The sequence below is a fragment of the Acinonyx jubatus genome, chromosome B3 (genome assembly GCF_027475565.1).
Source record: "Acinonyx jubatus isolate Ajub_Pintada_27869175 chromosome B3, VMU_Ajub_asm_v1.0, whole genome shotgun sequence".
In the NCBI taxonomy this organism is placed as follows: Eukaryota; Metazoa; Chordata; class Mammalia; order Carnivora; family Felidae; genus Acinonyx; species Acinonyx jubatus.
The window spans coordinates 113,816,302-113,880,089 of record NC_069386.1 but is presented as its reverse complement, the minus strand read 5'-3'; the positions used below and the strand labels follow the sequence as shown (position 1 = coordinate 113,880,089).

The 63,788-nt window shown below is 38.9% G+C and overlaps 1 protein-coding gene across 2 annotated transcripts; it reads left to right on the top strand.

The window, feature by feature from the left end:
* The first annotated feature begins 10,867 nt into the window (after positions 1-10,867).
* MED6 (mediator complex subunit 6) lies at positions 10,868-33,864 on the top strand. Of its 2 annotated transcripts, none has more exons than XM_015071713.3 (8): positions 10,868-11,011; positions 15,954-16,113; positions 17,376-17,467; positions 19,437-19,519; positions 19,876-19,984; positions 22,116-22,231; positions 32,843-32,870; positions 33,455-33,864. In XM_015071713.3, exons 1-8 carry the CDS (start codon positions 10,990-10,992, stop codon positions 33,583-33,585), a joined length of 741 nt encoding a protein of 246 aa, XP_014927199.1. In that variant the 5' UTR covers positions 10,868-10,989; the 3' UTR covers positions 33,586-33,864. The 2 variants fall into 2 exon arrangements, with proteins under 2 accessions (XP_014927199.1, XP_014927198.2); XM_015071712.3 differs by lacking the exon at positions 10,868-11,011 and adding an exon at positions 14,587-14,875.
* The last annotated feature ends 29,924 nt before the right edge of the window (positions 33,865-63,788 follow it).

Here is a 63,788-nt window from a genome sequence, read left to right as displayed (position 1 = left end):
CATAGGGAGACTCTTGCCAATGCTCTGAAATTACACAATATGTGCTCACGTGTACTTTCTCTGTGATGAAGACTGACACAGTGAGTGCCCACAGCACTGAGGAAGGTCAATTTTTTTCAGAGCACCACTCCTTTCCCTTTCCCTCCTCTTCTCAAAGCTGGATTTTACAGATAAACGGGAAACCAGTGAAGTTGGGACAAGAAGAAAAATTCCAGAGTCTTCTTTCTCTAAGCTCTAGGTCTAATCTTTGGTTTTGGGATTCTCAGTTATGTAAAATCAAGACTGCCAACTTTTAGGAATTGAATGACATTACCAAAAAATTTCCTTTATGCCCTCTATTCACAGTTTATGGCTTTGTCAGATTGGCATGCTGGACAGTTAAATCCACCTCAATTGACTACCAGATCTGGAGTCTCCTGGATTCACCTTGGGGAGTGTGGCTCCAGGACAATAATCCTGTGTGTAATCTGTCAGTTTTGGGCACAGGCAATTACAAGGCTTTGCCTGGCAGGCCTCATGGTGGAAGCTGCCCTCCTCACACCAGAGTTGGTACATAGCCAGTGCATCTGGAGGGAGTGGCAGTCAAGGACTCAGGCCCCTTTTGAGCCCGCCATGCTCATACACATATCTGCATTCCCAGCCTAGGAACCTCTTTATGGAGGTCTCTTTATGGGGGACTTTTGCTGAGACACTGTTCAAGCACTACCATCAAGACCTTGACCAAGGCAGTTTTCTCCACTTTGACTCAGTATCTTTTCACGTTAAGCCCTTTTGCCCTTCTTACTTCCTGTGGCCCCACAAGCCCATAAAAAAGCAGGAGCTTTTTGTTCAGGATTCCAGTTAGATGATATCCCCCATCTGTGTTTCTGTTTGATCCTTGCCTGGTGTCATTCCCTGGGGGAAAAATGGAACACTAGTGAGCCAGTGCCTTTCTCTTTTCTCTCTTGCCTGCACCATTGCGGTGAGTAAATAAAGAAGTTTGCTTGTTATTCTCATTTTAGTTTGTTATCCCAGTTGACCACCTCAACACCTGGCAGCTTGGCCCACATCTGTTTGGCTTCCCTGTCTTTTAAATAGGTATAAGAATATTCCATCCCAAACCCCTTCTATTAAGGGCTCTGGGCTTTTGAAACAACAACTTTTTATTATACATGCTATAGATTCTATTTTTTTTCTTTTCACTCTAGCAAGATTCAAATTTATTGAGAGAAGGAGAATGGATCATCCAGATACACATTAGACTACATTAGATAGAATATTGAAATCTCTAAAACAAAACTAGTATTTTTGTTTGGCTTACAGAATAATGTGACTAATTTTGGCCAGATGGAGCATGATTATGAATGAGCTATATGTAGACTAGATTTGAGACACTAAACAATGACCCACTACATTGCTTTAAATTACACAGATGAGGCTCTTTGCCCATGGTAGTTTAATTATTTTCTTGGAAGACATTACACTTCTTTATTTGGGAAGCCTAATGAATTTTATAATTACCTTTTCCTCTGAAGTCCACAAATGATGATTCCCCATCTGGATTGGTAAAGAAGAACCCACAGCAGGAAACATTACTGATGTGTGAAAAACTCAGGACAGTATTCCTTCGCTGACCATTCCCATTTTTGCACATACCAAATTATCTATTGAAGTGCTTGCACCTCTGGGCCTCGGAGAGGAGAGCAAATTTCTTTCACCCCTTGAAGGCCCATATCTTTATTACTTTCATAGCTCCTGCCTTAGTTCAGTCTGGCATCACCTCTTGTCTGGATTGTTAGAAACTGTTGCTTAGTATGCATTCAATTCACCCTCCACATTGACATCTGAGTTCCCATTATCAAATGCAAGTCTCCGTTGACTAGTCAATGCCTTTAGGATCTAATCAAAACTCCTAAGCAAATAAGATCTGGAACAAAGGGGGCTCAAATATCTCTTGCAGTCTCATTTTGCAGCATCATCACATCGTATGCTCAAGGCATAATATCCCTGCTCTCCTTTGAACAAAATCCCTTCCACTACAGCTATTCCCATACTTAGAGCAAAATGCCCATTCTCTTTCCTCTTCTTGGAACCATCATACTCATCTTTTGATACTAGTTCAAAGTTCAGTTGTTGTGCTCAATACATTAAAGGCAGAAGAACAAAATGGGAGAGTGTAAGGGTACTGGAGGCTTGGGCTCCACCACTCATCACTGTGAACTTGAGCGACTTGTTTACCTTCCCTAAGCTGCTGTTCTCTCACATGCAAGTTGGCAACCTTTCCCTCCCAGCCTTATTGAGGCATGATCAACAAATAGAAACTACATATATCTGTGTTGTACAATGTGATGATTTAACATATATATACATTGTGAAGTGATTACACAATCAAGTTAGCACATCCATCACCTCACAGTTACCTTTGTTTAAATTTTTTTTTTTTAATTTTTAGAAAGAGAGCTGGGGAGAGGGCCAGTGGGAGAGAGAGAGAGAATCTTAGGCAGGCTCTATGCTCGGCATGGAGCCTGATGTGGGGCTCAATCCCATGACCCTGGGACCATGATCTGAGCTGAAATCAAGAGTTGGACACTTAACCAACTGAGCCACCCAGGTGCCCCCTCACAGTTACCTTTGTGTGCGCATGTGTGTGTGTGTGTGTGTGTGTGTAGCGAAAACATTTAAGAGCTACTCTCTTAGCAAATTCCAAGTATATAATATAGTATTATTAACTATAACCGTCGTGCTGTATGTTAGATCCCCAGAACTTATTCATTATACAACTGAAAGTTTATATACTTTGACCAATATCTCCCCATTTCCCTCAGTTCCTGGGGACCACCATTCTACCCTTCGGTTCTTGAGTTGGAGATTTAATAGTAACTATGCATGAGGTTGTTGGGAGTCCCAATCACATCAATCTTTAAGCGCTCAGCACTCTGCCTGATATATAGTAAGTAATTCATACATAAATGTTAACTATTATTTCTACTTTTGTCAGCATTTCCTCCAATTCAGTTGCATTTTAACTTTGTTATGTTTTAGCTTAACTAGCAATTCTAGTTTATTCATTCCTTGATATTTACCAGAGCTATATTTTATGGAGTATGGTTGAACAAATTATATTGAGCTGTCATGTGATATTGATATTGTAAGTTTAATTCTAGCAAGAACTATTAAGCCAGGATCAAGCTTTTGTAATTTGGGGATTCTTAGAATCCAGCCAGGTATTTTTAGTGCTTTGCATTAATAATAAGCAACATTGACATAGTCAAGTAATTTAAAGACTCAACCTTTGTAATTCTTTCTACCTATGTTCGCTGTGTCTGTATAAACACAAGTATTTTTTACGGATTTTTACACACAAGTGTGATGTTAATACCATTTTTGACTTATCCATTTTAATTTTAAATTTGAGTTATTTCAATTTTACCTACACATCAAAGTCAAATTTATTTCCATTTTATATCAAAACGCCACATATCTTATTGTGATTTCTAATCTAGATCTGATCAACTCTTGTATGTAAATACAGTTTTCTGTCAAGAGGGGTAATAGAATTTGCAGCAAAAATTAATTGTGAATTTCTTGTTTCATCTTTGAGTGCATAGATGTCTACAACTATGTCTTATTCATCTAAAAATACAATTTTAAACATGTTAAGAACAGAATAGAAACCTTCCCCCATCATTCTACAGCTCAGCAGGAACTTTACAGTTGAGTTGTCTTCTACAAACCTATAATAATATCTATTACATCACTCTTCTCTGTGTATTACAATATTGGTTCACAAGGTCATTCCATGCCACCCACTACTGACAAGTGAATGGATAAATAAAAATGAATAGATGAATGAATACTAGGAAGACCAATTGTTTCTTTGAGTGATCTGTCCGTGAAACCGAGAGATAGTCTCAGGTTAGTGTATGGCATACTAAAATACAAAGTCCCAACAAACCGTTATGCCTGGCCATGCACCTGATATCCTCGACCTAGCTGAACATGACATATCTTGGGAAATCATGGAAAGCACAAGGCCGTGGTTGGCTTAAGATCCTGACTTAAACAGGAGTACCTGTTCTGGTACAACCCCAGCTACCAAGGGCTCATCAAAGATCCTGCTGTAATTCATCAGACCCACACAAGATCAGCAAATGTCTATTCCATTTCAGATCCACTCCCAAGACCTCACTCTTAGGAGTTCAGTTTGGAATTTGGCCCCTTTGCTTCTGGTATTATGTTTCAAAACTGACAGAGGAAAGAAAAACTTATTCAGGAAAGAAAATTGGATCAAATATTTAACACCTCATAGTAAGCCTGGCCATGATGACTATACGTATTATTGTGAAGATAAATCCTCTATTAATCATTAAAAAGTAGCAAACTAAAATAAGATACAAAGCCCTGGAGGTTAGCACACATATGCAATATGTTTTACATTTTACATGGGTATACTGTATATCCAAATGGTATATGCATTGCTACTCTTCTTTGTGTGTATAATTTGGGAATAACTCATGGCATGGACTGGTGACACACAAAAAAGTTGCCGTATTACAAACTCTGTTATTTGAAACATTTTTTTCTGTTTTTAAGTCAAGTTTTTAACTTCTTTTAATCTGGATCTTTGAAAGGACATTGAATCTTATATTTGAGCACTCACACAAAAGTAAAGAATTAGCTCACATTACATGTCAGGTCCACATAAATCCATACTCACAAGGACAAAGATCTGTGAAGGAAAGGGTCACTTTCTCTGGTAGGAAATGGAAAATGATCCCAGAAACTTTCTTCCTACCAATGAGGATTTGGTAAGGTTTATTACATAAATATACACCGTACATGGCCCTGAGAAAATATAATTATTTTTTTATGTCCACACATTTTAGATTTAGAAATAAATAAAATGTAAACCATGGAAAAACTCAGCAGGAGATAAGTTTTGGAGAATACAAAGAGCATAATTACTAGGAAGGCAAACCTGGTGTCAGAGTTACCAGGCAACCAATCCCAAGAGAAAGTAACATGAAAGTGGATTGGGAGACAGGGTCATCCAATCATCTAAAAGGCTAGGCAATTAGGTGTCTGAGGAGAAGTGGAAATGAACGTGTTATTATTTCATGGGGAGTTAAGAAAATTTCCTAACAAGTCAGCAGAGAGAAAATGAAGAGAAGGGGACTATTTGCCAATATAGGTATTATTAACCATTCCCTGCCTTCTCCCTACTCACCTACTCTCCTCTAACTAAAATCACATTAGTCCCTAATTGTCAACATCTGCAGAGTAAGAAACTTAAACTTTCTTCTTCATTCTAATCTTGCTTACACATGAGGAGGTTTTTCCAGGTGTGTGTGTGTATGTGTGTGTGTGTGCGCATGCGTGTGCATACACATTTGCCCTCCTGTATATTGGGCTTAGGGTGTGAGTGAGGGAAGGGAGAAAATAGCATTCAAAGTTTCCAGGACGGGGAGGGGGGGCAGCTGGCTGTCTCAGTTGGTAGAGCACATGACTCTTTTTTTTTTTTAAGTTTATTTATTTTGAGAGCGCAAGAGAGATAGTGAGGAGGGGAGGAGTGGAGAGAGAGGGAGAGAGAGAGAATCCCAAGCAGGCCCTGCACTGTCGGCACAGAGCTCGAGATGGGGCTCGAACTCATGAAATGTGAGATCAAGACCTGAACCAAAATTGGCCACTTAACCTAGTGAGTCACCCAGGTGCCCCTCATGACTCTTAATCTTAGGGTTGTAAGTTCTAGCCCCGTTGCGGGTGGAGCCTACCTAAAACAAGACCAAACCAACCAATCAACCAACCAAACAAACAAAGTAAAAAACTCACAAAGTTTCCAGATGGAACCATTTCCAAGGGGTCAAAGACATAAACATCCTGTGCAGTTCCAGAATCCACGAGAAGCTCAGTGTTGTAGGGGTTCAGTGTGTAGAGTGGTGGTTTGGGGTTGAGAGATAAAGCTGTAAAGCAAACTGGGGCCCACTTGTGTCCTTTGGGCAGAAAATAGGGAGTCAGAGATTTTAGAACATGAAAGCTCTTTTAAGGGTAAAGTTCCCCTAGCAACAATGTTCAGGCAAGACAGATGGGGTGTTGAAATTAGAAGAGCAGCAGTGGTGATGCCAAGGAGAAGCCTCATACAGGACAGGAGCCTGTGGAGAATGGACAGGATTTGGTGGTACACTGGATACAGGTGGCAAGGAAGAGGGGAGGCAAGACTTCTTGGCCAGGAGCAAGAAAACAGGCAAGGGTGAAAATCTTGCCACCTGGGACACAGAACAGCAAGTTGGAGCTGTCCAGGTGGAGATTGCAAATACGTTTCTGGAACTCAGAAGAGAGGTCTGGATTAGGCTACTTTGTAAACCCTGATAACAGACAGAAGCTGAAGCCACACTATGAATTAGATCTTCTAGAGAGGAGAGTAAAAAACAAGAAGATAAAAAAGATGAGGCATGGAACTAAGGATTCGAGAATTTTGTGGGTAAAACAAAGGAAGAGAACCGAATGTAAGAGATAGAAAAGAAATGGTCTAGGGCGCCTGGGTGACTCAATCGGTTGAGTGTCCAACTTCGGCTCAGGTCATGATCTCACGGTTCGTGGGTTTGAGCCCCTCATCTGGCTCTGTGCTGACAGTTCAGAGCCTGGAGCCTCCTTCAGATTCTGTGTCTCCCTCTCTCTCTGCCCCTCCCCCACTCCCAGTCTCTGTCTCTCTCTCTCTCAAAAACAAATAAAACATTTTAAAAAATTTTAAAGAAAAAGAAAAGAAATGGTCTGAGAAGCAGCAGAATACTAGAAGCAGGTAGTGCCATGGAGACCAGGAAAGACAATTTTGAGAGACTGGGGTATCTCATGCTTCCAGATTCTGTGTCCAACACTTAAGGGTACATTTCCTCTTAAGCACTCATGATCATATGAGGCATAAAGCAAATCTAAACAAATATTAAAGAATAGGCATTATGTAGAACATGTTCTCTGAGAATCATGCAATTAAGTTAGAAGTTAAAACAAAAAGATAGGTTAAAAATTCTATATATTTGGAAGTTAAAAACACACTTATAAGTAGCTCATATGTCAAAGAAGAAATTGAATTAGAACTTAATGAACACTTAGAGCAAATGATAATGAAAACACTATACATCACATCTTGAGGTATACAATGAAAATGTTTCCCCAAGGAAAATTTATAGCCTTTCATGCTTATTTAAGAAATGAATAGAAGCTGAAAATTAATGAGCTAAATGTTTATCTCAGTAAATTAGGAAAAGATCAACAGAGTAAAACCAAAGAAAATAGAAGGAAGGAAAGAATAAAAACACAAGCAAAAATAAGAGAAATACAAAAAGATACAATAGAGCAAGTTCATAAAACTGAAAGTTTTTCTTTAAAATATATACAAATTAGATAAACCTTTGGTGACATGAATCATGAAAAAAGAGAAGAAAAAAGTAATTGGCTAGAAATGGGGACATACGGGCAGAAATAGCCTAGATCAAAAAGACAAGATGAGAATACCATGAAGAATTCTATTACTAATAAAGTCTAGGAATTGCTATTTTCTTCTCCTTTGTCATCTTGTTTGGGAAACCACCTAATCCTCTATTTGCAGGACCCTAAGAATAAGCAAGATCTACCAGCCGATTTCCAAGCTATTGCCACAGCCACCCCCTTCCCAAAATTTGCTGGGATAGTCACTTGAGATATAGCAATTTGACTTTCAGTATCACTGTTGGGGCCCTACCTGCCATATCAGTAATCTGTAATCAGTGTTCAGTAATCAAGAATCTTCCTTGGGATACTTCCTTTGTTTTACACCAGAATTAGCCAAGCATTTCAGGGGCATACTCGACCCAATTGGTGTGAGGATTGTTAGCAGTCTTTGAATGCCATATTGGAGTCTGATCAATTTAGTCCACCTTTGCTATTGGTTTTTGATGCTCCGTGAGTCTTATGAGGTTTAGTGCTATACAACCTCATGGAGACATGGCTGTTGTCCTGCAATGGGAATAAAAATCCAAGGAGAGGTTCTTGGAAGGATTCTATTTCTTCTGTGCTAAGCTTATCTGTGCTCTCTATCTGGGATTCTAGTATTGAACTCTTAGTAATCAGATTTTTTTGAGCTGCTGCCCACATCAGGTTTTGGTATTTTCCATGAAGGGTGGTGTAGATGTTCTCACAACCCTTAAACAACAAAATATTTGGTACCATATCTCTCCCTGGACCATCAGGACCATTCTCAGAGGTTCTAGGGTAACTTTTCAAAGATATCTCCTAAGTAATTCTGAGGTAATTTCCTGTCTTGGTCTATGTTATGAAGTAGCTGACTTTTTCCTCACCAAATAAGAGAGAGAGAGAGAGAAAAAAAAAACCCACACATTTAACACTTGCTAGAACACTTTTCTGGTAGGATACCACACAAAACATAACCATGTGTGTATCTTTTTATTGTGTGCATTTCCAGAACAATAGCATAAAGGAAGTTGTTCTACATTGTTCTAAGGTCAAGAGAGATTTTAAGGAGTTTTCTTGTCACTTTTCATAAATCCATTTCCATTGAGCAATCATGCCCAGGAACCTGTGGGGCACAATGTCAGGAATAAGGCAGCCCCCACGCCCAGTCCCAAGAAATGAACCAAATCACGTCACTCCACCCCCCTCTCTGCCCAAAGGCCATCCCTTGGCCTGGATGGAAGAGCTCCAGTCTTGTTGTAGACTGTAGGTCTGAGGGCTCAAAGCCCAGAGCTTCCTCCAACCGCTTCATTTTTTTTTTTTAAGTTTTACTTATTTATTTTGAGAGAGACAGAGACAGCACAAGTAAGGGAGGAATAGAGAGAGGGGGAGAGAGAGAATCCCAAACAGGCTCCACACTGTCAGCATGGAGCCTGATACAGGGCTCGAACTCGAAATTGTGAGATGGTGACCTGAGCTGAAACCAAGTCAGATGCTTAACCGACTGAACCACCCAGGCACCTCTAACCCCTTCATTTTGAAGCTTCTAAGAGATGCCTGAGAAGGTGGGAAAAACTAGAAGACAGCGATACTGCTAAGCATCCTTTAAGGCACGGGACAGCTCTCTGTATCTCCAGCAGAGAATTTTCTGGCCCAAAATGTCAACCGTGCGAGGGCTGAGAAACCCTAGAGTACAGAGAGTCCTGCAGAGACTTCATGCACATGGTTATAGACATGTTCAAAAATAAATCATTACCGCTTTTTTCACCTACTCACTTGTTACTTGTCATTCCTAATCCGATTAATGGCATCTAGTCTTATAAATCAGTATCTTGGGAATCATTTTTATTTTCTCTCTCTCCCTCATCAGGCTCATCTGTTAGTCATTGATTCCCTGCCCATTCTATCTCCTAAATATCTGTAATCCTTCGTTCTCCCTCAGCTACTGTTGCCTTTGTATGAGTGTAGACATGATTTAGTTTGCAACCTTCTTCTAAATGGACTCCCTGCTTTGAATCTTGTAAATGCCTCCAACTCATCCTCCTTGAATAATCTTTCTAAAATAGAGCCCAATCACATTTCTCCCACCAGCTACAAGATAAAGGCTGATCTCCTAGGTCTGACTTACCATGATTACCATGTGTTTTATTATCTGCACACCCATGTTCTGGTTTTCTTTTTCCTAATCCCCTTTTCTCCTAATAAAAACCCCAGAAAACAAAACCAGCAAAACCAAAAGCTTGATGTTTCACACTTCTGTTTATTGGACACGATGTTCCCCCTTTTTGGAATGCCCTCTCCACCAGGACCCCCACCAGTCTCTCTGAAAATTTCCTCCTGGAAAAATCCATTTTTTAAAAAACTCTGTTCTGTGCAAGTGCATACTTCTGTTGGGACACTTATATACATACCACCTCTGGTATAAAAGCCCAGTTCAAAAATTGAACTGTAAGAGAGCAATACAGTATATTTTTATCCTACTTAGATTTAAAAATTTTGAATTCCCAGCAGATGAGGTGAAAAATCCCTGTAAATTCACGATCCTCCCCCTTTGCTCCTGGATTGTAAATTCTGGGGGAGCTCTCATAGTATCTAAGTTTTGGAGAAGATATATACACCCACACTTCATCTCTGTATATAGGGCTCCTTTAGATTTGGGGGTTCTCTTCTCCACATCAGTGTCTTACTTGTAGATACCCTCATCATCTTGCTTTTTAAGGGGCCACACTGGAGTTTGAGAATCTTTCTGAGGCTTTCTATGGCTTCCCCTATCACAGAATGATTCCCTCTCTATGGGCTTGCTTCCTACCCCAGATTACCTGGAATGCAGACACTAAACCCTTAGTCAGGGACCAAGAGGTATTCCCTTTCTTTTAATGTTAATATCTCACTCCAGAAACATTTCCAGTCTTGTGAAATTTTTGTCTGAGGCACCTAAGAATTTATTTAATGGGTTTAGACTTTTAATGAGGTTAGTCACTTAAAAGTTAATGAGTCTCAAATTGTTTCCGCTTAGTTCTGTAGCATCCCACACTTGCAGGATTAAAAACAACGGCGTACTCGCTCCTAAATCTAACAGCCCCTGGATACACCCCAGGGACCTTTTAAAATTGAAGATGCACCACCCCCCAACCTCTGGGTCAGAATTTTTTTTTTTTTTTTTAACGATCACAAAAGATCAAGGTCCAGTTTTCGAATCTCTCAGTGGTTGGCGAGAGGCAGGACTCGGCTCAATCTCATTTTCCTCAAAGCCTCCCCACTTTTTTCCGTCTGTAGTGCTTTCTCCCCGCCTCTTCTGCTCCTTCTCGCCCCGCCCCGCTCCACTTCCCGGCGCCGCCCCTCACCTCTTTCCCGCTCCTTCACCTGCCAGCCCGGCCCCTCCCCTCTCTTCCCCAGCCCCGCCCCCTCCTCCCTGCCCCTCCCCTCCCCAGGCCGCTCTCCAGGCCGCGCAGTCTCCGCCTGGCGTTCCTCGCAGTCCCTGCAGTCAGCCTCGCGCCGCTTCCGTTGTCGGAGCTGTTACGTTTCTACTGCACGCCGGAAAGAGAACCCGCGAGCGCTTTTGCGATTATGGCGGCCGTGGATATCCGAGGTAACCGGCCCTGTTACCCTTTGTTTCCTGATTGGCTGGGAGCTGGTTTGGGGGTTTGTAGCTCGCGAGGGCAAGGTTCAGGTTCGTTTGTGGTAACTCCCAAGGCTCTGATCTGGCGAAATTCGTTCTCCCCAGCTTCTCAGCGGTCTCTTAGAAGCTTCAAAACGAAGGGGTTGGAAGCTCTGGGCTTTGCCCTCAGACCTGCAGTGTTGTTGCAGACACGCTCTCCAACAAGACTGGGGCTGTTTTGTCCAGGTGAAGGGGTGGCCTTTGGGCCGAGAGGTGGGATGACGTGAGTTGGTTCATCTCTTGGGACTGGGCGTGGGAGCTGCCTTATTCCTGACACTGCGCCCCACGCGTCCCCGGGCATGAATCCCGAAGATTTTCTTTTTGAGTCTCTAATACCTGCCGTAGAACACACCACAATTACTGACCGCAAGGATCGGTCCTTTTTCACAACTGAACTGTAAAGGTGCTCAGGTATTTGTTGAATCAGTGAATATATACAGGGAGGCAACATCCCTTAATTGCTATTTGATCTCCGTGTAAATTAGGCTATACATTCTCCCCAGCACACGTACACACATCTTTTTCATTGAATTTGTAAAAAAAAAAAAAAAGAAAAAAAAAGAAAGAAAGAAAAAAAGAAAGAAAGAAAAGAAAAGAAAAAGAAAGAAGCCTAGGAATTGTGCTCTGGAATTTCAAAGAGTGAAAATATAACTTGAAGCGTGAGAATTTCGTTCCAAACAGACCAGCTTCCCCCTTGGGAGGAGGTATCATGGAAGTTACTCTTCATGAGAACGAGAAAAATTTGAGAGTGAGAGAGTGTCCGTGAATATCTTTATTTTTTACTGTTGTGGTGGTGGCTTCCACAAAACTTCTTACACCTGTAAGAAACTCTGAATCTATGGTTACTTCCGTTTGAAACTTTGTGTACTTTTCCTTTAAGGAAGTGGAGTTTTGTACCTAGATGCAAGCCCTCTTACCCCTAGCCAATTAAAGAAAAAGGGCTTTCCTCAAAAGATGTCTAACTGTAGGGGCACCTGGGTGGCTCAGTCGGTTAAGCATCTGACTTCGGCTCAGGTCATGATCTCAGGGTCCATGAGTTCGAGCCCCGCGTCAGGCTCTGTGCTGACAGCTCAGAGCCTGGAGCCTATTTCCGATTCTGTGTCTCCCTCTCTCTCTGACCCTCCCGTTCATGCTCTGTCTCTCTCTGTCTCAAAAATAAATAAACGTTAAAAAAAAAAAGAATAAAAAAAAAAGATGTCTAACTGTAATATGTTCCTAATCGTTTTCACCTAGGGTTATTTTTGTTTGCATATACCTGATTTTTAAAGGGAAGTGTTTTGAGATTCCTTTTTCTATGTTAGCCAAATGGGGGTCTAGCACACTTAATAGAAATGTATTCTCATTTATAGTTACTCAGAATGTCCAGTGATCTTCAGCATTTCTGTACCGTGTTTTTATGGTTTTTTTTTTCATTGTGAGAGTTTCAAGTGCCTAATTTTATCACTTGCTAATAGAGAGCTGTAGTTAGGCTATGTCAACATGTTCTCTTGCTGTTGAATAAAAAAGAGAAACACTTAGTCCCTCAGTGTTTTCAAATACTTACCTTTCACAATGTTTTACTTTTTCTTAGGTTTGTTAAGGTCATTACAAAGGCTTTAAGGTGGGAGAATGTCTGGTGTGTTAAAGGAACAGTAAGGTCAGTATGCCTGAAGCAGAGAGAGAGGAGGTGAGAAGGAGATGAGGTCAGAAAGGTAATTGGTGGCTTGATCATATAGGTAGGGATCGTAGGCCGTAGTCAAGTCTTTGGCTTTTCCAATGAGTAAAACAGACCACCACTGGGGGGTTTTCACCAAAGGGGATGATCATAATCTGACTTTCTTTTTTTAAAGGATCACTTTGACTGTTGAGAACAGTGTAGAAAGGCGAGGGTAGAATTAGGAAGACCAGTTGGGAATTCATTCCTGTAATACAAGGAAATGTCGAGGTAGCTGGGACTAGGGTGGTAACAATGGAGGTAGTAGGAGGTGGTTGGAGTTTGTTTGACTTAGTAGTGTATTCTCTTCATGGCGGTGTGATCACAGGTAGTCCTCAAGTGGGACAGGTAATATTTTCTCAGCCACATATCACCCTCTTAATCTCAGTTAACCATTTTGTAAGTGAACGTTCTTGGATTCTGGAGTGTATGTGAACCTGTGATGAGTAGAGTCACTTGTCCTTGGCCCTCAATCATAAATTAATTAACATTTGCTGACTATTTTAAATCTGGCCCTATGCAAGTTCTTGATGAGCAAGACATGGCCTCAGTCATCTAAAAAGTCAAATATAATGGGAACGCGTTTGTATTTCTGGGTTATGAGTATTAATAAAAGTGTAAAAATTTCTGTGAGAACATAGAGAAAGAAGCCATTATTTTTGTCTTGCGAAGTAGACAAAGGCTTTGGAGAGATACTGACATTTGAAATGAGTTCAACCTAGCGTGACTGTTTAAATGATATACTAACCTCACACCTTTTTGAAAATAAAAGGAGTCTCTGTTTTTCAAAAAGGCATAAACTGGGGGGAGGGGAGGAAAGGTACAAACTAGAACAGCCTTGATTAAGCCAGAGATAAATTTGCTCATGATAATTTTAAATTTTTTTTTTTCAACGTTTATTTATTTTCGGGACAGAGAGAGACAGAGCATGAACGGGGGAGGAGCAGAGAGAGAGGGAGACACAGAATCGGAAACAGGCTCCAGGCTCTGAGCCATCAGCCCAGAGCCTGACGCGGGGCTCGAACTCACGGACCGCGAGATCGTGACCTGGCTGAAGTCGGCCGCTTAACTGACTGCACCACCCAGGCGCCCCACTCATGATAATTTTAAAATAAATTGTTGGTACTGCCACCAACATCACCCTAATTAACATTTATTGGGTTATTACAATGTGCTAAGCATTTTATGTACACAATCTAGCATATGGATACTATGTAGTATCTATATAGTATCAACCTCTTTGAGTTCTGTGTGGTAAAGTGGTTAAAATAGTGCCCGGCACAAAGTCAGTGTTCAGAAGCGGTAAACAATATTCTTTGCATTTGTATTGGTCTCCTAAGCCATACTTGCCTGGTTTTTAGCTTTGCTTAGTTTACCAAATGAGGAAAATATGACATAGGACTGCTGATCAGGATACATCTTAGTGAAGAAAATTATAGGGAAAATATACTGAACAGTCACTTGGAGCAGATGGCATTTATGATTCCTTCTGAATTCTGATTCCTTATTTTAACTTAATATATCCAAGCCAAATTCATTATCATTATTTTCCTAAATGAGTATTGGTTCCTAAGTTCTCTGACTTTATAATTGATGATTCAGGAAATTGTCTGTTTTCTCCCCTAAGAATGTCTATTTGTCCTTATTTTCCCATGCATCGCCATTGCCTTCCACCAGTCTTCATTATCTCATGCCCATATTTATTGACTCTCCATAATTGTTGATAGGTAGACTCTCTAATTACACATTTGTTTCTGCAAATTACTCTTCTACCTATGCTGAAATGATCTGTAATAATTTAACAGTTTATTGTCAGTAACCTATTTTGACATCATACAGACATAGTTCCATTATGTGAGAAACCTATAATTGTCCATCTACAAATGCTTTTGTTAATAATCATTCCTAAAGAAATAAGAAAGAAATGTGTAAGAAAGTTGCTTTAAAGAAAACTACTTTAATAACTGGATTGTAGTGTTTAAAGCTGAGAATAATGATTATCCTTAGTTGCTTTTCATTAAAAAAATGTTTTGCTGAAAAAGTTATTTCCTGGCCTGATATTTGGTTATGGCATGATGTAGTTATGATGAACCATCTTAATGGTCAGTACTGATTATTTGGTCATTGATGTACTTCATCTGTTTGCTTTTTCCTTGGTTTTGCAACACACACAGCACATTTTACCTTTATGTAATTACTTTTTCTCATTTTACTCATTTCCTTCAGAACTGCTTATTGCCTTGGATTAGGTCTTTTTTTTTCAGAGGTGCCAGAAGCAATTACCGTTTAGAGAGGTTGAAGTTTTCAGTTCTTCCTTTTTTTAACCAGTATTAAATAGGCATTTTGATGTTCAGGCTTACTCTTAATGGGATTTAGTATGATCAATGATATGGAACATTATTGCAATCAATAGCCAATAAAAGCTCAGTAGTTAAAGCTGTCTAGTTCTGTTTACCATGTCTTGTTTTTCTTTTTGCATTTTGAAAAATTAGTTAATTCTATTCCAAAATATGAAATTGTATGTAATTAAGGGCATTCTACTTCTCATTAGCTTCATAACTTTTACATTCATTATCTCCTCTGTAATAATAGCTTCCTAACTTATTTCTCTGTGCCTAATTGGTGAGATCTCAAACTGGTGGCTGTGGGTGTGTTTTCTTTGGGATGCATGTTGTCTGACAATTTTTGAACAAAACTCAGGATTTCCAATTTTTTGAGACTTTTCTACATTTTATATCCTATCATTTCACATAATCAAATTATTCTCTAACCACTTACCTCTATATTGGTCTATCTTTGTATGTGCATTCTCTCTGCTTGAAATTACTTTGCCCCCCCCCCCCCGCCGTTTTTTGTCCTAGATGAACCTCTGTTTATTCTTTAACATGTAGTGCTAAAACCCACCTCCTCCTCACCCAGTGAAAAATCATTACTGTTCCCTCAGACAAAGTATTCTCCCTCCACTGTGCTCTGATAACACATTTATTCATATCTTTATTTTAGCGCTTATCATGTCACCTTGTTATTGCTTTCTTGCACACTTACCTCTTCTGTGAAAGTGTATAGGTTAGGATCCTTGTCATCCTTATATTCATAATGCTTCCTGCATTAGATGCATAATAAATGTTGGATTGGCTTTTTTACTTTTTTTCTCATCCTTTATCATTTTGTTTCCTATAGATAATCTGCTGGGAATCTCTTGGGTTGACAGTTCCTGGATCCCCATTTTGAACAGTGGAAGTGTCCTGGATTACTTTTCAGAAAGAAGTAATCCTTTCTACGACAGGACATGTAATAATGAAGTGGTCAAAATGCAGAGGCTTACATTAGAACACTTAAAGTAAGTTACTGTAAGAAGATAGCATTGTTGCCAGTTAGAGATTTTGAAATGAATGGTTCTTTCAAGCTATGGATAGTGAGTACAGAGTAGAAGTTGGGAAGAACTGGAGTTTTGTTTGGGTTTGTACAAATTTGACATGCAAAAGAATGATCAGTAATCACTTGTAACCTAGGAAGTCTTTTCTGTATAATTTCATATATTACTGTCTAGTAAAATACAGCTATTAGGTTTAGATGCAGATCTAATTAGTGATTTTAGCAATACAACTGTTATCCTCAACCAGGTGACCCTACTTACTGTCTCTCTTTTTTTTTTAAATGTATATTTTTGAAAGAGAGACAGAGGGAGGGGCAGAGCGAGAGAGGGAGATACAATCTAAAGCAGACTCCAAGCCCTGAGCTGTCAGCACAGAGCCCGACGCAGGGCTCGAGCCCATGAACTGCGAAATCATGACCTGAGCTGAAGTCGGACGCTTAACCGACTAAGCCACCGAGGGGCCCCTTACTGTCTCTTTTACATTGAATGTAATGTCTTAAACTATAGTCTGGTTTATAGTAGATTTTTCTTTGTATGACAAATAAAATTTGTGCTTGACAATTGCAAAGTATTTCTTCAGAGTTAGGATGCTAAATAATTAAGAATTATTACAAAAGTTTCTGAAACAGCTGTGTATATAGTTTTTAATCTATCATTAAACATCAGAGAGGGTTCATGAAATTAAATTTCTGTGGTATTTTAAATGACTTTTGTTATGAGGCAAATATTTACAACTATTAGAACAACTTGTTGCTTTTAAGCAATCTGGCAGGTTAAATGTGTTGGAAGGATAAGGTTTTTGATGTTTTCTAGTTGAGTAGAATATAGAGTTGAAATATATGGTCAAGACATGTATAGTCTTCATGTACTGTATATTTTTAGATTTTACATATATTTATGTATCTCAGGAAGCATCATGCTATTTTAGTTGCAGCTTTTTGAAATGTACACTCTTCAGTGTACTTTTATGACTGAATATGCTAAGATTTAAGTTTATTATGAATTTTTATAGAGAAACCTTGTTGTTTAAAAATCAAATCTTACTTTATATCCCACCTATCTGGGAAAATAGCCAGTTTTATTGGACAGCCAGTTTTTAATATCAAACATAGGCAGTTTTAATCCAATTTATAATGTTGTTGTATTTTTATATAATAATCTGAACGTTCTACACAGTTGTTTGTTGGGCATTCATAGATCTCTGGGTGTCTGTGTTCTGTTTTCAGTCAGATGGTTGGAGTGGAATACATCCTTCTACATGCTCAAGAGCCCATTCTTTTTATCATTCGGAAGCAACAGCGGCAGTCCCCTACCCAAGGTAAAAATGTGTAGACTTCAGGCATAATTTTCTTCTTAAAATGCCATGGCTTACTTAACTTTCTGAGCCACATGTTCTTATCTTTTTGGATTGGGGTCTGTTTGGGGGATCCCCAAGACCATTTGCATGTTCAGTGCCTTGCTAAGAGGAGTCAGCAGACTCAGCATCTAGGTATGTTAGTTATAATCAAGATTTGTTATGGCAATGCAGTAAGGATCCACAGACAGATGAATAAAGGAAAAAGCCATATCAAGTGGGATCTGTGGGAATCCACGTGTAAGCTTCCGTTGCTTTCCCTCCTGCGAGGGGCCTCACCAAGTGCATCCTCCCTCCAGCAGCCCCCACGCACATGTGTCATATGTCTGCTCAGGGAAGGCCTTTTGATACTCAATTTCTTTTGAAGGCTAATCATGTGGACATCGTCTGCCTGCCAAAATTCCAGCTTCTCAGAAGGAAATGAGGTTTCCATTGTAACCATGTTGTTACAGACACATTGTCTAGGCACTGTAGTATAGCAGGCATAAATTTACCACTTAGGAAATGTTTCAAAAGGCAAGTTCCACTAGTCATATGCTTGGATATCAGGAGTCTTCTAGCGTGCCCAAGGACAACTCTAAGCACTAACAAAGCAACTTGCTATGTTGCAGCCACCTCTTCTGTGAGTATAGTTGTTGGGAACCTCTGGTGTGGTGCCCTAAGTAATTTTTCATCTCAGTCCACTGAGTCTAATTCTGTTACAAATTCATAGAGGATCAACTGAAAATCCTCGTTGACCTATTCAACCAAAATTCTTACCTGGCTTCTATTACTAAACATAAACTTGCTCTAGAAATCATACTGAAGGGTGTAGAATTCAGATTTGACTTTGAATCAAAGAGCTAGTCACCTATTCTAGGCATGACTAGCTTTATCTCCTCATTAGATAACCTTTTCAAGACATTTGGGAAAAACCTGCACCCTGGTATTGGTTCTTGAGCAAAGAATGACTTGCTAAAGAAGTTGTGGTTCCAGAATCAAGAATCCAAATGTAATTTCAAAATCAATGATCTAGAGCCCCTTCCCCAAGGAAAAAAGAACCTTAGACAAAGGCAAGACCAGGAACAAGATTTCCATGATGAGAGGGTTCAAGGTATGGAAGCGACAGAGGTGGTACCAGCTTCACTAGCAGCTGTTTTCTTCTTTAGGACCCAGGAATGGGGCACAGTGGCAAGTTTAAAAAAAAAAAAAATTTTTTTTTTTTTTAGTGTTTATTTAAAAAAATTTTTTTTGTTGTTTATTTATTTTTGAGAGATAGAACACAAGTGAGGGAGGGGCAGAGGGAGAGGGAGATACAGAGTCCGAAGCAGGCTCCAGGCTCTGAGCTGTTGGCCCAGAGCCTGACGTGGGGCTCGAACTCGCGAGCAGTGAGATCATGACCTGAACCAAAGTCAGACACTTAACCAACTAAGCCATCCAGGCGTCCCTTCAGTGGCAAGTTTAGTGCATCTGATATCTTCACCCTGGGCCCTAAATCTCTCACTCTAAGGTCTTATTCTCCATAGTGTAGTTGAGTGATAGCAGCGTTCGATCACTTGAGAACTTATTAAAAATGCACTATCCCTACTGAATAAGAATCTGACTTTCACAAGATGCTCAGGTGATTCAGAGTCACGTTCAAGTTTGAGAAGCACTGCTCTAGTTTGCAAACCTTTTCTGTTACGGTCCAGAGAGTAAATATTTTAGGCTTTGAGGGCCTCGTGGAGTCTGTAACAGCTACTCAACCAGTGTCAGAGCAGCCTTAGATAATATAAATGAATGAGTATGGCTGTTTTCCAATATAAATTTATTTACAAAAATGGGAATTGCCAAACCATGCCTTAAGCTTTAATATGGAAAAATAGCAAATTTTAGTTGTTCTTTTTATGAAAATCTATTTAGCAGTTTGTATGCATAGCTGTATTCATGAATGTTTTTATTTTCACTGCTTTAGTTATCCCACTGGCTGATTACTATATCATTGCTGGAGTGATCTATCAGGCACCAGACTTGGGGTCAGTTATAAACTCTAGGGTGGTAAGTATCTTCACATTCTTGAAACACTAAACAAAACTTTTAATCAAGCTATATTTAATCAAAACTTTTAATCAATCAACTTTTAATCAAGTATCCAGGAATCCAACAGAAGCTTCTCCTTCTCTTTCTCGTGTAGGTTGGTATGAAGGGTTGACTATCAGAATATCTTGAACATTGGTTACTATGGGCCAAGTCCGTGTTAAAAGTATACATCACAGCCCAGCTCTATAGTGATTCGGGTTCTGGAAAAACACCAGAAAATTACTATCTTTGCATATGTAATATTTTGTGGGTGTTTACTTTGGAGATTTTAGTTGATCTAATGAGAAATTCAGAATTTGTTTTCTTTTTACAAGCTCACTGCAGTGCATGGCATTCAGTCAGCTTTTGATGAAGCTATGTCCTACTGTCGATATCATCCTTCCAAAGGTTATTGGTGGCACTTCAAAGATCATGAAGAACAAGGTGGGTAGAATACCTGGACCTCATAAGAACTCTTTTTGGTGTTTTGAGAATGAAGCTGTTTTCTTTAGGAAAATGGCTATTGATTTCTAGGTGTGTTTTACATAGGAAGACTTCATAGGATGATGGCATTGTCCTAGCTATGATTCCTGTAACTGGATGTGGTAATAATAGCTTTCCCATAGGAACAGATGTAAATTTTAATCTGTAGGTAACTGGTAATCTTTTATAAATTGATTCAAGGTTTTAAAATATTTGGAACATATAGAGGATAATCAGTGTTTGGAATGAATCATGATGATGTATCCTGCTTACCTAACTGTTGAGTCATCTTGAAATCTGGAACCTAAATATCCCCAGTCTTCAAAGTAGGGGAGATGCTTTAATAGGCCTATTTCCAGATGGCCAGTCTGTTTAATGATCTTTGCATGTTACTACCTACCCAGGTCCCCTAGTTTCCATAGCTGCTAATCTGCTACTTGTTCTGCACCGTATTTTACAATAAAAGTACTCCTGGAAATGTGTCTATGGCAATATACCTATACTTGAAATTTCCTTCTCTGAGAAGTAGCAACTCAAAATAAGTTATTGAGGGAAAAGTAGCTTTTAAATAGAATTCAGCCTTTAAATGGAGCAAATGATCTTTCAGATACAGTTGTATTTATTCTTTTTTTTTCTTCAATATGTGAAATTTATTGTCAAATTGGTTTCCATCAGTTGTATTTATTCTTAATAGTAGGTGCAGGTGGCAACATTTGACATAGGAAAGTTTCTCCCCAGAGCTGTTTGCCCCTGTTATAATGGAATGTTTGCAATAAAACTTATCTGGAACTCTTCATTGAGAGACAGTGCCTCAATACCCTTAACCTTCTGAGGAAGTTCCACACACGTTTGATTTCAGAAATTCTCTTGCAGGTTCTTTTCTTTCTTTCTTCATGATCTGCTGTTGTTTGGTTTGTCCTGTCCCCTGCCCTTCCCAGTGAATTAAGTCTTTATAATTGAGTATGGTAACTTGAGTTTGTGAATGTTGCATTTCCATTTGTAGCTAGTAGGTATAGTGGGAAGACCATTTTAATATACTTAAGATATACACAAGATAATTTCAAATTAATACTCTGGATTGTGATTTAGGTAATTATGGAAAACTTTAGCCTTAAAATTCTCGTTCTTTTTTTTTAACGTTAATTTTGAGAGAGAGAAACAGAGTGTAAGCAGGGTAGGGACAGAGAGAGGGAGACACAGAATCCAAAGCAGGCTCCAGGCTCTGAGCTGTCAGCACAGAGCCCAACGTGGGGCTTGAACTCACGAACTGTGAGATCATGACCTGAGCCAAAGTCAGGCACTTAACCGACTGAGCCACCCAGGTGCCCCAGCCTTAAAATTCTTAATATCTATGTATGCTTACATACCAAAACTGAAGTATCTTTAAAAGAATCACCTTTTCATTTTTTTATTTTTATTTTTTTTAAGATTTTTTGAAGTTTGGGGGCACCTGGGTGGCGCAGTCGGTTAAGCGTCCGACTTCAGCCAGGTCACGATCTCGCGGTCCGTGAGTTCGAGCCCCGCGTCGGGCTCTGGGCTGATGGCTCAGAGCCTGGAGCCTGTTTCCGATTCTGTGTCTCCCTCTCTCTCTGCCCCTCCCCCGTTCATGCTCTGTCTCTCTCTGTCCCAAAAATAAATAAACGTTGAAAAAAAAAATAAATAAATAAATATTTTTTGAAGTTTGTTTAATTATTTTGAGAGAGAGAGCAGGGGAGGGGCAGAGAGAGAAGGAGAGAGAGAATCCCAAGCAGGCTCTGTGCTCTTAGCACAGAGCCCAACGTGGGGCTCGAATTCACAAACCATGATATCACGACCTGAGCCGAAAATGAGTCAGATGCTTAACCCACTGACCCACCTAGGTGCCGGAGGAGTCAGCATTTTAAATGTTAAAATGTTAACTTCATTTAAGAGGGAGAGTTAGAACACTTGTTTGTATATGTTGTGTTTAATTTATTTGGGGGGATGGTCTTTGGAATAGCAGTCATTAAAAATAATGATAATTTGAGTATATTCATGGTGGACAAAGGTATGTAAAATATAAGACACCAAACTAATTAAGCAGTGTTTTGATTTGGATTTCATATTTTAATAGATAAAGTCAAACCTAAAGCCAAAAGGAAAGAGGAACCAAGCTCTATTTTTCAGAGACAACGTGTGGATGCTTTGCTCCTGGACCTTAGGCAGAAATTTCCACCCAAATTTGTGCAGGTAATGAGAATGCATGTGGTTAATGTTGATTTGACACTTTTTCCTGGAGTATTTATTTTTAATCGAGAACTGTTTCAGATGTGACCTAAAAAGACTGACTTTCCTCATTAATTAAAAAATGGTCTCTTGGCGAAAAATCGTATCTGAATCAAAGGAAAGGTTTTCAAAGACTTAGTGGAAGAAGTAGGTAAAGGGATTGTAATTAACACTGTTCTGTGCCTTTAAGTTTATTTTCTCTTTGAATCCTCACAAACTAAGGACTGCGTATGCACAATGTTCTCGTTCAAAGGTTGCTGAAAGTGTCATAGATGGTATCTAAACTAGAATCTGAAACATGTTGTTTTTACTCTGCTGCCTTTCAGCCTGATGTGGTAGCTATCTAAGTCCTTAAATGATAGATTAGTTAAAACTTTTGTAATAAAAAGAACATTTAAGGTAGAGTGTTTGGCATAATAAATGGAGGAAGCAGGAGTAGTAATAAATAGAGTTATAATGGTGATTTAGTTATGTGAATTCCATTGTTATTTTGGGTGGTTTTGACAGCAATAGCAAAGTGAGCTTTTGAAGTGAGGTAGGTATGTGAACATGTTATTCTGGTTAGTCTTAGTTCATACAGGTGTTTACCAGGGCTGTGTGTACACAAGGTTGGGGGACTAAGATTTTCAGGTGCGTTTTAGATTAAATGAGATTTTTCACACTTTGAGATAACTTTAAAACAGGCCTACTGTTTCCCTTTCTCTGACCCTCCTTGTGTGAGAGGAGTGCGCTGTTGGAATGGTAATGTGATGAAGGGAGCAGAAGACAGAGTGGAAAGCAGCGCAGGAAATCTTGTGAATTGTATTTGGAGATAAATTGTGTCTTTCGAATAAATAAACAAATGTAGTGTCTGTAGGACTCTGAGTACCCATGACAGTGTAGATGAGGTGTCGTTGACCATTTGTTCAGTGAGTATATAGTATTTATGAGGGAGGCTGGGTGGGGGAAGAACACCTAGACATGCACAGAACGGCAGCCGTTAGGCACATGTGACTACCAAGCATGTGAAACATGGATCGTCTAAGGTGCGCTGTGATGGAAGTGTAAAATACATACTGGGCTCAAAGACTTAGGGAGAAAAAGTAAAATATCTTAATAATTTTAAAATATTGATTATATGTTGAAAAAATGCTATTTTAGATATATTTGGTTAAAAAATAAAATTTATCGGTTTCTGTTTGAAAATGTAACTACCAACTTACATTTGTGGTTCACATATTTCTTTTGGATAATGCTGATCTAGAAAATGGGGATAGAACACACAAAACCAGAAACATGAAAGAGTATTAATGGACACATTAATGGCTATATTAATTCATGGACAGATTTCTCAGAAACCAGAAATCCTTAGTTAGTTCTTCTTTTTCTAGTTCCTTGAGCTGTAAACTTAAGATTGCTTATTTGAGAACTTTCTTTCCTTTTTTTAAAAATTTTAAAATCTTTAAAATTTTTCTTTAAAAAAATTTTTTTAAGTTTATTTTTATTTTGAGACAGAGTGTGCAAGAGCAGGGGAGCAAGAGGGGCAGAGAGAGAGAGGGAGAGAGAATCCCAAGCAGCCTCTGTGTTATTGGCACAGAGCCCAGTGTGGGGCTTGAACTTGTGAACCGTGAGATCATGACCTGAGCTGAAATCAAGAGTCAGTCAGATGCTTAACCGACTGAGCCACCCAGGCGCCCCTCTTCTTTTTAATGTAGGCATTTATTACTATAAATGTTACTGTTAGTACTGCTTTTGCTGCATCCCATAAGTTTTGGTATGTTGTGTGTTCATTTTTATTTCTTTCCAGATTTGAATTCCTTTTTGATTTCTTCTGTGACCCCTAAGTTGTTCAGGAGTATGTTGTTTAATTTTCACATACAAGTTAGCAAATGCAAAGAAATTGAAAAGGAAAATGAAACTAAGAGTTGTTTTGAAAAGACAAAACTGACAGACTTTTAACTAGAGTAATAAGAGGAGACTCAAATAAAATTAGAAATGAAAGAGGAGAGGGGCGCCTGGGTGGCTCAGTCGGTTAAGTGTCCGACTTCGACTCAGGTCATGATCTCACAGCTCGTGAGTTCAAGCCCCGCGTCGGGCTCTGTGCTGACAGCTCGGAACCTGGAGCCTGTTTCAGATTCTGTGTCTCCCTCTCTCTGACCCTCCCCCGTTCATGCTCTGTCTCTCTCTGTCTCAAAAATAAATAAACGTTAAAAAAAAAAAAGAAATGAAAGAGGAGATAGAAACAAAAGATCGTAAGAGACTGTATAAACAATTACATGCCAACAAATTGGAAAACCTAAAAAAAAAAAAAAAAAGAAAAGAAAAAATTGGAAAACCTGTAAGAAATTCCTAGAAACGTACAACCTCCCAAGACTAAGTCATGAAGAAACATAAAATCTCAACAAACCAAAAGTAAGTAAGGAGATTAAATTAGTTCTCACAAACCTTTCCACAAAGAAAAGCCTGGGACCAGATGACTTCACTGGTGAATTTAAAGGGAGTTAACACCAGTCCTCAGACTCTTTCAACATTTGCAAGAGGAAGGGAACATTTTCAAATTCATTTTATGAGGACAGCATTAATCTGATACCAAAGGCAGACAAAGACACTACAAGAAAAGAAAACTACAGTTCAGTATCCATGATGAACACAGATGCAAAAATCCTCAATGAAATACTAGCAAACTGAATTTAACAGCACCTTAAGAGAATCCTACACCATGATCAAGTGGGATTTATTATCCCTGAGATGTAAGGATGGTTCAACATACTGAAATGAATCTTGTGATATACTGCATTATCAGAACAAAGGTTAAAAATCACGTGATCATCTCGACAGATGCAGAAAAGGCATGTGACAAAATTCAGCACCCTTTTATGATAAAAAAAAATTCAAGAAAATGGATATAAAAGGAATACCTCAATGTAATAAAGGCCATATGTGATAAACCCACAGCCCACATACTCAGTGGTGAAAAACAGTTTTTCCTTGAAGATCAGAAACAAGACAAGGATACCCACTCTCCACAGTACTGGAAGTTCTAGCCAGGGAAATTAAGCAAGAAAAAGAAATAAAAGGCATTCAAGTAGGAAAAGAAGTAAAATTGTCTTTATACATGATCCCTGACAGATCTTATACATAACAATTCTGAAGATTCCCCTAAAAAGCGGTTAGAACTAATCAACGAATTCAGTAAAGTTGCAAGATGCAAAATAAACACTCAATTGGTTGAATTTCTGTACACTAACAACAAACTATCTGAGGAGGATTAAGAAAACTATCCCATTTATAATAACATTAAAAAATACATGGTAATAAACTTTTTGTTTTCAGCTTTATTGAGATATAACTAGTGTTTACCATTGTGTAAGTTTAAGGTATACAGTGTGTTGATTTGGTACACTTCTGTATTACAAAGTGACTTACCATAGCATTAGCTAACACTTCCATCATGTCACATAACTACCTTTTCTTTTTTTGTGGTGACATCATTCAGGATTCACTCTTACCAACTTTTAAATGTATAATACAGTATTAACTATAACCGCTATGCTGTACATCGGATCCCTAGAACTTATCAGTGGAGATTTGTACCCATTGACCAACATACTCCTCTTCTCCTGCCAATGCTCTCTCAAGCCACTGATAACCATCCTTTACTCTGTATGAATTTGACCTTATTTTTTTATTTATTAAAAAAATTTTTTTTAATCTTTATTTATTTTTGAGAGAGAGAGAGAAAGACAGTGCAAGTGGGGGAGAAACAGAGAGAGATGGGGAGATAGTATCTGAAGCAGGCTTCACGCTCTGAGCCGTCAGCACAGAGCCCAACGTGGGGCTCACATTCATGAACCGGGAGTTCATGGCCTGAGCTGATGTCAGATGCTTAACCGACTGAGCCACCCAGGCACCCCCGAATTTGGCCTTTTTAGATTTCATTTATATGTGAAAGTATTTCACATTCTCTTTCTGGTTTATTTCCCTTAGCATAATGCCTTCAAGGTTCATCTTTTTTTCTGCAAATGGCAGCATTTCCTGCTTTCTGGTGGCTGGAAAAGACTCAATTTCATACCACATTTTCTTTATTCATCTTTTGATTATAGATTGTTGCTCTATCTTGGCTATTGTGAGTAATGCTGCAGTGAACATGGGAATGCAGATGTCTCTTCAGTATCCTGTTTTCATTTTCTTTGGATATATCCTCCTAAGTGGGCTTGCTGGATCATTTGGTATTTCTATTTTTAATTTTTTAAGGGATCCTCTGTACTGTTTTCCTTCCATACTGTTTGTACCAGTTTACATTCCTGCCAACAGGGTACAAGTGTTCCCTCTTCTCCACATCTTCACCAGCACTTGTAATCTGTTGTCTTTTTGATGATAGTCATTCTAATAGGTGTAAAGGGATATCTCATTGTGGTTTTGATTTGCATTTCTCTGATGATTAGAATGTTGAGCACCTTTTAATGTACTTGTTAGCCAGTTGTATGGCTTCTTTGGAAAAATATTTATTCAGTTCCTCTGCCCATTTTTTAATTGGGTGGTTTGGTGTTTTTGTTTCGTTGTTTTGCTTTTGAGTTGTATGAGTTCTTCATATATTTTGGATCATAACCCCTTACCAGATATGTGATTTGCAAATATTTTCTCCTGTTCTGTAGGTTGCCTTTTCATTTTGTCGATGGTTTCCTTTGCTGTGCAGCATTTTCGTTTGATGGAGTCCCATTTGTTTATTTTTGCTTTTGATGTGTTTGCTTTTGGTGTCAAAACCAAAAAGTTATCTCCAAGACAGATGTCATGGAGCTTATGGCCTGTGTGTTCTTCTAGATATTTATGGTTTCAGGTCTCATGATTTCAGTCCATTTTGAGCTAATCTTTATGTATGGTATAAGACAGTGGTCTACTTTTGGGGTGCCTGGGTGGCTCAGTCGGTTAAGCATCTGACTTCGGCTCAGGTTGTGATCTCGTGGTCCATGATTTTGAGCCCCGCGTCAGGCTCTGTGCTGACAGATCAGAGCCTGGAGCCTGTTTAAGATTCTGTGTCTCCCTCTCTCTTTGACCCTCCCCCGTTCATGCTCTGTCTCTCTCTGTCTCAAAAATAAATAAACGTTAAAAAAAATTTACAAAAAAGATAGTGGTCTACTTTTATTCTTTTGCATGTGGCTGTCCAGTTTTCCTAACACTGTTTATTGAAGAGACTGTCCTTTCCCCATTGTGTATTCCTGGTCCTTTGTTGTTAATTAATTGACCATATATTTGTGGGTTTATCTCTGGACTCTCTGTTATGTTCCATTGATGTATGTGTCTTTTTATGCCAATATCACACTGCTTTGATTAACCACAGCTTTGTAGCATAGTTTGAGCTGGAAGCATCCCCATGTTTATCGCAGCATTGTGCACAGTTGCCAAGGTAGGGAAATAACCCACATGGCCAACAACAGATAAATGAATAAAGAAACTGTGGTATATACGTATAGCGGAATATTATTCAGCCTTTAAAAAGAAGGAAATTGTACCATTTGCATCGTCATGGGTGGACCTGTTAGACACTATGCTAAGTAAAATAAGTCAGTTGCAGAAGGATGAGTACTATATGATTCCCTTATATGAGGTGTCTAAAGTAGTCAGACTTACAGATGCAGAAAATATGGTGGTTGCCATAGGACAGAGGAAGGGGGGGAAATAGGGAGTTGTTAAATGAATATAAAGTTACGGTTATACAAGATGAATAAGTTCTGGAGATCTGCTGTACCACATAGTGCCTATAGGTAACCATATGGTGTTGCACACTTAAAAACTTGGTAAGAAGGTAGATGTCTTGTCGAGTATTCTTAGCACACGAATAAAACCCAAAATCAAAGAAATATAAGGAATCTTTTGGGAAGTGATGGATGTGTTTACCTTGATTGTGGTGGTGGTATCCCAGGTGTATGTGTATGTCCAAACTCATCAAATTGTATACCTTAAATATTACCCTATGTGATTGTGGTGGGGAAGAGTAATGGAATACAAGACGTAAAAGATGGTTAGCGTTAGATTGAGGATTTTGTATGCTGGACAAAGGAATTTATGGTTCATTTTATAGTCCAGTATTTATTTGCTATTTTAAACATTAAGTTATTTGAATTATTTGAACTGTCATCACTACAAACCAAAGCAGTGTCAATTTTTATATATTCTTTTTTAAATAATGCTCTCTTGAAGTTTAGACATATCTTTTTTCCTTTTAATGTTTGTTTATTTTTGAAAGAGAGACAGAGCATGAGCAGGGGAGGGGCAGAGAGAGAGGGAGACACAGAATCTGAAGCAGGCTCCAGGCTCTGAGCTGTCAGCACACAGCCCGACATGGGGCTCAAACCCCTGAACCATGAGATCATGATCTAAGCTGAAGTTGGATGCTCAATCGGCTGAGCCACCCAGGTGCCCTGAGAAATATCTTTTTTTAAAAAAAAAAGATTTAAAAAAGTATTTATGTATTTATTTTGAGAAAGAGACTGCATGAGCAGGGGAGAGGCAGAGAGAGAGGGAGAGAGAGAATCCCAAGCAGGCTCCATGCTCAGCCCAGAGCCCCACCTGGGACTTGATCCCATGACCATGAGATCATGACAAGAGTCAGGTGCTTAACCAACTGAGCCACCCAGGTGCCCTAGAAATATTTTGTACCTCATCTTCTAGGTGCTTACCACTGACTAGCTGAGAACTATGAATGGTGGCAGTCGGGACCCATTAAATGTTACAAAACAAGTTGCAAGGAAGTAATGCAGTATAGTTTTATGAAGGTGACCATTAACAATGTAGAGGATGCTTAGGAAAAGGTGATGTTTGGAATCAGAGAAGCTAGGTTGTGGAGAGCTTGAACTAATTCTGTGGCTGTAGAGAGAAGATAGATTCAAGAGATATTTGAATTTAGGATTGCCCAAATTTGGTGGTTGGATTTGGAGAGGTTGGCATTAAGGATAATTCTGAGGCTTCAGGCTTAGATTTAGACTTGGTTTTGATTGTTAACCAAAATTCAGAATATAGGAAAAGAAACAGATTTGTGGTTTAAATATTAGGGGTTTAAATTTTAGTTGTTAAGCATTCTATTTTCATTGACCAACCACCAGAATATTCAGTAGCTTACTGCTGTGTTTGGGATCTGAGGTATTCCAGCTGAATGACCTCTTTTTTTTTTTTTTTTTTTTCTAGCTGGGTGTCCTGTTAAGTCCCATGTGCTGTCCTATCCTGATGAGCTAGGCTGGACAATGCAGAAAACTCAAAGACTTTTGAATCTTAAAACAAACAAAAAAAACCTTTGCTTTATAGAAAGTTATAGAAATTTAAGATAATATATAAAAGTAAAGAGAATAATTACAAACAAAATCCCTATGTACCCGTTATCTGGCTTTAATAGTTATCAAACATAGCCAGGCTTGTTTTATGTCTTCTTTCTCTATTTCCTCCCAATTATTTTGAAGCAGGTTGTAGACTTCATATCATTTCAGTGAGTTTTTTACATTTTTCTTTTAAAGGTTTAGCTACAGTCATACTTCAGTTGTCATTTTCTAGAACCCCACCTTTCCTGGGGCGTGTGGGTGGTTCAGTCGGTTAAGTGTCCGATTTTGGCTCAGGTCATGTTCTCGTGGTTCATGAGTTCGAGCCCTACATTGCGTTCTGTGCTGACAGCTCAGAATCTGGAGCCTGGTTCAGATTCTGTGTCTCCCTTTCTCTCTGCTCCTCTCCCATTTGCTCTCTCTCTCTCTCTCTCTTTCTCTCTCTCTCAAAAATAAATATTAAAAAAATTTTTTTAGAACCCCACCTTTCATTTAACCATCCAAGGGCCAAAGCCAACTCCCAAAGAGAGAGTATGTCCAACTCTTTGTAACAGAACTAGGAGAAAGATGGCTTTTTCTAGAATTGTTCCTCCCTTTGCTCCTTCTACCCAAAACATTTCTCCTTACATCGAGAGAAGAAAATAGATACTTGGTTTACTTGAAATTTCCTACGAGCTCCCTATTTACCCATTGTGTCTCCCAGAACTATTTGTAGTTCAGAACTTACTCCTACTTATCCATTATTTGACAGTTGAGCTGCTGGGTTGCCCCTATGAAAGTGCTCAGGAGAATATTAGAAAAGTCCTGCCTACTTTGCTGGAACTCCTTTTTCCATATTTTAATTTGTGTTACTACTGAGAGTTACACTGATACTGATGTGATGGGAGTTCAGGGCCTTTTATGATGAATGTCTTTTCAATGCTGTTTTCAGAAGATGCTAGAACACCATAGTATATTACTTCAACTAGATTTATCATAAGGTTACTTGATCAGATTTTGTCAGAAAGGTGCCCCCATTCTATTTTCCTATCTGAAACCACATCCTACTAGTTTGTTTGACAGTATTCACTAGAAAAGCTGAGAGAGAGTGCATTGGATGTTATTCCAGTGTCCAGATCTAGTCCAGTGTCCAGTATAGTTCAAATGGTTCAGTGCTAGGAGTATAAGAAAACCCCTCTCAATTTCTCATTTCCTCAATGTTGTGCCATATATTTCCTCTCTTGTTTTAAAACAAAGAGTAAAGTAAGAAAAACTATTTGTTCCCTCAGATTACTTTAGACATGTTTAATTCCTAATGTGTTCATAAGATATGTGATAATGTGGGTGTGTTGAGGGTTCCCATAACGCCCTCATGTTTGGAGATTTGCTTGAAGGACTCATAAGATTTATTACAGTGACATAGTAAGGATATACAGCCAGGTGAAAAAGACAAGTAGCGTCTGGAGGAGCCTATGTGCAGGCTTCCTTATATCCTCTCCTTCTCATTAGGAGTTACACAAAATGTGTTCTTTCAACAATGAAAATGAGGCAACGTGTGTGGTATTTCTGCCCAAAGAGGTCCATTAGAGACTTGGTTCCAGTGTTTTTTGGGTGGGGTGGGGGTGGGGGATCATCCTATAGGTGCTCTCTAGCTCATACCAAAATTCACATGCCTGGAAGGAAAGCAAATGTTCAGCATGAACAACATTGTACAGTCTAGGCACAATGAGCCACCACTATCAGAATGGTGAGAACTTTCCAAAATTCAAATTCCTAGTCATCAACAAAGGCCACCCTTGCCTTTCAAACGTAGAAGCCTCAAGCCTTCTATGTTAATCTTTTCTGCACAATGGATAATAGTATGGAGCTCCGTTTTGGTCTTATTAAGTGTAATGTTCCCAGAACTTGCAGTTGGGATGGGCTAGTAGGCAGTTGGCAGCATGAATCTGGAACATATGATATCAGGAAATTTGGTCATCTTTAGTCCTAGGAATAGATAAGAAAGCTTAGGGAGGGCATAGAAATTCAGAAAATGCCTGGAGACGTTAACTTTAAAAACGAAGAGAACATTTTCTTTGGAGATGACAGAGAAGTCTATAAAGCAACGTGTGTGTATAGGTAAGGGTATAAGTTTGAAGGTAGTTAGATGGGAGGGAACTTGGGTTGTTGACATCTGTTTTTTAAAACGTAGACTACAGGGGCACCTGGGTGGCTTAGTCGGTTAAGTGTCCGACTTCGGCTCAAGTCATGATCTTGCGGTCCGTGAATTTGAGCCCCATGTCGGGCTCTGTGCTGACAGCTCAGAGCCTGGAGCCTGTTTCAGATTCTGTGTCTCCCTCTTTTTCTCTCCTCCCCCGCTCATGCTCTGTCTCTCTCTTCTCAAAAATAAATAAACGTTAAAAAAAAGGTTAAAAACATAGACTACAGAGCCATTGGCTTCAGGTGAAGGGTAGGTTGTGAACCTTGAGGAGGAAGGAGGAGAAAAGTTTTAAAGCATTTAACCTGGGAAATAGGAAAAGGTAGACGATAGCATAATCAGATAAAAGAACTGCTGTGCACAATGGAGGATCTTACTTTGTTCCTGACTCATGATGACCTCATCCTTTTTTCCCTATTGTTTGGTTTTTAATAGTACTCTCATCAGAAGCCTTTACTTTCATAGGAAAATACCTTTTTCCTCTTTGCTTCCCGTACCTGCCAACTTTAAAAGTTGGAGGGTTGATCCATATTTCATTTGCTTTCTTTGAGTTCGTGTCCCCTAAACGAATAAGCCTCTGGAGTCTTGAAAGCCTCCATTATTCTCTCCCATTGGATTCTACTTAGCTACTTTTTTTCTTAATTTTTTTAAAGTTTATTTACTTATTTTTGAGAGGGAGAGAGGAAGTCCCAAGCAGGCTTCGCACTGTCGGCATGGAGCCCGATGTGAGGCTTGAACTTATGAACTGTGAGATCATGACCTGGGCCAAAACCAGGTGTCAGACGCTTAACCGACTGAGCCACCCAGGGACCTCTCTACTTAGCTACTTTTTGAAAGCGTTATAGCCTGGGTACAGAGGTAGAGGGCTGTTCAAGGGAAACTTATTTATGTTTGACTCTTTTGTTCTACTTCTGTCTTTTCTGGAACATGAGAATAAGTAGAAAGTGAAAAATTTACTTTTTATGGTACATGAATAGTAGTTTCTCTTTATGGAGTCAATTTTAATATAATTTGAATGAAGGTATAATTTTAATAAGAATTACGACGTCAAGAAGAAGAAAATTTTGCTAACCTGCCCTGTTTTCTCCCCTCCCCCCCCTTTTTAAATTATAGCAAAAGTCTGGAGAAAAGCCTGTCCCAGGTATGTTCCTGATGTTCTTATGAAACTTGAAATAAAACTCAGTTAACAACTATAGCATGTAAGATGAGCTGTGGTCCTTTTGTCCTTCTAGACTCTCTCATGGTAATTCATTACTTCTAATTTTTGAGATCTGCTGAATTGCCAAAAGATGGTGATTTGTGGTAGTCATATTAGTATTTGAAAGATTAATTGGAGTGGAAAGAGTAAGTATTGAGGATGTGTGGAGAAGATGAGGTGATTTGAAGTTGTTTTTAGTTCATATCTCAGTGTGAAAAAAAGCTGTTCTGTTTCATCATTGAAAATAGATATTGAACTATGTGTTCAGCCTGGGATAGACTATATATCTTGTTTATGCATAATGTCCTGTGTTTTTGTCTACTATCACAGATTTGCTTGGGTTATCAGGTTTTTAGGTTTGTAAATGGGTTCTACGTCTGCCTGATGAAACTGCTAAATTTAGCATTTGAGATAAGCAGCAGTTCTAACTGAACTTGAGCCTGAACCATTCACATGACCTTTGTCTAAATTGATCTCATCCCTCCACCTTCCTCTCCCTCCAAAAAATGTCTGCTTTTGATGTCTAGTGGATCAGACAAAGAAAGAGGCAGAACCTATACCAGAAACTGTAAAATCTGAGGAAAAGGAGACCACGAAGAACGTCCAACAGATAGTGAGCACTAAAGGCCCCCCGGAAAAACGAATGAGGCTTCAGTGAGTACTGGTCAGAGAGAAGCTTGCAAGACTCCTCTTGTCCATTATTGATACCTCATTACCGTGACAGGCTCTTGAACTTTAAAATTCTTTGTCACGACCCTTCCATTTGTACAGAATGTGCTTGTTCTTTAAGAAGGATGTAAGGATCCTCATGCTTTTGATAAATATTTTTTATGTATCTTTTGTAACCTTTCCCCTACTAGACTTGAGCAGCTTCCTTACTCAAATGTATACTGCTATATATACATCTAAAAACAAAATAAAAGTATTTGTATAAATCGCTTTATCATGACTTTTTCCCCTTATTTCTCTCGCTGAAATATTTCCACATGCACTTTGTAAACACGAAGGATTAATGTGAAAGGAGTAACTAAGCTTATTTTCTTATATTAGTTGTGCATTTCTCAGTAGTAAAACAATAAGTTGCAATTTGAAAGATAAAGAAAAGGTAAAAACCTCCCCCTATAAATACGGTAACAGTGAAGTTTCTTTGTGCATAGTTATTTTCATTTTTTATTTTTTCTGTAATTTATTCATTTTTTTATAACTTACATCCAGGTTAGCACATGGTGCAACAATGATTTCAGTGGTAGATTCCTTAAGCCCCTTACCCATGTAGCCCATCCCCCCCCACAACCCCTTCAACAACCCTCTGTTTGTTCTCTATATTTGAGAGTCTCCCTGTTATTGTATTATTTTTGCTTCCCTTCCCTTAGGTTCATCTGTTTTGTATCTTAAAGTCCTCATATGAGTGAATATGATATTTGTCTTTCTCTTGACTAATTTCACTTGGCATAATATCCTCTAGTTCCATCCACATAGTTGCAAATGGCAAGATTTCATTCTTTTTGCCAAGTAATACTCCCTTGTGTGTGTGTGTGTGTGTGTGTGTGTGTGTGTGTGTGTGTGTGTATCTTTATCCATTCATCCATTGATGGACATTTGGGCTCTTTCCATTCTTTGGCTGTTGTTGGTAATGCTGCTATTAACATTGGGGTGCATGTGTCCCTTCAAAACAGCACACCTGTATCCTTGGGTAAATACCTAGTAGTGCAATTGCTGGGTCATAGGGTAGTTCTATTTTTAATATTTTGAGGAACCTCCATACTGTTTTCCAGAGTGGCTGTACCAGTTAGCATTCCCACCAGCAGTGCAAAAGAGATCCTCTTTCTCCGCATCCTCGCCAACATCTGTTGTTGCCTGAGTTGTTAATGTTAGCCATTCTGACAGGTGTGAGGTGGTATCTCATTGTGGTTTTTGATTTGTATTTCCCTGATGATGAGTGATGTTGAGCATTTTTTCATGTGTCGGTTGGCCATCTGGATGTCTTCTTTGGAAAAGTGTCTGTTCGTGTCTTTCGCCCATTTCTTCACTGGATTATTTTTTGGGGGGTGTTGAGTTTGAAAAGTTCTCAACTTTTATCTAACCCTTTAAGGTTCTAACTTTATCTGATACGTTGTTTGCAAATATCTTCTCCCATTTCGTCAGTTGCCTTTTAGTTTTGCTGATTGTTTCCTTCGCTGTGCAGAAGCTTCTTATTTTGATGAGGTCCCAACAGTTCATGTTTGCTTTTGATTCCCTTGCCTCTGGAGATGTGTTGAGTAAGAAGTTGCTGTGGCCAAGATCAAAGAGGCCTGCTTTCTCCTCAAGGATTTTGATGGTTTCCTGTCTTACGTTTAGGTCTTTCATCCATTTTGAGTTTATTTTTGTGTATGCTTTACGAAAGTGGTCCAGGTTCATTCTTCTGCATGTCGCTGTCCAGTTTTCCCAGCACCACCTGCTGAAGAGACTGTCTTTATTCCACTGAATATTCTTTCCTGCTTTGTCAAAGATTAGTTGGCCGTATGTTTGTGGGTCCATTTCTGGGTTCTCTATTCTGTTCCATTGATTTGAGTGTCTGTTTTTGTGCCAGTACCATACTGTCTTGATGATTACAGCTTTGTAATGCAGCTTGAAGTCTGGGACTGTGATGCCTCCTCTCCTGCTTTCGTTTTGTTTTTTCAAGATTGCTTTGGCCATTCGAGGTCTTTTCTGGTTCCATACAAATTTTAGGATTGTTTGTTCTAGCTCTGTGAAGAATGCTGGTGTTATCTTGATAGGGATTGCATTGAATATGTAGATTGCTTTGAGTAGTATTGACATTTTAGCAATATTTGTTCTTTATTTTAAAGTCTTGGGGCGCCTGGGTGGCTCGGTCGGTTAAACATCCGACTTCAGCTCAGGTCGATCTTGCGGTCCGTGAGTTCGAGCCCCGCATTGGGCTCTGGGCTGATGGCTCAGAGCCTGGAGCCTGCTTCCAATTCTGTGTCTCCCTCTCTCTCTGCCCCTCCCCCATTCGTGCTCTGTCTCTCTCTGTCTCAAAAATAAATAAACGCTTAAAAAATTTTAAAAAAATAAATAAATAAAGTCTAGGTTGTCTGATATAAGTATGGCTACTCCAGGTTTCCTTTGGTGACCATTAGCGTGATAGATGGTTCTCCATCCCCTTTCAATCTGAAGGTGTCTTCAGGTCTAATGTCGGTCTTTTGTAAAGAGCATATAGATGGATCTTGTTTTCTTATCCATTATGTTACCCTGTGTCTTTTGATTGGAGCATTTAGTCCATTGACGTTTAGAGTGAGTACTGAAAGATAGGAATTTATTGCTATTATGTTGCCTGTAGAGTTGGAGTTTCTGGTGGTGTTCTCTGGTCCTTTCTAGTCTTTGTTTTTTTTGTTGTTGTTGTTTGTTTGTTTGTATGTTTGTTTGTTTTTTTGTTTTAGGGTTTTTTTCTGTCTTTTCTCCATTCAGAGAGTCCCCCTTAAAATTTTTTTCAGGGCTGGTTTAGTGGTCACAAACTCCTTTAATTTGTGTTTGTCTGGGAAACTTTTGATCTCTCCTTCTATTTTGAATGGCAGCCTTGCTGGATAAAGAATTCTTGGCTGCATATTTTTCTGATTCAGCACATTGAATACATCCTGCCACTCCTTTCTGGCCCACCAAGTTTCTGTGGATAGGTCTGCTGGAAACCTGATCTGTCTTCCCTTGTAGGTTAAGGACTTTTTTTCCCTTACTGCTTTCATGATTCATTCCTTGCCTGAGTATTTTGTGAATTTGACTGTGATATGCCTTGTTGATGTTTGGGTTTTTCTGAATCTAATGGGGAGTCCTCTGTGCTTCCTGGATTTTGGTGTCTGTGTCTTTCCCCATGTTAGGAAAGTTTTCTGTTATGATTTGCTCACATAACTCTTTTACCCCTTTTTCTCTCTCTTCACTTTCTGGGACCCCTATGATTCTGATGTTGTTCCTTTTTAATGAGTCACTAATTTCTCTAATTCTTAAATCGTGCTCTTTTGCTTTAGTCTTCCTCTTTTTTTCTGCTTCATTGTTCTCTATAAGTTTGTTCTCTGTATCGCTGATTCACTGCTCTGCCTTACCCATCCTTGCCACCGTGGCATCCATTCAAGATTGCAGCTCATTTATAGCATTTTTTTATTTAATTTCATCTAGATTTTATCTCCACAGAAAGGGATTCTAATCTGTTTTCAACCCCAGCTAGTATTCTTATTATCGTGATTCTAAAGTCTGGTTCAGATATCTCGTTTGATTCTGTGCTGATTAAGTGCCTGGCTGTCATTTCTTCTTATTCTTTCTTTTGGGGTGAATTCCTTTGTTTTGTCAGTTAGAAGGAAGAAAAGGAATCCATAAGGTAAAAAAAATTAAAATTAAAGACAACACAAAAAAATCAAATAACGGATGCTAGATCCTAGGTGTGTTCTGGTTTGGTTGTTTAAAGGAGCTCGATAGAGAAAAAAGGGAAAGCAAGAAAAAAAAAAAGGAAAACGTTTGAAAATTTGAACAAATGAATACAATGAAATAGAATAAAATGAAATGATGGAAGTAAAAAAATAGAATTTTAAAAATTTACCCAAAAGTAAAGTGTAGGAATGGATAACATAAATTTTTTCTCTTATTCAAGAATAAGAAAAGAAAAGAAAAAATTATTGAATAGATGGAGCAGCAAACAGACTGAAGTATCATTGAAATTACATCGGTTTCCCCTAGAAGTCAAACCATGAAGGGCTTTATAGTCTGTAAACTAAGCAGATGAAGAGACTTGTGGTGTTCCTGAAGAGTGAGGTTGGCCCAGTTGGGTGGGGCTTAGTGTAACAGTTCCTTTCTCCACTAGATGGCGCTGCTTAGCTTGCTGGGGTGGATTATTGTGGCGCCTGTAGGTGTGTATGTGCATGCACCGGAGGGGTGAAAATGGCATGACCTAGCTACCCAGTCTCTAGTATCAGAACTCTTTGCTCTTCCCAATCAGCAATCGCTCACCCCTCCTTTGTCTCTGGATTCCATCCACTCTCCACTTTTATACTGTCTGTCACCAAGCCATCAGGTTGCCAGGTGGCACCTCCCTCCTGAGTTTTATCTCAGATGTGGCTGTTGTTTCCCAGCCCCTCACTTCTGAGGGACTGCAGTTTTGACCCACTCAGACATATGGAGAAGGTTCTCACTGAGCAATGGCCAGGTGTCAGCTGCCCCCTGGAACGTTCAGGACAACATGCTGCTGCCAATGGCCAGAGACTGGCTGGGTGCCAACCTGCCCCAGAAAAAGTTGGTGTGATCAGGTGGCAGCAGGGTTTCAGGGATTATGGAAAATCACCCCACACATCTGGCACTAGGCTTCCCCCTTAGTGTCCTTGTTCTAGCACCAGTGAATGGGGTTGTTTTCCCAGATCCACTGGGACCTTTGCCTGTGGGAAGGCCTCACAGCCTCTACCAAATGTCCTCCCAGTAGGGGAACCACCTCTCCCCATGTGACCCAAGACCTTGAGGACCTCATTCTCTGCTCCTGGGGATTCGCCCTTCCCACCAGAGCACCCCCAGGTATTAAGCCGCGTAGTTTCAGACTCTGTGCTCCCCCTGTTTATAGAGTCTTAATGGAATTTAAACCCTGTCCTTTCTCCTTTCCCCCTTTTATGTTCAGTCCCTTGTGTACTTTTTCTTTTCTCTCCAGCTGCTTTTGGACAGTGGGGATGCAGGATGCTTTCCGTACCCCCCCCCCCCCCCGTCTTTGTCCTCTCTCCGCAAACAAAAACAGCTCCCTGCCCTCCGCAGCTTTCTCTCCCAGTTCACCTCTCCATGCCAGGTACCTGCTAAATTCTCTTGTGCAGATTGTTGTGTTAATCCTCAGATCAGTTTTCTAGGTGTGCAGAATGTTTTAGTGTTGATCTGGCTGTATTTCAGGGATGAGGGATGCAAGAGAAAAAAAACTTCCATGCTATTCCGCCATCCTGGCCACTCCCCACTGTTCACCTGTGCATAGTTATTTTTAATACTGTAGTTTGTAATTATTCTGTTCATGCAGTTTGACTTATCATATCACTGTATCTTCTGTAAATATTGTTCCATGTTTGCTTAGTTTCTGTAGACTAATTTAGTGACTGAATAATTCCCATGAGTGGTTATATCGGTTTTCTTTACATTTTCCCTATGTTTCACTTAAGGTTGTAATGATTACCTTTGTGTATGATGACTTTTCATTATTTAGGTTTTTTTTTTCCCCTTAGGATACAGTCCCACCAGTAGAATCACTGGAATCTGTACTTTTTTAATTTTTTTTTTTTAACTCTGAGGTTCATATCGTCAAGTTGTTTATCTCAAAAGGTTTGGAACCAGTTATCACTCAAACAGCAAAGTATGAAAATACCAACTTCTCCAGAATCTGGCTACCATGGTCTATTGTAATTTTTGGTTTAGTGCTAATTAAGTAGCAAAAAAATGTTTTGAGTGGTTGAATAATTTCTCTTCTTTAATTTTTGTGTTTGTGAAATGTCTGATTTTCTGTATGGTAAGATTTTTCTTGTAGTTTTTTTTTTTTTTAAACGTTTGTTTATTTTTTAGAAAGAGGGGCTTGCATGTGGGAGTGAGGGAGGGGCAGAGAGCGAGGGAGAGAATCCCAAGCAGGCTCTGCACCATCCTGGTATCTGATGCAGGGCTCAAACCCACAAACCATGAGATCATGACCTAAGCTGAATCAAGAGTCAGATTCTTAGCCAACTGAGCCACCCAGGCACCCCCTTTTAGCTTTTTATTTTGACATAATTTCAAACTTAAAAGTTGTGGGAATAGTAGAAACAATTCCTACATGTGTACCTTTTGCCTCAAATCCCCATGTGTTAACATTTTTCCATACTTGCTTTATTCTTTAATCTCTTTCTTCTCTCACTGTCAGTTGCTTGCATGTGTTCTGTCTCCGTGTGTGTGTGTGTGTGTGTGTGTGTGTGTGTATAAAATACACATAATTACACCTTTTACTTTTGGATTGAGAGTCAGTTGCAGTCATAAGGCCCACAACCCCTAAGTACTTTAGTGCACATATCCTAAAATCAAGGGCTTTCTCTTACATAGCCACAGTACAGTTATCAAAATTAAACTGTCACAATACTACTGCCTAATCTGTAGATTTATTCCATCTTGTCAGTGGTGCTGAGAATTTACAGCAAAATAATAAATTCATAGCAAAAGACTATCTTGAATTATCCATTGGATTTAGTTGTCCTGTCTGTTTGGTCCACTTTAATCTGGAATAGTTCTTCAATCTTGTTTTTCATATACCTGGTATTTAAAGGGTTTAGTCTAGTTATCTATTGAATGTCTTTCAGTTTGGTTTTGTTTGGTCTGTTTTCATGATTAAATTCACCTCACACAGTTTTGTCAGGAATACCACAAAAAGGTGCTTATGAAGGTACATGCCGTCAATTTGCCTCATTTCTGGTGATGTTAACTTTGATCACATGGGAAAGGTAGTGTTTGTTAGGTTACTCCTGATTTCCCTTCTTATACAAAAGGCAACTTAGTTTATAAAATTTTGCACTTTGTTTATTTAGCATTTATTTAAGCGTGAACTTTTGACATAAAGTTATTGACTCTTTGTCATATTTGCTTCAAGTATTTTTCCAATTTTTTTCAGCAAAGCTCCTTTTAACTACATTATTATAAAATATCACTTACGGAAAGGTACATAAAATAATAGAGTACAGCTCATTGTATCCGTATAATTCACCATATGCAGGTAAAGAAATTGAACATTGCCAATGTCCCAGAAGCTCTGTTTTGTCCTCTCCTAATCACAATGCTTGTCCTTCTGATCAGAGATCACGCTTATCTTAGTTTTATGGTTAATCACTTGTCATTACATTTATACCATGTAACCATGCATCTCTGAATAAGTGTATAGTTTTGATTGCCTGTTTGTTTATTTTAAAGTTTATTTTTGAGAGAGAGAGTGTGTGTGAGTGAGGGAGGGGCAGAGAGAGGGAGACGGAGAATCCCAAGCAGGGATTCTGACAGGGCAGAGCCCCATATGGAGCTTGAACTTGTGAACCATGAGAAATGACCTGAGCCTAAATCAAGAGTTGGACGCTTAACTGACTGAGCCACCCAGGCGCCCCTGTTTTTTACTTTTAATAAAAATGCATTGTGTTTCATGTATGACTTCTTTTGCTTAATGTTATGTTTGTGAAAGTCAAACAAATTGTTTCACGTTATTGTGGTTCTTTTATTTTCATTTCTGTGTAACATTCCCTTACATAAATATATTACAGCTTTTAAAATGTATTCTAATGGTGGTAGACATTTGGATTGGTATGGTTTGGGGCTATTATGAAAAAAATGCTTTTATGAAATATTCTTGTACTTGCTTTTATAATTACAGGCTGAATTGTGCGTCTGTCCCCCAGAATGTGAACTTATTTGGAAATAGGGTCATTGCATATGTAATTAGTCAAGATAAGATCATGCTAATCTTAATTAGGCTGGGTCCCCAATCCAGTATGATTGGTGTCCTTGTAAAAAAGAAGGCCATGTGAAGAGACAAAGGGAGAACACCGTGTGAAGATGGATTGGAGTGCTGCATCTACACATCTAGGGATGCCAGAGATTGCCAGCACATTACCAGAAGCTAGGAAGAAGTCGGGAAAAATTCCCCTATAAGTTTCAAGGGGAGTGTGGCCCTGCTAACACCTTGATCTTGGACTTCTAACCTTCAGAACTTTGAGACAATAAATTTCTGTTGTTTTAAGCCACCAGTTTGTGGTACTTTATTTTCGCAACCCTAGGAACCTAACAGTGTGCATGTGCTCATGTTCTTTACTCAGACTGCTGGGTCATAAGTATGCGTTTCTACCACTTCTACTGATAATGCTAACATATTTTCCAAGGTAGCTGTATGAGTTTCTACTCTCATCAGCAGTTTATGAGAGTTCCTGTGGTTCCAAACCTGTGTTGACCCTTAATACTGTCAATTAAAGAAGAATTGAGTCATTCTGTTGCGCATACAGTGATAGCTTGTTGAGGCTGAAATGTGTATTTCCTGGCGATTGATGATGTTAAGCATCCTTTCATGATTATTTGGCGATTTGGATATCTATTTTTGTGAAGTGCTTCTTTTGCACATTTTTCTGTTTTTGTTTTTATCTTTGTCTTAAAGGGTTGTAATAGGTTCTTGGTATGTTTTGGATAGGAGTTTTTTGTCCTTGCACGTGTTTAAGTGTATCTTCTCCATTCTGGCTTGCCTTTTAGCTCTATTGATGGTAGTCTAAAAATGAACAGAAGTTCTTAATTTTAATATAGCTCAGTTTATCAATCTTTTCCTTTATTGTTAATACTTTTTTATGCCTTGTTTGAGATTTTTCTCTTCATTGAGTTTATGGAGAATGCTCCTCTATCTAGAAGCTCTATTATTCTACATTTTACATTCAGGAGTGTGGTCCATTTGATTGGGATTGACTGATAGATCAATTTGGAAAGAACTGACTTTTTACCAATGTCACATCTTCAGAACCACAAATATGCTATATTTCTCCATTTATTTAGGTTTTCTTTAATTTCTCTCAGCAGAGTTTTGAGAGTACAGGTCTTAACATGTTTTGTGAAATTTATTCCTTGACATAACATGGTTAGTGATTCTATTGTAAAAGATGTTTTAAAATTTTAATTTACATTTGTTCATTTCAGTATATAGACATTTAGTTTTTTGTGTGCATTTGACCTTGTATCCTGTTACTTTACTTAAATTCAGTTATTGGGGCACCTGGGTGGCTCAGTCAGTAAGTGTCCGACTTCAGCTCAGGTCATGATCTCACGGTTCATGAGTTCAAGCCCTATTTCGGGCTCTGTGCTGACAGCTCAGAGTCTGGAGCCTGCTTTGGATTCTGTGTCTCCCTCTCTCTCTGCTCCTCCCCACTCACACTTTGTCTCTCTCTCAAAAATAAATAAACATTAAAAAAATTTTTTTAATTCAGTTATTATTTTGGTGTTTTTTTGGGTACATTGCTTAGGATTTTGTATATCCATGATCATGTCATATGGGGAATAAAGAGTTTTATTTCTTTTCAATTTAAACCTTAAAAACTTATGCTAAAATATAAATAAGATAAAATTTGCCATTTTAACCATTTTTTAGTATATAGTTGAGTGCCATTAAGTACATTCACATCATTGTGCAACCATCACCATCCATCTCCAGAACTTTTTCATCATCCCAAACTGAAACTCCATATTCATTAAACAATAAGTCCCCTTCCCCCTTCCCCCTTCCCCCTTCCCCCTTCCCCCTTCTTCCTTCCTCCTTCCCCCAGACCCTGGCAACCACCCTTCTACTTGATGTCACTATGAATTTCACTACTCTAGGTATCTCATATAAATGGAATTCTACAATATTTGTGTTATTTGGGTCTGGTTTATTTTACTTAGCATAAGGTCTTCAAGGTTCATTTATGTTTGAGAAAGTGTCAGAATTTTTTTTTTAATGTTTATTTTGAGAGAGAGCATGCACACAAGCAGGGGAGGGGCAGAGAGAACGGGAGAGAGAGAGAATCCCAAGTAGTCTCCACCCTGTCAGCACAGAGCCTGATGTTGGGCTCGAACTCACCAACCGTGAGATCATGACCTGAGCCATAATCAAGAGTCAGATGCTTAACCACCCAGGCACCCCAAGTCCCTGCTTTCAATTCTTTTGTGTATGTACCCAGAAATGGTAATTGTGGGGGAGCCTGGGTGCTTCAGTTGGTTAAGCGTCTGACTCTTGATTTCAGCCCAGGTCGTGATCTCACGGTACATGAGTTTGAGCCCCATTTTGGGCTCTGTGCTGATAGTGCCAAGCCTGCTTAGGATTCTTTCTCTCCTTCTCTCTGTGCCCCTCCCCTACCCATGCTCTCTCTCTAAAAAATAAACATTAAAAAAAACCTGACACTTAAAAAAAATGGTAATTGTGTTATTTTGAGGAACTGCTGTACTGTTTTACATGGCAACTACATCATTTTATATTCCAGCCAACCATGTACAAGGGTCCCAACGAACTCTTGTTGGTTATTGGGTTTTTTTTGAAATGAGCCATCCTAATGGATGTGAAGTGGTAGCTCATTGTGGGTTTGGTTTGCATTGACCTCATACAAATTTGACATCAGTTTCATTGTGTGTATTTTTTCCACACCACCAAGCAGTTCTCTGAGACACCAGCTGGGTGTCCTCCAATTCAACTCCATTCTGACACCATCTACCTGGAAATAGCGTCAGATCCCATAGGTTAAGAACTCAGTCTACACGACTGTACCCCACTTCAGAGCTAATCACAAGTCTGGGTTCTTGCCTGGGCTTCTGACTGGCTCTAAGAAATGCCCATGACCTCCTTTTCCAGTTCAATTAATTTGCTAGAGTGGCTCACAGAACTCAGAGAAACAATTTACTTACTAGGTTACCAACTTATTTATGAAAGATTATATATAATTCAAGGAACAGCCAGTTGGAGGAGATGTGTAGGGCAAGGTATATGGAAAGGGGTACAGAGGTTCCATGACCTCCCTGGGTGTGCTACCCTTTACAAATGTTCACCAACCTGGAAGCTCCGTGAACCTTGTCCTTTTGGGTTTTTATGGAGGCCTCATTACATAGAGGTGATTGATTAAATCATTGGCCTTTAGTGATTGAACTTAATCTCCATCCGTTTCCACTAGGGGTAGTGTGGGGTGGGGCTGGGACTGAAAGTTCCAACCCTCTAGCCGTGTGGTTGATTCTTCTGGTGACCAGCCCCCATCCTTAGATGACCTGGGGTATTTCAGAAGTCACCTCATTAACGTCTCAAAAGGCGCCTTTGTGGCTCACCCCACTTAGGAAATCCCAAGGTTTTTAGGAGCTCTGTGCCAGGAAAGGGATGAAAACCAAATATATATTATTAACAATTGCAGTATGACTTCTAACAGTCAATGATGGTAAGCACATTTTCGTGTACCATTTGTGTATTTTTTTTCATTGAAATATTTTATTAAAAATCTCATAAAATGATAGGGAAAATTTGTATATTTTCTAGGAACTATCTCCCAAGTTATTTTCACATTTTTTAATTGGGTTTTTTTGGTGTTGAGTTGTAGGAGTTCTTTAATCTGGATATTAATCCTTTGTCAGATACATGATGTCTAAATATTTTCTCCCGTGGGTTGCTTTTCATTGTGTTGGTAGTGTACTTTAATGTGCGAAAGTTTTTAATTTTGATGGGATCTGGTTTGTCTGTTGTTTTATTGCCTGTGATTTTGTGACCAAACTAACATGAGTTTGCTTCTTGATGAGTTACAGATAAAGATTACACCAGGTGGGGGCGCCTGGGTGGCTCAGTTGGTTAAGCGTCCAACTTCGGCTCAGGTCATGATCTTGAAGTTCAGGGGTTCGGGCCACGCATCAGGCTCTGTGCTGACAGCTCAGTCTGGAGCCTGCTTTGGATTCTGTATCTCCCTCTCTCTCTCTGCCCCTCCCCCGTTCACACTCTGTCTCTCAAAAATAACTAAACAATTTAAAAAATTAAAAAAAAAAAGATTACATCAGTTGGAGTTGTCATACAACAGAATTTTTATTTGCAACAAATAAGGAAATCACAGGGAATAACTTCCCATGGGGGCGAGTGGGTTTCTTTTATTTAGGATTAGGATGAATAGAAAGGGAAACTTCGTTACTGCATGTAGAGATGGACATAGGTTGTACAGGCTACTTTGAAGACATGCCTATGCTTGTATCCTGTGTTACGTTAATGAAGTTTGTGCTCCTCCTTGGGCGGAGGTGTTAACAGTATAATGAAGTCGAGGTAGCTGTCAGACGCTTCATGGTCCATCTCCTGTGGTCAGTGGTCAGTCTCAAACTGGTCTAGGCCTATGGAGCTCTTCCTGTTGTTTGCTGCTAAAAGATAAGGTTAACATTCCTGTGAAGAAGAAAGGCAGTCAGTAGGGGTTTACTGGTGACAGTTTTAACCTCATTAACCTATAGAACACAGTTTTAATTTTGGTGTCATTTTGAAGAAATCCTTGCCAAATCCAATTTCATTGTTTTTCCCTGCATTTTCTTCTAAGTATTTTATAATTTAAATTCTTACATTTAGGTCTTGTGATCCATTTTGAGTTCATTTTTGTATTTGATGTTAGGTAAGGGTCTACAACCTCATTCATTGGCATGTGGATATACAGTTTTCCCAACACCATTTGTTGAGAAGACTGTCATTTCCCCATTGAATAGTCATGGCGCTCTTGTCGAAAATCATTTAACTATACATATGAAGGCTTATGTGAAGATCTGGGTTTTCTATTCCATTGATCAGCGTTTATATTTATGCCAGCACCACATACTTAATGACTGTAGCTTTGTAGTAAGTTGTTTGTTCACAAGCTGGAATCATATCAGTTGATCTTGAGTCCAGGCTACTGCAAAGAAACTAGTGTGTTTGTTAGTGGGGTCTGAAAAGAAACAGTGGTTGATTAGGGGAAACATTTCTCTGAAAAACAAGCTTTAATTTCCACTAATTTTTACCTTATTAACTCTATGGGGCATGATTTCAAAATCAGGAAATGTGAGACCTAAAACTGTTCTTCCCTTTCAAGATGGTTTTGGCTATTTGGGATCCCTTGAGATTTCACGTGAATTATAGGGTTTATAGTTTTATATTGCCCATATGGCAACGTTTAAAGGTAGTTGTTTTACATATGTTTTTTAGTGATCTAATTCTTATGGTGCGAGGGCACGTTTGTTGCCAGCTACTGCACCATAAAAAGTGGAAGTCTAGTAGTTTTAAATTTTATCAAACACATTTTATGCTTTTGTTTTAAGTCTATTGAAATACTCATATGGTTTCTTTTTTTTTTTCTTCTGATAATGTGGTAAGTTACACAGAGTTTTCACCCAAATGTTAGCCAGTCTTGTATTTCAGAAATAAACCCCACTTTGTCACAATGTTACCCAAAACTGGGCTCCCCTATCCATGGATATTGAGCCAAAAGACACAACCAAGTCAAAGAATGGGAAAAGGAAGAGTTTTACTTGCAAAAAGTAGTGGAGAACACGGGATATTTCCCAAAGCAATATCTCCTCAGACAACAAACCAGAAAGTTTTAAGCTAAGGGTGCATACATATTCATGAAAGGGTAATTCATTGCACAAGGGGATTTAGTAAAGAATTGGGGCACAAGTCATCTGAAGGTGACTGAAAAGTCAAGGTCAAGAGGGCCAATAAGGGTCAGCATCATCAGTTTTCTGGCTTTAGTTGGTTCAGTATCTGAATGCTCTACGGGGTTCAGATCCTATAAAGATAATTCAAGCATGTGCATCAGGTCATTTTTTGCTTTGGAACCAGCACTGGGAGTTTTACCATTGATTTATTGTCCCTCATATGATTGGGCTATCTCCTGCCTGATAGTGGCTGTTTGTTCTTAATTCTTTCACAAGATGGCTGGGGGCCTAAAATGGCTTTTCTTCTGTCAAGAAGGCTATGTCTCATCTTTGTTTTCCAGGGACCCCTAACTTTTTCGGCTCACACTGATGTTATCTTTTTTTTATATATACCTTTTTAAAATATATGTTATCGGAGTCAATTTGCTAAGATTTGGTTTAGGATTTTTACATTTAATTTTATGTGTAAGATTTGCTTGTAATATTGTCTTTCCTGTAAGTGCTTTTTCGTTTTGGTAACTAGGTTAAATGAGCATCATGTAATGCTTTGGGAAATACTGTCTCCTGTTTTGTGGAGTAGTTTGTGAAAAAAATTTTGTTATTTCTTCCTGAAGCGTTTGGTAGCAGTTACCCATGAAACTTGTATTTTATTGAGACTTTCAGTTACAGATTCATTTTCTTACATATGCAGATTGAACACATTTTTTATCAGCTTTTGTAAATTTTATCTTTCTAAGTAATTTGTCTATTTTAGGCTGAAAGTTATTTGTAATATTTTGTGATCTCTTAATGTCTGCAGGATCTGTAATTTTGTCCCAATTTTTCCGTTCTTGATAGTTACCATTTATCTTTTGTCTCTTTTTCTTAACCAGTGTTGCTAATGTTCCAGTCATTTTATTAATCTTTTGAAAGAACCATTGTTAACCAAAACCCAAATTTGGCTGCCTGTAGCTGAGCTTTGATTGAAAAGGAATTAGAGCTTTGTTAGGAGGCCAGCCACCCCAGGAGAAGGTGGACTCTTGTCCAAAGGCCAGCTCCAAGGTTTCTGCCTGGCCCAGAGATTATTAAAGGGGTTTAGAGCAGTTAATCAATAAGGGAGTGCAGGGGTCCCTAACATTTCTTGATTACGTGCAGATTCAATGGTGCCAGCTACAGATGTTATCTCAGTGCTTGGAGATTGTGCAAGGGGGTCTGGTTCCTTAGTGTCCGGGGATCGTGCAAGGGGGTCTGGTTTCTGTTTCATGAGAGCGGAAGTGCTCTGTTTTTTCTGGGAAAGAATGCATGATCCACAGATATACCAATAAACTTTAGTTAATCAGTCACACGGGCTAAGAGTGTTTGCTAAACTTTAAAGACTGCTAGGTTGGTCGGAGAGGCCAAAGCGACTTTGCCATTGGTTTTGTTGATTTCTCTGTTGTGTTTTTTCTTACTCAGTGAATCTTGGTTGTTCATACTTGTAATTATAGATCTATAGCAAACAATATATTTACTCAGATTAAACTTGTGTTTAATATGTGTTTGTCAGTGAATGGAGGCTTTCCTCTGGTGATTTGAGGGTGGGACAGGATGTGTAGGTACTAAATCTTCTGGGTGTGATAGTTTCCCCATCTCTCCTGGTAATCCTAAGTTACTTGAGGACTGATTGCCTTGCCTTCTAGTCACTCCCTAGAAATATTTTCTGCCTTTGCTTTCTGCAGTATCATAATTTCTTTTATCTATCTACCTATCTGCCTACCTACCTCTCTGTTTATTTTTTATGTTTATTTATTTTTGAGAGAGTGTGCATGGGGGAGGGGGCAGAGGGAGAGGGAAACACAGAATTCGAAGCAGGCTCCAGCCTCTGAGCTGTCAGCACAGAGCCCGACATGGGACTTGAATTCACAAACTGTGAGATCATGATCCGAGCCGAAGTCAGTCGCCTAGCTGACTGAGCCACCCAGGGGCCCCTCTCTATGTATTTATTTACTCATCTGTGTATCTCTCCATCAATCCTCACTTTACGGGCTCTCTGATTGCTTCATTTCATTTGCCTTTGTGAGCTATTCTTTTTTTTTCATTAATTAATTTATTGTTTAATTTACATCCAAGTTAGCATATAGTGTGCAACAATGATTTCAGGAGTAGATTCCTTAATTCCCTTTACCCATTGGGCCCATCCCCCCTCCTACAACCCCTCCAGCAACCCTCTGTTTGTTCTCTGTATTTAAGAGTCTCTTACGTTTTGTCCCCCTCCCTGTTTTTATATTAATTTTGCTTCCCTTCCCTTATGTTCACCTGTTTTGTAGTCAAATGCTCTACCACTGATATGCTCACCTGTTTTGTATCTTAAATTCCTCATATGAGTGAAGTCATATGATATTTGTCTTTTTCTTACTGACTAATTTCACTTAGCATAATACCCTCCAGTTCCATCCATGTATGTGAGCTATTCTTTGTCAGTGGCCCCCATTCTTGGGCCCTTTTCTCTGCTCCCTCTATTCTCTACAGGAAATCTTAACCCTGATATGACTTTAATTGCCTTCCATGTGCTGGGAGACTCACAAATGTATATATCTAGGTCATATTTCTCTGATCAATCTGAGACCAATTATTTACACCCGCACCCCTAATCAGTGCAGATCAAGGGAGTAACAAGTAACAAGGCTAAAGGTTCTGAGGGAGGGAGTATGCTTTGGTGTGTTCGTGGATCAGCAGGGGAACAGCTATAAGGGAATGAACAAAGGGCAGGATACCATAGGAGATGAATCAGAGGTAAGGAGGGAGGGACAGGTAGTGGTGGCAGGGAGGTATATTGGGTAGGACCTTGTAGAACATTCTGTAGACTTTTACTGTGAATGAGGTGGGAAACCACCGGAGGATTCTGAGCAAAGTAATGATAGGATATAGGATATAATCTGATATGACTTAGAATGTAACAGTTCACTCTGTCCCTGTGTGGGAGTTGAGTGATGGGGATAAGGATGGAAACAGAAGACAAGGTAGGAGTCTGTGGCAATAATCCAGGGGAGATGATGGCGACTTTGACTAGTGTGATGATAGTGGGGGTGGGGAGAAGTGATCAGATTCCATGTGTATTTTGAAGGTTGAAACAACAGGATTTGCGGTGTGAAGTATGACAAAAAGAAGAATCAAAGATGACAGTAAGATTTTTGTTCTGAGCATCTCAAAGGATAGAACCGTCATTAACTGAGATGAAGAAGACTGACACAAGCAACTTTAAGGGTGAGGTTGGGAGGGGATAAGGAACTTAATTTGAGATGCCAATTAAACATTCAAGTGGTGATGCCAAGTAGTCAGTTGGAAGCATGAATCTGGATTTTAAAGGAGTGTCAGGCTGGAGATACTTACATACACACACACACACACACACACGTATATTTTGACTTAGCATATCTGTGGTCTTTAACACCATGAAGTGTGATGAGATCACCGTCAGGATTAGTGTGGAAAAGGGGGAAAATGTCCACTAAAACACATTTAGAGTTGGGGGAGATCAGAAGAGCAATGAAGATGAGAAGTAGGGGCGAGTGAAGTGAATCCCTGAAAGCCAAATGGAGACAGCAATTCAAGGAGGAGGGAGTGATCAAGTCTGTCAAATGCTGATGATAATTTCCTGCAGATACTGTTTCCTTTTCATGGAATTTGTACATTCTGCCTCCTAGCTTGCTTATTTTTACTTCATTTTCATGTCTCAAATCAAGTGCCTTTTTTTTTTCCCGGGAAGCCTTTTCTCCCAGACTATTTTATACATTTTCATAGGCCCTAAACTCTCTTGTGGGGGTTCTCAACACAGTTTTACTTAACTCTTTGTTTAATGTTTGACTCCTATATTGGACTTTAACTTCCACGAGCAATGTCAGTCTCGTTCACTGGCGTATCCCCAGAATTTCTCACAGTGCCCAACATCGGGAAATACGTGTTGAATGAGGGGCACCTGGCTGGCTCAGTTGGTAGGGCATTGAGTCTTGACAATGGGCATGGGGACTACTTTAAACAATTTTTGTTGAATGAAGGGCTGAGCAAATGAATAAATATGTCCATGTGTACTATGACTGGCATATTTCAGGATGTCTCAGAAAATTCCCCCCTAAACATCTTGGTGCAGTCCATACTTTGGAATTTGAGCAGCACCATTTCTCAGCAAGAGGCTGGGTCTTTGCCCTTGACTTTTGCCCACGGGGAACAGCAGAGCGTACAGAGGGCAACATCATTGTCCTTGCCATCCTTACCATGTTACAAGTATTTTACGTGCTTTTATATGTATTTTACATTTACAGCATGCTGTCTCCAGTGTCAGCTACAACCTTGTAAGCTATTACTATCAGTGTTGCAATCAAGGAGGTAAAATTTTGTGGAGATTAAAGTGTGTTCCAGGTGTCATTGCTACTATGTGGCAGAACTTTAAAGTCTGTGCACCGTCTTCTTGGCCACGCAGATTTTTAACTCTTACTCTTCGCTTAACGACTAACAGTAAGCCTAGGTTCACACACTCTTCACTTTTTGCCGGCTGCGTCCTTGACTAAGTTATCCAGTCCTTCTGTGCCCGGTTTTTCCAACCGTAAAGCGGGGATAATAGCAATACCCACCTGTCAGGATTGTTTTGAAAGTTAAATGAGTTAATATTATTTTTAGATTAGAACCTGATACTTGGGTAAGCACTTCCATAAGTGCTGGCTATTTTCATTATCACTTCTTCTTCTGAAGTAACTCAGTTGCCTTCTGATCGGCTCCCCTCTGTTCCAGTAACTGTGCTTCCCAAGAATCCTGTGCATACCATCTATATAGCATTTATCCTACCACTGTAATTTTGTATTTTCATGTCTATTTACCTCAGCTAAGGGCAGGAGAGTCTCCACAACTCTGTACAGTGTACTTGGCACTAACACACACACACACACACGCACACACACACACACACACACACACACACACACACACACGCAGTCTGTTTGAAAGGTAATTCATCAGCCCCACTACCCAGAGACATCTAATTGGATGCTAAAGGCAGCTAGGGTCTCCAGGGTTCCTTTATAGCAGCCAGGATAGTAACTATAAGGTTTGGCCTATATATTATTTTTATTTTAGACTACATTTTTCCTTACCAGATTCCTTTGTGAAACTACTTCACTGGAGATTTTTTCAGACTATTAACTGCTTTTACAGAAACCATAAAAACAGCAGATTTTCCTGTGCTTTCCTTTGACTCCCTGACTTTTACCTTTTTGTATCTCTTTATAGTATCTTGGGCTCTTTTCTGGCTATTTTGCGTATTAGCCCCATTCTTTCTTCTGATTTCCTGTACCATTTTGCCTTCAGATACTACAAAGGGAGACTTACCTTTGAATGTTTTGTCTCAGTGATCGTGCCACACACTAGTTCCCTTACATCTGGTTAAAGGGGGTAGCCACAGTGCTAATATGACAAAAGCATTTGGACACTTTTCAAGGGTTTCGTACTGAGTGTCACCCTACCTTAAATGGAAAAAGAACTGAGTAGTTACTAACAAAAGGCAAAAGACATTTAATTTCAGAAGTTAATGCCTGCTAATCTTTCAGTTAAGCATAGAGAACCAAGAAAATTTGCCTTTGATCAGACTTTCTAAATTAATGAACTGCGGGTCATTGGGAACGATTGGACAGTAAGCATGGCTTCCTTTTCCAAAGACATTTTTTCTTTGAACCAGTGAGTATTTTGTAATCCTTCTGTGTCCTCTTTTAAATTCTAAGGATATTTTCTTTTTTTTTAATTTTTTAACATTTTATTTATTTTTGAGAGACAGAAAGAGACAGAGAACGAGCAGGGGAGGAACAGAGAGAGAGACACACACACAGAATCTGAAGCAGGCTCCAGGCTCTGAGCTGTCAGCATGGAGCCCGATGTGGAGCTCGAACCCACAAACCGTGAGATCATGACCTGAGCTGAAGTCAGTTGCCTAACCGACTGAGCCACCCAGGCACCCCTAAGGATATTTTCTTGAGTAGAGACTCCATTAAAAACAGAGTATTCTGATAAAACATAAGCTATAGAAGCAAGGAAAACGAGGATGAATAGAATTACTGTGTCAAGAATTGTTAATAGTAGGGGAAAGAGTCTGCCTCTTGGAGCTGGGTTGCTATCTGAGCTGCCTCCATTGGCTTGTAAACTCACAGTAGGGAAGTACCGTGGCAGTGTTTTTCATTGTTGTGTACATTTTTCTAATTTGCAGTTACAATTTAGGATCAAATAATTGACAAAGCTCTTATACATAACTTGCCTAGACCACAAAAGATGCTATCTTTTATTTGTCCAATATCAACTATGTCCCTCTTAAAGTGGTAGTTGGTTCCTCAACACTTGGCACCATTAACTGATAATCTGAATTATGGCATTGTGTTGTTTGGGATTGGGGATTGTTTCTATAGTCTCACACTGTACTCTTCCACATAAAGTACTTGGAGGAGGGCATGTTTATATGTTAAACCCTCATACCACAGTGGCCAAAATGATCTCCTTGCATATTAATTGTTTTATAGCAGCTCAGGGAGACATTCCTTGCTGTTTGGCCAAAACATATTGACATTGTTTATTGCGACTATTGCACATTTTGTGTTAACAGTGGGCACTGTCACCGCAAGGCATCATCAGGGCACCACCTTAAACTTCCAGTATACCGCTTGGGAAGGTCACGCTCGCTGATATATGCTCTACAGAGCTTTCTGGGAGAAGCAGACTTACATTTTATACAGCAAGGTCCAAAAGCACAGACTGCCCAAGGTTTCAGTTTACAAGTAGAGGCCCAGCAAGGATCCTTTCTGCACTGATGTTCTGACCCACAGTTACACTCTTCATCACCTTCCACTACCTTGTTACCACATTGTTCCAATAGGATAACATTTCCAAAAATAGGTGTATTTGTCAGACAGATCCTGCCCCGCCCCACCCACCCCCACCCCAGCTGTAGTTCATGAGGTTAAAGTAACTTCCATAACTGCAGTTGCTAAAAGTACAGGTATTTGTATTATGGGCAATCATGATGCAGTATTTTTTTCCTGCATAAACAGAATTCCTCTACGTGAGACATATCAGGATTATGGCCCAGTTGGTGAACAATGACTACTGCAAAATGGAAGAATTTACAAACTGCTGGCCCCAAATGAGGGTACCATATTCCTGAGATGCAAGCCAATCCAAATACATTAGAAAAATCCCAGCCCACACACAGATGCCCAGAATCATGTGGCAAACGGGGCTAAAGATGAATGCTTTTCCAGTCACTGAAAGCTGTCAAGAAGTTGACTTGTTCAACATTGGTAAAATTTGTCTGGTTCCAAATCTCAACCCCAATTTAAAAAATGCGAAGGCCTACACGTAGACAGATGGAATCTACTAAATTGGTCACATTTAATATATTTCTGTTGTCTTTGAGACATTCCTATTTGAGTAATTGAAACTACAGTTGAACACCACTATAACCAACTCCACAAAGGGCCAGTGGGTCCACCAGCTGTGGGAATTTGGGGCAAGTTTTGAATTTTCTGCCCTGAACTCCAACTTCTGATGTTACATCATCTTTTATTAAGCTGCATTTCATGGGTGGGAATTGAGTCTCATAACAATTAGTGTTCCAATGTGGTAAAGTGCCTTGAGGTCATTTATCTGTTGGATCCCTCGAATGGTCCATAAACAGGTACTGAGGACAATCAGGGATCTCTGGGGGCCCCCTCCACATAACCATGATGGTAGCAGTCATCTTAGATGAAGGACTTATCTGCATGGAGGGCGTGCAGCTCTGTGTGCGTGAACACTGGCAAGTTCTGGAAACCCAGAGCTTCTTAGGCTGTAGGCAAAGGAGAAGGGTGTGGTCCTCCAAGCACTGGCTGTAGGCAATCCTGAGAGAGATAGGTGGAAGGTTCTGCCAGCGCCCCAGGCTCTGGGGTCCTTCCTGGGAATCACCATTTGGGTGGGGCCCACATGCCAGTTGTGTTTCCTCTAGAAAGACTAAGAGAATGTTGTTGCTTTTTTCCTAAACTCCTGAGGTAAATATTAAATAGGGTGTGTATACGTGTGTGTGTGTGTGTGTGTGTGTGTGTGTGTGTGTGTGTGTGAGAGAGAGAGAGAGAGAGAGAGAGAGAGAGACAGAGACAGAGAGAGACAGAGAGAGAGAGAGAGAGAATGAATTCTCCACCCAGGCACCATTAGTTTTGCAGTTTATATATAGACCTATAATTCATTTTGAGTTGACTCTGTAAAGAGTGTAAGGTATGTGTCTAGATTCATTGTTTTGCATAGGAGTATCCAGTTGCTCCAGCACCATTTTTTTTTTAATGTTTACTTATTTTTGACAGAGCGTGAGTGGGGGAGGGACAGAGAGAGACACACACACAGAATCTGAGGGAGACACAGAATCTGAAGCAGGTTCCAGGCTCCGAGCTGTCAGCACAGAGCCCAACATGGGGCTCGAACTCCTGAACTGTGAGATCAGGAACCAAAGTTGGATGCTTAACTGACTGAGCCACCCAGGCATCCCACTCTAGCACCATTTCTTAAAAAGACTGTCTTTTCTATATCATATTGCCTTTGCTCCTTTGTCAAAGACCAGTTGACTATACAGTGGACCCTTGAACAACAGAGATTTGAACTGCATAGGTCCACTTCTATATGGATTTTTTAAAAATAAATGCAATACAGTACTATAAATTTCTTTTCCTTTTTATTTTCTGAAAACATTTTCTTTTCTCTAGCTTACTTTATTCTAAGAATACAATACATATTATATATAACATACAAAATATGTGTTAATCCAGTGTTTATGTTATCAGTAAGGCTTCTGGTCAGCAGTAGTCGATTAGTAAAGTTTTGGGGGAGTCAAAAGTTACATATGGATTTTCAACTGGTTGGTGCCTCTAACTCCCATATTGTTCGAGGGTCAACTGTATTTGTATGGCCCTTTTTCTGGACATTGTATTCTACCTCTTTGATCTACTTCTCTATTATTTTACCAATACCACACTGTCTTGATTACTGTGGTTTTATAGAATTCTTGAAGTCATATAGTGTCAGTTTTCCAATTTTATTCTTCTCCTTCAGTATTGTGTTGGCTATTCTGGGCCTTTCTGTCTATGTAAACTGTAGAATCACTTTGTTGATATCCACAAAAAATTTGCTAAGATTTTATTGGGATTACATTGAATCTATAGATCATTTGAAAAGAATTCACATCCTGACAATATTGAGTCTTCCTATCTATGAACATGGAATATCTCTATATTTATTTGGTTCTTTGATTTCATCAATTTTGTACTTTTCCTCATATAGATCTTATATATATATTTATTTGATTTATACCTAAATATTTTATCTTGGAGGGGGGCTAATGTAAATTGTATTATGTTAAATCTCTACACATTTGGGATTTCCAGATAGTTTCTGTTATTAATTCTAGTTAAATTCTATTGTTGTCTGAGAGTATTTATTATATCATTTCTATTCTTTTAAATTTGTTAAGATGTATTTTATGGCCTGAGATGTAGTTTATCTTGGTGAATGTTCCATGTGAGTTTGAGAAGAATGTGTATTCTGTTGGTGTTGTTTGAAGTATTTTATAAATGTCAATTATATTCAGTAGATTGATGGTGGTATTAAGTTCAAGTATGTCCTTACTGATTTTCTACCTGCTGGATCTGGCCGTTACTGATAGAGGGGTATTGAAGTCTCCAACTGTAATAGTGAATTCATCTATTTCTCCTTGCATTTGAATCAGCTTTGCTTTTTATATTTTAATGCTCTGTTGTTGGATACATACACACTAAGGATTGTTATGTCTTCTTAGAGAATTGACCCCTTAATCATGTGATGTCTCTCTTTATCCTTGATAATTTTCTTTGCCGTGAAGTCTTCCCTGTCTGAAATTAATTTATCTACTCCAGCTTTTTTTTTATTTGTGTTAGCATGGTATATTCTTTGTCCCTTTATTTTAAAATTGTATGTCTTTATGCTTAAAGTGGGTTTCTTGTACTCAACATATAGGTGGGCTGTTTTTAATCCACTTTAAAACTCTGTCTTTTAATTGGTGTGTTTAGGCCACTGACCTTTAAAGTGATTTAAAAAAAATTTAATATTTATTTTTGAGAGAGAGAGAGAGAGAGAGAAAGAGTGCAAGAGGGGGAGGGGCAGAGAGATGGAGACACAAAATCCAAAGGAGGTTCCAGGCTCTGAGCTGTCAGCACAGAATCCGACGTGGGGTTCGAACCCACGAACCAGTGAGATCATGACCTGAGCCAAAGTCGGATGCTTAACCAACTGAGCCACCCAGGTGCCCCAACATACTGCTTTTTTCTACTGGCAAATCTTTGGGAATGTTCTGTCATGGATTCTGAATGTTTTTTCCTTTCTTATTCTTCTGATAGTCCCATCATACCCATGTTAGATCATTTATAGTGGTTCAACAGTTCTTGGATATTCTGTTCTATTTTCTTTTCTTTTTCCTTTCAGTTTAAACACTTTTATTGATATATTCTTGAATTGACTGATTCTTTCCTCAGCCATGTTCAATGTACTGATGACCTCATCAAGGCATTCTGTCTATTATAGAGTTTTCAATTTCTAGCATTTCTTTTAGATTCTTTTATTAGAATTTTCATCTCTCTCTTTACATGACTGTTTTTCCATATTGTGTACTTTTTACATTAGAGTTCTCAGCATGTTGATCATAGTTGCTTTAAATTTCTGGTCTGATATTTCCAACATCTCTGCCATATCTGATCTGGGTCTGATGCTTGCTGTGTCTCTTCAAAATGTTTTTTATCTTTAATAAACCTTGTAATATTTTTTGTTATAATCAAGGTATGATGTGCTTGGTAAAAGGATATGTATGTATTGGTATGTAGGCCTTTAGTGATGCGGTGGCAAGGTATAGGGGGAGGGGAAATTCTGAATCTTCAGATTAGGTCTGAATCTTTAAGTAGCCCTGTACAGCTATACTGTGACCCTCACAACTATTCTCAGTTCCTCCACCCCTCCTAGGTGGAATAGGATGACTAGAGGAGGTTAGAGTCTTATATTTTCCTTCCCCCCAGTTCAGTTAGATGCTGATAACCCCAGTAGATTAGACTGTGGGAAATAGTTGTTCCTTTAGCCTTATGAGAAAGAATAGAATGCTCTGGATGTATTTCCGTTATGGCTACTTTCATCTCTTCCTGCCAGAACAAGGAGGGGATTTTTCTCTGACGTCAGCATGAGAACCTGGCAGGTTCATGGAGGTAAAACTCCCAGAAGTGTGAGGGGCCCTCTAAACTGGCCTTCCCTATAATTTTTAAGTCTCAGACTTGTCCACACCTAGCCTTCAGTAATTCATCAGTTATGGCTTAAGTTTTCCTATCCATTCCAGTTTCCCACAGATATTTCTGCTTGTGGCTTTCTGCTCTGGAAAGTTATGGGTTTCCATATTCACTGCTGGTCTCTTCAGTTTTGGAGACAGCGGTTTTTCTATGACTTCAGTTCTCTTATGGATCTCAAAGAAGTTAGTAATTTTTAGTGTGTTCAGCTTTTTACTTGGTTGCTATGATGGAGTCATGACTTCCAGTCTCTGTACATGCTGCACCAGAAACTCAGCGTTTCCCTAGGTACACTTTCCTTGCTCTTTCTGCTGCTTGGAGTTCTCTGAGATTCCTGGTGTGGTGTGGTTTCTATCATTAACTATGGAAAAATTCTCAGCCATTATTACCGCAAATATTTTTTTCTGCTTCTTTTTCTCTTCTCTGATTTTTAGTCCCTTTATGTATATATTACACCTGTTATAATTGTACCACAGTTCTTGGATAGTCTCCCCCCACACACCCCCAGTTTTTTTCTTTCCATTTCAGTTTAGGAAGTTTCTGTTGACATATCTTCAAGCTGTCACTGATTCTTTCTTTGGCCATGTTCCAGTCTACTCATGAGCCCATCAAAAGCCTTCTTCATATCTGTGATCATGTTTTTGATATCTTGTCATTTCCTTTTGATTGTTTCCTAGAGTTTCCATTTTCTGCTTATATTACTCATTCTTGTATATTATCAACTTTTTCTGTTATACCCCTTAGCATATTAATCATGGTTATTTAAGTTCCCATTCAGGTAATTCCAAAAACTTGCCATATCTGAGTCTGACTCTAATGCTTGCTTTGTTTTTTCAGACTGTTTTTTTTTCCCTGCCTTTTAACATGCTTTGTAATTTTTTGTTGAAAGCCAGACATGTATATTGGGCAATAGAAAATGAGATAGGTAGGCCTTTAGTGTTTATTTGACCAGAAGTTAGGCTGTGTTTATTCTTTCCTGTAGCTGCAGGTGTGAGAAGTTTCAGTTTCTTCTAGTGTCCTTGTTTTTGTCTACCATATTGTCTTAGGATTTCCTGAGAAACTCCTTAAAATAGAGTCTATGTTTTATAGTTCTTTCAGGTGTAATCCACTTGTACAGAAGCCCTTTTGATGTGGTATAAGGAGCGGGAGAATGGGAAGCATTCTGTGTTCTTAGATTACGTCTCAGTCTTGTAGTGGTCCTGTGCCCCTGGACTATGAACTTGGGCATTTAAGCTCTCCTATCTCCCCATCCCCAAACTTAGGTGACATAAGAAGGCTAAAGGGGGATGAAGTTGGGTAATTTCACTTCCCTCAAGTTGAATAAGGCTCTGGTGAAGTTGTTCCCTTGCTGGGTAGGCCTTTGTTTTGAGGACACTCTGGGTGTATTTCAAAGTGGTTACTATTACCTTCACCATATGTCCCCAGATTGCTTTTCTCCTCTTCTTGGTCAAACATTTGGTGATTTTTTCCCCCTGATTTTTATTATGAGTATCTGGTAGATTTTTTGGAGATCAGACTTATGGCAGTATAGAGGCTCCCTTTAGAGTGAGACCTCAAGAGTTTTTAATAATGATGTCAGTCAACACTCCAGGAATTCACTGAAGTCACCATTTATGCGTCATTGGCTCCAACCACTTCTGCTTTAGATAAGCTCATCCCTATTCTCTGCTTTATCCAGTTTGTTTGTCCTGTGGTCTCATTGGTCTGATGGACCTAAGAAAGGTCATTGATTTTTCAGTTTTTTCATGTTTTTTCTTTTTATGAGGGTGGGAGTGATGATTTGCAAGCTTTTTACATGCCAGAGCAGAAACCAAAAGTACATCTGTTGTACAATTTGTATTCTTTTAGAATTGCTTTATGCCATGAATGTCATCAGTTTTGGTAAATGCCCTACATACATTTGAAAATGATGTGTATCCTGCAGTTTTTGAGTATAGTGTTCTGTATGTATTGATTGGGACACTTTAATGTCATTTAATTCTGTCTTATTTTCTTGCTTGTTCTAAGTAAAGGTCTCCAAATATGATACTGGGTTTTTTATTTCTTCTTTTTGACCTCTCAACTCTTGCTTCACATATTTTGAAGCTCTGCTATTAGGTGCATACAAAATACCATGGAATGTTTCTTCCTATATTAAATATTGTTCCTCTTTACCTTGATTGATACCTCTTTATCTTTGTCAATATTTCCCTTATCATCTTTTTTTTTAAGTTTATTTATTTATTTTGAGAGAGAGCGAGCAAGCATGAGTTGGGGAGGGGCAGAGAAAGAGGGAAAGAGAATCCCAAGCAGGCTCTACACTATCAGTATAGAGCCCGACACAGGGCTTGAACTCATGAACCATGAGATCATGACCTAAGCCAAAATCAAGAATCAGAGGCTTAACTGACTGACCATGGTGCCCCTTGTCAGTTTTTTTAAATTAAAACAATCTTTTTAATTCCAGTATAATTAATGAATAGTGTTGTATTAATTTGAGGTGTACAATATAGTGATCCAACAATTCTATTCACCTTGTCATCTTCTAATATGTTTTCATCAGATTTATTTTTGTTAATGTTTGCTCTCTTTTTTATATCTTGGTGTTCATATGATTTATCTTTTGCTTTCAACCCTTCATAACTATTATTAGCTACATAATTATTACCTACATAATAGATTTAGTTGTGTTGGGTTGTGAGTAAACAAATCAGAACTGAAAGAGCAGGTGTAATTATAATCACCCCTGCCTTGTTTAAGAAAATTAGTAGTAACTCTTCAACCCACTTGCACATGCAAAATAGGTGAGTTAAATATGAGTGTGATTGGTTATCATTATCCCTGTATCTTCAAAGCCTTTGATCATGGCACAAATGTCTGGAATTCCTAAACATTCAGTCATTGCTCTTAGGTTACTATTGTTGAAGCAATTGCTGAAACTTAATTAGTAAAGTTTGATTAGGGTATGTCTCTGTTTTATCACTATTCAGTCATTTGTATTACCTCAAAAAACACTTTGAGAACCCACTATACCAGAGATTTTGTGAAAGGGTATATTGTTTTTAATTTATATTTTTCATATAGATTCAAACTCTAATTAATGTAGAACTGTTTAATTTTTCTATTACTTTTGTTTGGTTTTTCAAGGAATTTTCCCAAGTTTCCCAAATTTTCCCATGAAAATTTGCTTAAATTTTCAAACTTATTGACAAATTTATTCCTGTGTTTAAATTTCCATTATTTTTTATAAGCAGCTTAAATGTTTAATTAATCAATTTTGTAAATGGGACCAGTCAAAGGCCCCTTAAAATTATTGCTAAATGTAGTCTGATTTATACATAAAAAAGAAGACATCAGAGCTAGAAACTGAACTGAAATGCCTACAGAACTAGGCTTTTGATTTGCAATTTTAAAAAAATTCTTAAAACCAAAATGAAACCCTCTGTATAATACTTTTGGTCACACACACAAAATCCCCCTTGATAATTTCAACCAACACCTATCACCCACAACCTCTGTCTCCATTGTCCTAATATTCAGCCTACTGATTGGCCAAGTACCAAAGCTGACTTAACAACGTTGATTTCAAAGGGTGACTGCAGGCTGTATGGTAATTATACAGAGGAGGGAAGATTAAATACAGGCATTTCTTGAGATATTGCTGGTCCAGTTCCAGACCATTGCATCATCATCATTATTATTATTATTATATTATTATTATTATTATAATTATTATTATTATTATTTTATACATAATAGAAACTACTATAGGAACACTTACTGGCAATTTGTATTTTCTCAATTTAGTTCTTGATCAATACTGCTAAGTGTTTGTCAGTTCCTTATAAGGAACCAGTGTTTGACTTTATTTTCTTTTTAGTATATTTTTGTTTTATTGTTTTGTACTCCCATCTTTATTTTTATTTATTTTTTATTTAATTTAATTTAATTTAATTTAATTTAATTTTATTTTATTTTATTTTATTTTATTTTATTTTATTTTATTATTTTAGAGAGAGAGAGAGAGAGCATGAGCAGGGGAGAGGGGCAAGGGAAGAGAGAGAGAGCATCTCAACCAGGCTCCACACTCAGCATGGAGCACACGTGGGGCTCGATCCCATAATGCTGGGATCATGACTCCAGCAGAAACCAAGAGTCGGATACTCAACTGATTAAGCCACCTAGGCCCCCCCTCCCATGTTTATTTTAAAATTTTATCTATTAAAGTTTAATTAGCTCTCATCTTTCTAGCTTTGTGACATTATATCTTACATAAAATATTTTCAATCTCCTTTTTAAAAAAAATATTTATCTATTTTTGAGAGAAAGAGAGCGAGAGCATGGAGGAGGGACAGAGAGAAGAAGAGAGAGAGAATCTCAAGCAGGCTCTACACTGTCAGCGCAGAGCTCGATGTGGGACTCGAACTCACAAACTGTGAGACCATGACCTGAACCGGAATCAGGAGTCAGAGGCTTAAGCAACTGAGCCACCCAGGCACCCCAACTATCCTTTTCTAATATATACCTTGAAATACAGAAATTTCCATATAAGCATTGCTTTAACTGTATTCTACAAATTTAATATGTTGTATTTTCATTCAGTCCAAAATATTTTTAATTACATATTTTGATCATACTTGGACCATGGCTTATTTAGAAGGCTTTTCTTTAATTTTGAAAGAAATGGCTATTTTCTAGCTCTTTTTCCTATCCAGGTTTTAAAAATTCTGTAGTTAAGGAACATATCTTATGCAATTTTTATTTTTACCATTTGTTGAGACTTCCTTTATGACCATGGATATCATCTATTCTGCTAAATATCTCATGTGCAATTGAACCTAATACCTGTTCTGCAGTTGTTGGCTGTAGTGTTTTACATGTGTAAAGGTTACACATGTGTACAGGTTAATTTGATTAGCCTTGCTTAAATCTTCTATTTCCTTATCCTTTTTTTGTGGGTGATTTTTCTCTCAGTTGCTGAGAGAAATATGTTAATATTTACAAGTAGATTTTGTATTTTTCTATTTCTTTTTGATTTCTCAATGTTTTCTTTATATATTTTGAAGGTATTTATTAAATAGATACAAATTCGTGTTGAATTTTATCATACTAAATATATCTTTATCTAACTACTTTAGCTTTTCTGTTATTAATATAATGCCCCCCCCTTTTTGCCAATATAAATTAGTAAAATATTATCATTATTTTGGTGTAGAAGTTCCTTCCTCTCAATTCAGTTGTTGAATTTGTTCCTCTGGAATGTGTTGAATTAGATTCTGATTTGCATCTAGAGCCAATAAAGGATGGTAAGAGTATGTCTTCAGGAGACTAGGTATCTCCTTGCAGAGTAACTTCCACAGAAGGGACAGGGTCTCAAGCTATAGGTGTCTAGGCTCTTCAGACTGGCTTCTCTCCCAGTAACTGAGACTCAGGGACACTTGGGAGG

Excerpts from the sequence above, each read along its gene's own strand:
- MED6 (XM_015071712.3), top strand. The coding sequence starts at position 14,767 with ATGATTATCCTTAGTTGCTTTTCATTAAAAAAATGTTTTGCTGAAAAA. Across the intron at positions 19,985-22,115 it reads CAAAGATCATGAAGAACAAG|ATAAAGTCAAACCTAAAGCC; the intron begins GTGGGTAGAATA and ends ATATTTTAATAG. Across the intron at positions 32,871-33,454 it reads TGGAGAAAAGCCTGTCCCAG|TGGATCAGACAAAGAAAGAG; the intron begins GTATGTTCCTGA and ends TTTGATGTCTAG.